Source organism: Anarhichas minor, unplaced genomic scaffold, assembly GCF_050575085.1.
Source record: "Anarhichas minor isolate MPS153535 unplaced genomic scaffold, ASM5057508v1 ptg000014l, whole genome shotgun sequence".
NCBI lineage: Eukaryota > Metazoa > Chordata > Actinopteri > Perciformes > Anarhichadidae > Anarhichas > Anarhichas minor.
In genome coordinates, this window is record NW_027466460.1 from 502,149 (window position 1) to 563,096 (window position 60,948).

Consider the following 60,948-nt stretch of genomic DNA (forward strand, 5'->3'; position numbering starts at 1 on the left):
ATGACGGCACACAGTGACATACTTCATACAACTTCTGCCTGGAGAGTATGTGAGATGATTGCATGGCTTTACATATTATTAGACCATCTATAACAGATTCCAAAACACTGTGTCCATAATTAACAGTATAAAGACAATAGGATCTGAATCTCTCCTTCCCCTCTTGGCTGCTCGCTGGCTGGGGTCGTCGGGAGTCTTCCCTTTGCTCATGACTCACCGATGAGCCCGTTTTGGACGAGCTGATTACCAGTAACGAGCTCGGAAAATGAGAGCGGGGGTATTCCAGAGTTACGGCTGCACCATGTAGTGATAATTGCAACTTGGCGTGCTCTGGCGCTCAATAAACTTTATTTAGGTGAGGGAGTGATATCTGAATACTTGTTTGATGGGTTTTCTTTTTGGGAGGGTGTGTGTGAGGAGGTTACAGCCTTCTACACCTTTGTTTCCTATGACCTAAAAGCACTCATTCAGCCAGGGGCTGACTCATCGGACACGAATGCCAACCCTGTCGCCAAGAAATTACATTTATATACTTCTTTTATTTGTTTTGCCACTGATGTCTGCATGGGAAACGTATTTGCAGCTTGGATAGTGGAGATTGGAGATTGAGACCATAAACTCATGTTTACAATGTTTACTGAGGTAATAAATCAAGAGAGAAGTAGAGTCATTTTCTCATAGACTTCTATACAATCAGTTAGAAGTGGAAGAAGAAGTTTAAGGGCGCTTACGCATTGTCTTCACTTTTCAGACCGAGAGGTTACCTTAATAGCACTGAATTGTGGAGTTTGATCGTCAAACAGTTTTTCATAACTTTTTAAGTTCACAATTTTTTTGTGCGGGCCTAAAATCATGGCTCTATCTGGAATGCTCGGACAAACCCCGGTGGCGTATCAGTGTGCCAGTGGACTGCCAAAAAATCAAAAACTTTTCTTTACCGTCCATTTGTCTCCTTCCTGGTCCTCTCTGTGTTTCTGTCATTTGGGGTGTGCATGAGAACGTGCTGCATGCGTGTTCAAGTTAAACTTACATCAAAGACTCCGCCATAGCTCAGTCTGTCTCTACTGTTGCAGCTCTGAAATGGTGAATAAATTGTTTTTTGCGTCACAACCCCAGCGCAATGACTCGTTCCGCTATCAGAATTTGTTCAATTTGGTTCGACAACATTTGGAAAGTCTTGAAGAGCCGCGCAATTTAACTATTTTATCCCCATTTAAGTTATCATAGGGCTAAACTAGAAGTTAGCAGGCTCGGCCAGCGGAAGTCACTGGTGCGTATGCTCTGCCTAATAATTCGGTTTGGTGGTTAAAAACACATTTTTTCTGTAGTATGACATACTGAGAACACATTTATTTTTGCTTTACCCAGACTTTAAACACAGGAGAGCGCTGTTCATTTCCAGTTTCCCACTGTCAACGTTGTTTTTTTTCAACCATGAACATGATCGTTTCTTATTAGTACAACTGTGGCAACGAAGGTCCCCTACCCTTAACAAAGTAGTAATTTCAACCCAATTAACCCTTGGGCATTACGTTTCTCTCAAGACGCATTAGCTAATTTGTGGGATATTAACATAATTTCTAGGAGACAGGGTTGTATATGCAGCACACTAGTGCCCTTAAGAACTCACAGACTCTTTTTTTGCCTTTGATCGAGCTGACATTTTAAAGGGGTGTGTGAAGTGTGTGTGGCTGGAGACGTAGGACTTGCGGTGGCGTGGTGGCTGGTGTTGTTGTTATTTGGTTTGAGGTTGATGTTTGCTTCGACGCGCTGCACTCAGCTAACTAGATGCAGACCTGCAGGCAGAGGAATAACCCCAGATATCCAGCATCGAGCAGCTGTGGGCACCGAGCCACATACCGAGAATGCACCGTATACACACACACAGACTGAAATATAAGTAAGGGTGTGCACACAGTGAAACAGATGAAAATATGTGCATACATACACACACACACACACATTGAGAACACCCAACAAGTTCAGAGGCTGGAATGAATTGCAAGTGAGAATAGTGGCCAAAAACATATTTCTGATATTATTCTTGCTTTTAAGAGCGTGTGAGGTTGTCAGAAATCAAACGCGGCACCAAAGTTCATACGTCCGATAACCGCACAAAAATCACACACAAAGACACAGACACACACGTCAGTCTGACATAGTGGCACTGAAATACAACAGACAAGGTATTCTTTTAATGTTCCTTTAAAGCTGCATTCTTTATTTAATGTTGCCTTATTGCACATGTTGTCTCTGTTATGGCGTAACTTTTGGCAGACAGTGTGTCCCTGTGTGTGTGTGTGTGTGTGTGTGTGTGTGTGTGTGTGTGTGTGTGTGTGTGTGTGTGTGTGTGTGTGTGAGAATCTGGTCATTGTAACAGTTTAACAGCTGGCTCAATATCTGAGTTTAAACACACACATATGAAATCCCCATCAGGCCTCGACCACATCAATTCATCCCAAAGTATTACCTCAATTCATTCAGTCCATTTCAAGGTTCGCTTGCGTGCGCGTTAGCTCTTGAGAGTGCGCGTTTCTGTCGCCGCCATCGTCTTCGCCATCGTCTTCGCCATCGTCTTCGCCATCGTCTTCGCCATCGTCTTCGCCATCGTCTTCGCTTTTCCACGCAGCCAATGAGTGTCCTTTCTCCCCGCAGGATCTCGTCTAAAAATAAAGACAGGTTGTTCTAACGCGGGCCATGAAAGGCTAACTGACACAGGGAGGACAGTTGGCGGCATGAACACACTAATGATGAGGCTCATTATTTTCAGATTTTTACCAAACAAATACCACTATTTCATAAAAGGCACAGAGCCGTTAAAAGTCATTTTCAAAATATATTCAAATATAGCTGCAAAAAGAGAATAATGATTTTTCCGGTTGCAGAAAGTGTAGCAAGTAGGAAGCGTTTTTTCAGATAAATTCCCATATTAATTTGTTTGAATATAATGTGAAAGCAGTGGATTTTATGTAAGCAATGGCATTACAGTGCCATGAGGTGTTTATCTTTTCTCTGAGCGCTACAACGTGTGGAAGACGAACACAGACTGAGGTTGAAACCTGGCAGCGAGTTGAAGGGGAGAGGATGTGAGGAAGCCCACTTTCCATCACCTCCATCTCGGCCTGTCGTCACAGAGAGCTGCAGCGAAGTGTGTGATGTAAAACAAATCTTGTCACTGGAACGTCTCCCCGTTGCTGTTGCCAAATATTTGCCTGGCTTAAAAGCGATACTCGATTCATCACAAAATGCTCACAGGCTCTATGGTTCTGTGTTCCATGATTGTGATGCGAGGTGAGTCGCCAACAAGCTGAGCGCCCTGTGGTGTTTTCTTCTCCACTATGCAGATAGCTCATGCAACCAGAGTGGCTTCCTTGCGTATCCGATTGGAGTCACTTATTGTAAGTCGCTTTGGATAAAAGCGTCTGCTAAATGATTGTAATGTAATGTAATGTAATGAGTGTCGTCAGAAACGAACATGACGCAACACACATTAAAAATAGGGAGGCGCCGATACCACTTATTCAGTACAAGTACTTACATTTGAGTACTTGCCTATACCAAGTACCGATACGAGTACTACCACTACAGCTCCAACAATAGCTTTGTTGCTGACATTTTAATGTACAATATTGTGATTTTCTGATACAAACATAGTGCTTTGCAGTAGGAATGTTAATTAACTGTTTAAACATGCAGTCAGTTAAACAATTAAAAGAAATATTGAAAACGAATTTATGTGACGATTTGTCACATACAGGAGAATCCTTTTACTTTGTTATAGTAATTTATAATGGGGGTTTTGCTTCATAAAAACACAATTAAAATGATTAATAGTAATTAATAGTTGTAATGATGCATTACAAGCTGTTTAGAGCTAGTGTAACAGGTCATAATTATATAATATAAAAGTATATCTATTTATGTTGTTGTGAAAACAGCTAGATTCATTCAAGTTTCTCACCAACACTACATTTTAGAGATTACATTGAACACATCATTTTCAATGAACAGAGCCTGAACGCATCATAATGTAACTGAACGGAAACTTTGTTCTTTGGCCATTGGCAGTGCTGCTAACTTACTAGCTTACTAGCTCTCGTGTCAATTTAAACATGGATTGGACATTGTGCTGTTTAGTGATTGGTTTCTCAAAAATGAAAAGAAAAGATTAGGGGAGATGATGCATCATGTCTATTCACAAAATGTAGAAAAGGTCATAACTGCTTCGTTATCGAGAAAATCTTAATGTTAACACTGGCGTAAATAGCGAGTATCATTATCAGCCGCCTGCACTGTCCGTTCTGGTAACACTGATTTTATCTTCTCTCTTTCGTCGTATTGCTGCTGCAGCTGCTAGAAACAGGCACATAAAGCAAGCTTGTGGAAATACCACGGGCGACGGCTTATGACAAAGCTGAGACTACGAGAGGCTATTAGCGAGCTTGCCAAAGAGTCATTAGCAAAACAGCAAAGCTCTCACTAAGCACAAGCAGACAGTTGCTTGTTTTCTTTCTCCTTTACTGTCGAAACTGTTCCTGGAAAGCAAGACAAAGCTAAAGTTGAGTTGATTTCTGAGGTGTCTGGTCAAATAACAATGAACCTGAGGAAGAAATAAAGTGTCCACAGACAGTAGATGATAAGTGCATATAGGCTTGTGTGTGTGTTGTGAAAAGTCTTATTGATGCCACATGTGTGAACAGCGGCTGTCGGTTTTGTCACCAGGCGTGTGAAGCATCACATCGCAGCGACACATCTCTGCGACAGCTCCCAGCGCATAAGCGGCGCAGCCGGACTTTGACAATGATAGCTAGTGACAAGGAGAGGGAGAGGAGAAAGGAAGGGAAAAAGGGAAGGACACTTGTAGATAGCGGCCGTATAGGCCTGACTTCGTGACTTCACAAAGCGCTTTGAGCGAGAGGCTCCGTCAGTGCAGTCGCACAGAAGAAGGGGAGCGCTCCACGAATCTAATCTAAAAACAGACCCCCTGCGTGGCGTAAAAATTCAACGTCGCTCTGCTTTTGAGCAAAGGCTGCGATTCAAAGGCGGAAAAAAAAGATATGGATGCATTTAACCTTTGCCCTGGTTTTATAGGCATGTGCTTCCTTTTAGGTTGTGTTTATGTGCATGTGAGCGCCTGCGACCCTTTGCCTCCTCCATGAAACGTCGTCCACGTTTACTGTCCCGATAAAGAGCTCCTGGATGCGTTGACCTCTGAGGGCAAACTCCTATAAAACACACGCAATTTGGTGGCAGTGAGAACAAATCGCAGTCCCCGGGAAAGGTCTCTCTTTCCAGGTTATGGAGCAGGATAGTCATTGTTCATCTTTACAGCTGTCAGTTAGCAGACGGAGCCCGATGCAACGCGTCAGCCCTTTCTTTAATAGAGAACACAGTTATCGATTTACCTCGTCCGCGCTCGCTATCTCCACTATCTCGCTGAGGTTTGATCAGCACAAGTTAGATAAGATTCGCCTCGGCTGTGCATGCGTGCGTGTAATGAAAAATAAAGGAGAGGATGAACATTTAAAAAAAAAAAAAAAAAACAGAAACACTGTATAATGTGTGTGTGCGCTCGCTCACTTATACCTCGGTGCTTTTCAGCTTCTGCAGCCGTTCGGAGTGCAGCAGCAAATTGAGCAGCTGTATTGTATCCTGGGAACAAAAGAGGCCCATTTGTATAAATTTGGCTTGTAGAGGCTTTTGGCTCTCAGATGCGCCCCTAGCATAGCAGATTTGATTACACGGGTATCTGTTGCTCTGCCTCAGCGGATAAAGCAGGCCTCCCATCTACAGAAGGAGTCAACGTGCCCTTCACTCCTCACACTTCAAACCAAACTTCACGTGCCGGCAACCAAGTCGGTGGCGAAAAAAGGCCGTTCATCTCAATGTTTCTCAGATATTTATGTTGCACATGTTAATTATTCGCTAGTAGAAAAGACTTTTCTTTGAATACTTTCGATTCATGGCTAAACAACCTGCTAAACTAATGACATTCAGCCTCAGCTACACTTTGTTAGCAGGCTAACATGCCAAACAAAGATGGCGAACCCGGTAAACGTCGTACTTGCCATACATGCTGGCGTTGCCATTGTGAGCATGTTATGTTGTGCACGCGGACATTAGCATTTAGCTCGAAGCACCGCTGTGCAGCCTCACAGAGGGTTAATTGATTGCTTTGTATTTAATGGCAAAGTAAAGTTTAATAAAGTTAGCTATCCATACGCATTAAAGTGTATAAAAGTGTGTTCAGCAGTTGTTTGTTTGCCTGAAGTTTCTCTCCTGCATCTCCCTCTTTGCTTTCTTACTAAATAAAAAACATGGTCTCAATTTTGTCTTCAACCAGTCGTCCCTCAATCTCCCTTTGTCTACAGCTCTCTGCTTCAGGACCAGTTTTCAATCTGTGGTTGAAATGTAATGCCTGTCAGGAGAGTACTCTTGCTGGCCAGACGCTGGGCCCCATCACACACACACACACACACACACACACACACACACTGGCACATGTCCCACCTGCAACCTCTTCAATCTAAACCTCCCGTCGTTCTCCCATTCCTCTCCCAAACCATGAGGGTCCCCAAGGCCCCCACCCCCAAAAAAATCCCCAAAAGTTTAAGCTCCAACCATGTACCGCTTCACTGTCTCATTTTCCACACGCACGCCTGCTTATTTTTGGATGCTGATAGAAGGGACACCAGTCCACAAGCTGCAGACATACGGTGTTTGATGAAAAGGAAAGGATTTGTAATGCTAATCTATACAACTGTAATTTATTCATGCATGTGTTCAGGTCAGAAGTGGTAGGGAGGCTTCTGTGTGTGTGTGTGTGTGTGTGTGTGTGTGTGTGTGTGTGTGTGTGTGTGTGTGTGTGTGTGTGTGTGTGTGATTACCTTGGCAAGATTAGACTCAGCTCCATTATCTCCGCCTGTTGATCGTCACCCTTTTTGCACTACAACAACAAGAAATCCTCCCTCCCGTTTACACTGGCGGCTCTCATGAGTTCACAGCTACCACACACACTGAGCTCATCTGTACGTGTGTGAGTAGGTGTGTGTGTGTAATAGAGAGTGGTAACAGGGGCTGCCCCCTAAAAGTCCATGAGTTGAGAGGACCACGAGTCGACTCGCTGCTTGTAGGTCGAATAGAGTGCACTTACTTTTTCACTTACTGTCATCATTATTATTTACGTCATTTGTTTAAATATTTATATTTATACATCTTGTTTCCACAAATATTGATTTAGTTTGTATTAACACTACATAGGAACTATATTTACATCCTATGTTGACACATTTAGTCGTGGCAATGTCCTCCAAGAAGACGTGTGAGGCAGCAGAGGTTTTTATACTCCGCTTAAAGATTTAAGGTTAAAGTAATATTGCATCGCCCCGATTTTTGAATATTTAATGGCGTTCAAGTGGACTCAGTTTCATGTTTCGTCGTGCATATTTGCGTGTCTACAGTTTGTGTGCGAAGCGAATGCGAGGTCATTTTGTATATCGTCCAAGACCAATAAATCCATCAGTAACAGAAGAACCGTGGTGTCGTCTATTTCCTGGAGGGAGTGATACAGAGCTATGCAGGAGCAACAGCATTGCTGCTTGTAAACTTTATATATCACAGAGTCTTGTCGTTGAAACATTGAAGGAGATGTTTCACTTCCTAACACTAGCTCTAAGCAGCTTGTGTTACATCATTAAAATTACTAATGACAAGATTTTCTTTTTATCAAAGCAAATATTAAAAAATTGAATAAATTGAATAAATTCCTAATCATTTCAAGTTCCGGATCCGTACTCGCTATTGGCTAATATGCAAGTTCAAGTATCAGAATCGCTCTGCAGGCAGCTGGACTGACTCTAACTGTGTTTGTGTGCGCACACTGGCTTCGCTGTCCAAAGCTGGAGAAGAGCTTGTTGATGAGGAGATGAGTTTTGGAGACAGTTTTCAAATTCCCAGTTTAAAATTACATCTTATTTATGGCCACTTAACTAGGTTGACGTGATTGGAATGCATTAGGGTGGGTGTGTGCGCGTGTGTTCGAGTGCATGCACCGTATCCGTGCGTGTGCTGTGTATGTGTGGCTATAGCCCTGATTGCTTTTGGTAGCATTATTAACCTCTCCAGTCAGGAGCAGTAAATGAAATGTCAAACATCATATCAGTTAGGAGGAAGACTTGCTCTCTGTCTGTCTCACACACACACACACACACACACACACACACACACCTACTCAGTCTCCACTTGACAGCCGGCAGAAACATTCCTCATGTAGAGGACATATAACCAGCGATACACTCACACGGCACTCTGAATAGCAATGAAATGACAATTTGTACATAATCCCAGCCTCCAGTTTGGTAGATTGATATGTAAATGAAGGCAAATGGATCTCATCCCAGAAACCTGACCTCACCAGGCTGGTCCGCGCTGAGCCGTCAATCAGCGGCCCCATCAGCAGCAGCACGGCGGCGATGGCAGCAACACATTCCTTAATGGTCATATCAGTGCCATCATGCCCCTTATATGCATCCCTTGTGGATTAGGCCTGAAACCTGCATCTATCACTATTGTGCTCTGATACTGCCATTAGAGTGTCTTTTTACCCTTTTGTGGCTTCTCCCTCAATCCTCACGAAAGAATGTAAAATGGCTTTCCATTCAAAAAGAGAAAGGAAAACAGGATTTTTCTCACAGGGTGTGGAGCTGGAAGACGGTACCTTCACTAACCAGCACCGAGTGCTGTGTTCTGTCCGCGGTCCTGGCGTTCATGACAGGCAATCATGATTAGGGATTGTTCTTCTCACATATGATTTTTTTTATCATACTTTCCACAGAAGATCTATGACAATTGTCTGGTAAAATCTCACTCTGCTCTCAGCATTACTGACAGGTAATCACAGGAAAGTGCAGCCTCGTCATTTATTTCAGTGACTGCACTGCATTGGCACAGCTGGATCACAATGCAGAGGCCTCCAGCAAAAGTGTGAAAAAGTCTCCTTACTCTATGGAAGTTTTCTGTAGCTGATTCCAATTTGCATATTTATAAATGTGCTGCGCTCGTTGAGGTTCTAAAATTCTAAACATCTCCAAAAGAAATAAGCGGACTTAAACATAAAACATGTTTGCAGCTGGTTTACACTCTCGCTGGCAGTCAAAAACTTCTCTCTTGTGTTCCCCCTCTCTGTTTTCTTCGCAAATAGAAAACGCGCTGTCAGCATTACAGGAAAGATCAAACATCAGATAGAAAGACAGACTTTGTTGGCACAGCAGGGTCCTGACGCTGAGAGCTCCGGCAAAATAAACACGCTAATTCGGCAAAAATGCTGAAAGTGGCTCAACTTTTAAATGATGTTGCAACACAACGCAATGCATTTCCAGGACTGTGACATCCTTCCTCATAGAATTATAAACCGCTGTTCTGTTCTGCTAATAGGGTCCTGTTGGTTAATGGTTAACTTTCTCAAGCAACACTTGCGGAGAGTAGATGACTGCACACAAGCTAACCAAACTTGCTAGCCACGTGTTCAGAGAATTATTCTGCCTCCACCTACTCTCCGTCCACAAAAATGCAACATCTTGTTTAGTTTTGGGAAAATGTTTGCTCCTTTAAGAGGGCGACAAAGTAGATAGAAGGACAAAAAGAACTAAAAAATGTAAAAGACATGGATGACTGCCATGATTCAGCTATAAGAACAAGCACCTCGGTCTGTCGACCCACAGGCTGGCTTCGGCACTATGATCCTTGAGATACTTTTGGTAAACCAGTGGCTTGGAATCAGGCCACGAGGAGAATGAAATGGGCTTTTATCATAATCACGGCCTCCGGTCTTTTGTGGTAGCCGCTGCAGAAAATCCCCACCCTGCATCCTGTGCAGTGCTGCCGCTTGATCCTCCACACGGGTCCTTTAGAGGGTTGAGTAACAGTGCGGGAGAAGTGCAGCAATCATGTAACAATCATGTGGAGCGACGGCGGTTCGCATTCAACATGTGGAATCGCATCCGAGCTGCCAGGCTCCTATCAGCGCGCCGCGGAGTCGAGTGTGGCCTCGCAGAGTTAAAGCCGAGATGTGAAGCAGACTGAGACAGACTGTAAGAGGAAGTTTAAGAACAGGTTCTGTTTCATCTGGATTCATCTCAGCTTGTAGATTACTGGCAGGTGTTTACACAAGGCTTCAATGCAGAAACCCTACACGCCCTCCCCTCCATCCTGTGTATGTATGTGTGTGTGTGTGTGTGTGTGTGCCTGTATTTCTCAATGTGAAATCAGATTAAATTTAAGGAGTGGAGTAGGGGGTGAGCTGCAAGTGCTCGGCTACGCTCGCTTTACTCCGAGGTATGTAAGAGTGAATGTGTGTGTGTTAGTGTGTTTTACCTGTCTTGTGAGGACATAAGTCTGATTTCACAGTCACATTGTGGGGACTCTTGGGGGACAAAAGGGGGACAGTAACGTAAATCATTACATTCAAGGGTGAAGACTTATCGTTAGGGCAAGTCTCCAGAAAATGCATGTAAACCAGTGTAATGTCCCAAAAAGTCATAAAAACACTACTGTGTGTGTGTTGGGGGTGGGGGCTGGAATTGCGGCTCTTGGCTCTCAGGTATTTATCCTGGAGCCGTTTCGGTATATGTGTGCATTTGCATGCGTGTGTGTGTTTGCATCTATAAAGTAAAAGCCCACCTGCTGATGGCCCTGATAAGAAGCCTCCGGGGCTCTGTCTCCTATTACATCCTTAACATCCACAGGTTGGAATCAAACTTACCAGAACACGACCACTACACGATCAGAACACTGAACTACTGTAATAACATGTTCATATCAAGTTGTCGGGTGATTTACTTGCACAAATTCCTTCTACTCCGAGGGACTTTGAGGCTTGTTGGCTAATAGGAAAGTCATTTTATGAGACTGAAGTGTCTCAAGTGAAACATTTCTGTGTTGCTATGTGGCTTGAACAGAGCGAATACAGCCTTTGAGTACTAATTTGAAATACAGCAGTAGTGACAGCAAAGATAACAATATTAGAAGTAAAGAGTTTGGTCAGTTGCCCAGTTCTCCACAGAGAAGATCAGCTCACCAGTCGAGGCAACACTTCTTTTTTTAAGTGCATGGAAGAGTTGCGCAACAATTTGTAGCCTCATTAAATGGAAAAACACGCTCATGTCATCTGGCAAATTTCATGCTTTCTATCAACCGTTGCAAAGTGGAAACACAAACTTCAACTGGAAACACAAATTAACAGGAGAAAAAGGACAACGCAATACAACGTGATGTCACATTACGAGTATGTCTGTTCGTGTGTGGAATTCTTATGCAGACCACAAGCAAATGAATGTGAAACGTTTTGAGTTGAATGCTTTAAGGGTCAGATTACCCAAATCACAAAGTATTTTCCAGGTTAGCTGATTGTTCATTTTCATAGATTTTCAGAGGTTTTAGTAAATCGACTGCTTGAGCTGCCAGTATACTTCTTCAGAACTGCTTGTCAGATGGTCAAATAGCTTTTGCTTAGCAATTTGCAAAAACTGACATTAGGACATGCATGGACCTACAGTATATATACATGTTCACAGTATTATTTTCAGAAGCAAGTGGGTAATGCTACTGCTTCACTGGGGCATAGTGATAGATGACTGTCCCCAGCATTTGTGTATCCCTTTACATATAACTTCTTTAAATATTGTATTTCAAATCTCTCATATCCTCTGTTATCATTTACTCTTATTATGCTTTCTAACATACAAGGGGAAGCTCTGCATGAACTCTGCACTGACCTTTGTGTGTGTGTGAGTCACCCAATCCCTCTCAGGTGAGTGTGTGTTCACAGGCTCTTTTGTCATAACTTTAACAGGACACGTCAATCAATAGAGAGGAAATTACCACTTGGAGAATGAGAGGAATCTGTGTTCTCTGTCTGAGCGAGAGAAACAGAGGAAGAGGGCGAGGCTGACGAACGGACAAAGATAGACGTGACCGCTCATTCATATTTCCAGCTCTGTCATTTTGATCAGTTGACATTTTTATTTTCAGATGTTGAATCCGTCTCTGTTGAAAGCTCAAACTGTGACATTCTGAAAACATTTCCCAGACATCCAGCGTGTATTTCAGGATAATGTTACAGGAAATTTCCCCTCACACAGAAAGTGAGGTTATGACACAGAGGAGAACATTGCCAGTGCAACACACCCGTTCTCTAGCCACGCAGAAATACATTTTTCCAGCTGGCAAATGACAAGTGAATTAGGTAATACATTTTGTGGAAGTAGGGTCATAAATATTGTGGTTATTTAGTTATGTTGATTTAAGGAAACAGGAAACAAGATTAACTGACAAAATGCTTCCCAAATAATAATAATAGCTTTCATTGATATGATTATATGTGCAGATATGTTGTAACTCCGTATGAAAGTCACTGTGTATAGCTCCAGGCAGAGAACATTGATCAGTTGATCAACAGCTTATTAGTTAGTAAAACAAAAGATTTGATAATTTAATAAAATACAGTTTAAAATAATGGAGAAAAAAAAACGCCGACTGGAGGGGAAAACAATCTGCGCCACAAAATGCTACCAAGAGCTACAACACTAACAAAATGCCTGTAGCTAGCTAAAAACGTTAGATTGTCAAAGGATTATTTTAGCACCCCATGTCTAGGGGCCGGTGATCAGTGAAATAATGATGGGACAAGTTAGCTTTTAGCGAGATAATGTTAGCAATGTGTTAGCAAGCTACTTTCGTTAGCTAAGGCACTTGCAAACACAATAATGCATAGCCTTTCTGATTTAAACACATTCCACTATGACACAAGTTTCTGAGAAAATGCTTTAGCATGACTTACAGAGATACAGAGAGATAGAGAGACATACCAACAGACGCAATTGACCAGGAGGTACCTTCACGCAATACAAGGTCAATGAAGTGCAACGTTTTGTTTTCCCCTTCGGTGTGGGCGGGACTTAAATGCGCTCTATCTCTATAAGTTTTGAAAGAAATGTAGCGTTTTATTTCCCTCCCATATTTGCCACATACACTCTTGTTCAGGCATTCAAAGCATGTGGTTCAGGCTAAGGAAAGAAAGATTGTGTTCTTCGTTTGATTTTGAAAAAGTCAACCGTGACTTGAAGCCTGAGACAGGACATGTTTTCTTTATTAACATTTCACAAAAATCTTTCCAAAACATCAGCCGAAGTGCTTTTGTTGCCTGAAACTAACCACACACAGGACTCAGCTGGTGTTAACCCCAAAACAATGAAAATGTCCTGAATTCACAAGTCACAAGCTTTGAATAAGGTCTATTTAACGGCTTTTTTAGGCACTTTCAACCACATTTCACCTTCTTCGTCAACAGGCGTATTGCTCAGTAGTCATGGAGATTGCTGAGGCTCCTTTTATTTATCCGGTATGTGTATGTTTGTGTGTGTGTGTGTGTGTGTGTGTGTGTGTGTGAGCACGTTCTAGTATTCCTCCTCTTCCCAGTTTCAAATCTTTGAGCGTGAGAACTTCAGCTGGACTTGTGCGTGTCTGAGTTTTCAGCACAGATTTCAAATAGATAGTTAATGTGTCAGTAGGACGAGCTAGAACATACTAACGTTCATTACATCTGCAGTCACACACACACACACATAAAGCCGTGCCAGAAGGCCCGCTTCTATAAAATGGGATGTCTGCGTCAGCCTGTGAGACAAAAGGTTTTTAACTGGTGTCTAGTCCTCCCTTTCTCCATAAAGATGACTGCAATCAGCACTGCTTTGTGTGTCAATGATCTCTGTTAGGACCACTTTGATTTTTACACCTTGAAGGATGTTTTTTCAGACTGGGGACATCATGTCTGGTCCTCACCATCTCATCTTTGCAGTTGAAGCTGCACTTTGTGAGCTTCCGGTTCCGCCACTGAGAGGATGACGGCTTAATTCTCGAGCTCCTTGAAGGTTTTGTGAAATAACCCCAAAAACCGGTAGTTTTGCCAATACCAGTGCAACTTTTGTTTAATAATGGAGAAAGGGGTTATTACTAGAAGTAGGACGACCACAAACAGGACAGAATACGATCCCGAACTGGGACAAGACAGCCGAGGCAGCTCTCCGGGCCCATAAGCACATGAAGAGGATAGCTCCAAAGCTAGCCTGCGAAGCATTCTCAATGAACTGAGAAGTCAAATACTGTCAGAAATGAAAAAGGAAAAGGTAAATGTTGTGCTCTTGCAAGAGACACACCTCACCCCATCAGAACACGAAAAATGAAAGAGAATGGGGTTTTCAATGGTATATTATTCATCTTCTAAATCAGGCTGTAGGAGAGGCGTAGCAATTTTAATATCACAAAAAGTATAATTTGAACTATAAACGTAACAGACAAGGAGGGAAGACATATAATAGTCTCTGGAAAAATAGATGGAGTTACAATAACTTTATGTAACATTTATGACCCCCCTGGAAGTGATTTTGGCTTTTACAGAAAGACATTTGATTTAATGATAGGGGCCCCAGGAATTGTTATATGTGGTGGAGAGTGGAACATCCGTCTTAATCCAAAACTAGATTCATCAAAAAAGGTCACCACTACATCGTTGCATGGAAAAATGTATGTTCTAATGGCAGAACTGTGCATATTAGATCTATGGAGAGATTTTTACCCATTAGGCCGTGATTATACATTTTACTCATGCCCCCATGAAAACAAACACCAACTAATAACCCCCAGTGTGAATACATCTCATAAAAAGGACATGTAGCCTTTTTTCCCCCCTCTTTTCAAGGATAGACTATTTCGTTGTGCTAAAGAGAGATCGCCATAGAATGCATAGCTGCGATACTGGAAGTACTGATGTATCTGATCATGCACCTCTGTCCTACACGGTGCATGTTAGCGATAAGGTAGGAAAAAGAATGTGGAGGTTAATATGTTATATGCAGGATATAAACTAAATCTGAAAAAAATGACAAATTTTGACTTTTAATTGTACACCTCCTAAAAACATTAGGGAGAAATTTCACCTTAACTGGGACCAGAACTCCTTGAAATACCTAGGAATAACCCTACCGAAATATATCTCAACATTGGCAGAGATAAATTACACCCCCCTCTTAACAAAAATTAAAGATGACATACATCGATGGAACTCTATTTCTTGCCTCAGACTGAGCCAAAGAATTGACTCTGTAAAAATGAATATTCTCCCACGATATCTGTTCTTACTTCAAGCACTTCCTGTAGAAATTCCCCCAAAACAATTCTCTGAATTGGATAAAATCATTTCAAGATTTATTTGGCAAGGGAAAAGAACAAGGATTCAATTTAAAACTCTACAACTCCCAAAACAAAAAAGCTGCACTTTGTGATATTCATATGTGTACAGAGAATTGTCACCTGACACTGCAGGTCCCCTCAGCTCTGGGCGTTTTAGCGTCTTTTAGCTCACTGTTTTGGTTGTATGGCCTGCAACTCTGCTGTTTCTGTTCAGTCTCCTCTCACTTATAGTAGCATCAGGCAGTGAGTACTGGACTTATATTCATGAGGTGGATGATTATGTTGCTCTGTGTCTGCTGGATGTGTGTGAAAAGGCGGCTTCCTGCTAACACTGTGTCAGTATTCTGTTTGTAGCTTGTTCTGCTGCCCTCAAATGGCCCAACAAACATAATAGTGCTGCTTTAAGGTTACAGTTAGGTGATGGTAGAGCTAGAAAATGTAATATGTAAATGATCATCCTCACAAGTATAGAAATACAAATGTGTGTGTGTGTGTGTGTGTGTGTGTGTGTGTGTGTGTGTGTGTGTGTGTGTGTGTGTGTGTTTGTATGTACAAAGGGTTGTCCTCCCTTTGGGCTGATCTACCCACTTTGATCAAAGCGAACTTCCAGGACAAACTCTGGAGTGTCCACTGTTCCAGACGCCGCCTGGAAAATCCCACTCACTGGAACACAGTCACCATGGGAACCATCAGCCATTGTGTGTGTGTGTGTGTGTGTGTGTGTGTGTGTGTGTGTGTGTGTGTGTGTGTGTGTGTGTGTGTGTGTGTGTGTGCGTGTGCTTGTAAGCCATGTAAGTTGTGTGTCCTGAGGCTCATTGAGACCTTTTATGTGGGTCACACTTAGAAAGCTCTTCTGTTACAGTCACACACTTTGAACAAGCACACACACACGCACACACATCCTGCTTGTTGGGCAGTGGTTAACTAGGCAAACCCCGTGGATGAGATGACAGGCCTGCTATGTTGTTGTGGTGACTCTTGAACCTGGCCGGAGGTCATCGTTCAAAAGGAGGTCAGCATTCAAAAGGTCAGTCAGCGCCGCGCTGCGTCGGTGAGGACGCTACTGGTCTCTGAGCTGAGAGAGAGAGAGAGAGAGATGGAGAGCTTTAGAGGATGAATAAGCCAAAGCTCTCCTTCGTCTCGGCCCATTTAAGCATTTGTATGCCTCTACCAACAAGCCAAGATGCAGTTTGCGTCCATGTCTATCCAAAATGACATAACTTCATTTCATCCTTTTAGACATATGTGTGAACTTGTCATAATTAGCATATACATTTTTCAGTTATGGTTAAAAAAGTGTTTTATAAAGTGACAGTGACCTTTGACCACCCAATTCTTATCAGTCCAAATGGATGTTTGTGCCAAATTTGACGAAATTCCCTCTGGCGTTCCTGAGATATTGGCTTCACAAGAATGGACCGGACGGACGGACAACTCAAAAACATAATCCCACTGCTGTCGCCGACGCAAAGGCATAGAAAAGACTGCACAGTGAGTCAGTGTGTGAAAAATTACATGTTTTAAATTAGTTAGTTAGATTTTTCTTGTGTGATTCCTTAAAAGAGTGCAACCCTCGTTTTTCCTGAGGTCACGGTGACCTCCAAAATCTAATCGGTTCATCCTTGAGTCTAGGTGGATGTTTTTTTGCCAAATCTGAAGAAAATCAATCCAGACGGAGGCCCAGACGTATGTACGGACGGACGGACAACCCGAAAGCATATTGAGAAACACTACACAGATGAGTCTTTTATGTAGTAACTGACATGTTTTGAATTAGTTAAATGTCTCCAGAAGACGATACAATGCCATAAACTAAGATTGTTCTTGTGTGAGTTCTTTGAAGAGCACAATTTAAAACTCAGTGGATGTTTTTGGGATCCATTTTAATCACTTAGTTCCAAGTCAAAAAAAGCATGACTAAAATAAATGAAGTTTAAAGTACTATCTAATACATGAACAACAACAATATTCCAGACATGTCCCTTCAGACGCACAATTAGTGCAGCAGCAGAAATAAAAAAAAACTGGGAGCTCTTCACTTTCTACATCTGTATGGCATTTAATATGCTGCATTGTGCATTTCCTGTCTCAAAGGTGAGATCGCAGACTTGCTTCAGCGGCTATTTCCATGCCAGATGATGGCGTTTGATAGCTGTGCGAGAGTGAAACTAATGAATTAGTGAACAGAGGGTGTGTGGAGTGCATGCAGATCTACTGGGAGCTTCGTCAGCCAAGGGGAACGGAAAAGACAGAGAGCCCACCTTGAATTTCAACACGCATTCACCCCTCGCAAATCAATAACCCCTCTGCCAGCACTTAGAATACTGCATATAGATGTATAGACGTATATGCACACATAAAATGTGAACGTTCCAATGAGCAATCCTCGATGAAGGCGATTACGGTTGCAGACGTGATTTTTGACCGTATATCAATGCAGAATGTCAACAGTGATAAAAATTTGAATTACCTTTTTTCACCTTCCACATTTTCAGTCTCAGAACATCTCCTGCTTTCTATTTTAAGTGCAAAGCATGCAGATGATACTCAGATGAGTTCCAGATGGGGCGTTAGTGGAAACATGTGTTGGAATCAGCCCCTCCGAGCTCTATCGATTCCACCGTCAGAACATATTGAGGTTCTCCTGTTATCGCTTCCCTTATAGGGGGGGGGGGGGGGCCTCTGGAGGGCATTTGATCTCTGTGTTGTGAGGAACAGAAGGGACGAGATGAAATGGGATGTTGAACGGTAGGAAAGAATGGAAATAATCCTCTTCAATTTTGGCTCCTATTATGCACAAAACTTGTGACAAATAAAGGGAGAAAGACACAAAATGAACAAAGCACAAAATTCTCTCAAAGTCGCATTAGCTAATTTTTTGGGGCCACAAGGGGGCAGTGGAAACAAGTTGAATACACAACATTGACATATCATCGTTTAAAATGTTATACGGTGAACTTGTTTACCCTTAAGGAGATGTGGAGCAACCTTATAAGTCATTTGGACTCGTGTTTCTGACCACCTGTTGAGTGTGAATCCAATATTCTCTCTCCTTTTAGCTCTATTTTTGATCTCCAACAACTTCAAAAGGGAAAAATCTGTCTCTTTAGCTGCTAAATAACTCACTATGTTCACCAGTTAGCTTTGCCCATCTGCTGTTTGATGATGCTAGGAAGCATACGGTCAGGTTTTTAGAGATTATATAATTGTTTTAAAAAGCTGCCTGATAGCTAAAAACCAAGTGAACCGAAAAACCCCAAAAGTAGTGCATCATCATTGTTAATGTGAAAGATATCGAAAAAGGAAAGAAAGTAGAGCAAATTCACAGTAAAGTAATACAGATGGAGATGAAGAACAGCTAAAAGTCTGTCCTTATGGAATGTATTCACTGGGTAACATTGAGGGGATCAACTGCAGTTTAGGCCCAAATAACCACAGAATATCACATCAACTCCCTGGGGGACTCGGCCAATCACAGTCCTCGAATGCCTCCGACTCACTGTCAGTCTGTCAGTTGGTCCATCCATCCATCCGACTGACAGGCCGCAGACACTTCTGTGTCTCCCTCCGTTGTCGGCCTGATGCTGCATTCTCATCATGGCTGCATGAGCAGACAGAGAAGGAGACGGGAAAGTCACTCTGATCGGTAAAGCCTGCACACACACAAGTTCACGGGCAAACACACACAGCCAAGTCACTCCCCGTCTACACGTCTGACGTTTGTTAGGCTGGGGGGCTGTGGTGGGAAAAACAGGTTCCCTATAAGCGAAAGACTTGAATATTTGAATATTGGTTCAACACAGCATAGATTTCCCTGAGTCTGATATCTTTAGCATGAGAAAAGTCTTGCGAGCTAAAAAATTGCTTGAGCAATATATATTGAAGTAACTATGGCCAATTGGACTCATATTGCAATCATTTGGCTTCGAGATTGGATTTTGCTGCACGAGTTGTTAAGAGAAACATAATGGTCATTTTATGCCTTTTTTCACTGTAAACAACCTGAGCTATGTACCTTAGTCATGGGTGGACTACTGAACGGGCCTACCGGGCCACGGCCCAGGGGCCCAAGGGCTCAGGGGGCCCCTAAGCCAGAGCTTCCGCATCAAGTCGCTGTCATTAACTTTGCATTTCTTGCTGCATAGTGAAAAGGCTTAGTCATTCCTGTCAACAACAGATCCCTGAACGTCCTGCTGAAAAACCAAAAGGAACAGCCCAAACATTCGCTTTGTAGATGTCGGCAGAAATAAACCACCGTGATCCATTTTAAGTGAGTGTTTATCCCCTCAGTCTATCTATATATAGGACTGCAAGAGTGGTGTATTTTGTTAATGTGCTGCCGTCCGTGCCCAGGGGCCCATTATCTGCTAATCCGCCTAGGACCTATGGTTGTTTGGTAGAGGGAACGGGTTTTTCGGGCTGTTACACTTTTCATGGAGCTTTGGCTGTCGACGAGAACAGAGTCAAGCCTCTAACCTTGAAGAATTCTTAATTATTGTTTGTCAACTGACGTGTCCAATAGTAAAGAATGAATTTTACACATCTATCAGCTGAGACATGCTGTGTGATATAACTGAAAATTCCAGAACGGCCACGAATCAATCCTGGTGTGATGCCAAGTTCACGGCATGTCGTTCGGACCATAATTCTGCCGAGTGGGCTTAGATATACATATATACAACCTAATCCGATTTACTAATAGATATTTCGAGTGTATGCCATGTGGACAGGAGGATTATTCCTCCCAGGCCCGATGACACAGTGGATTTTGATGTCTCACCTTACTGGTGTGAGGCGACATACGCACCATGCGGTGCTGAACGTGAACGTTAGACTACACTTTTTAGTCGGTCGTCCGTCTCTTTTCGGGATCCCAGCCGGTCGGGGAGTTACGAGGCGATGACAGGATGGACTGACGAATAGTAAATCCTGTCAGCACGCACACACACACACGCATTCGCAGATGTATACACGCACATACACACTACACGCAGTGGAGTCAGAAGGTTACGCCGACTTCCCGCTGTGCCGCCGAGCCCCACAAGATGTCTCGTCAACTGTGGTACGAACACATGCAGCAGTTGCATGCACACACACACACACACATACTGTACGCACACAGATACTTGGACGAAGTGCCAGAATAATCTCTGCAGAGGTCCCCTCCCTTTTAAACCTCCCTTCCTCCGGTCAGATTTATAAAAGAAAATGCTCGCTCTTTAAATTCACACGTTCACACAGAGACATGTCGTCCTCGCTTCCTGCGGCCCTTTCCTGGATGTCACGGTGGAGAAGTGGGTATGTGTGAGACGACATGCCCGACGTCAGCCGCTCTAACACACACTCCATCAGTCACCACGCTCACTGACAGACATTCCCAGCATTATACCGCCGCATGTGTTTTCTGGTGTACTGTAGGCACACATACACATGTCTCCAGCGTCCTAATGCAGGATGCATGCACACAATCACACACACACACACACACACAGAAATGATTTTTCATATGACCATATAAAGCAGTGTGCCTCGGTTGCGTTAGATCCAATTCTTGATTAAATTATGTGTGTGTGTGGGAGGGGAAGGAGGGAAGCGCTGCTGTGTGGTCTATTAGTGTCAACCAGAAACACACCGCACACTTAGAGCCAATCACAAGCAGCGGGCCTGCACGCCCGCATGCTCGCAATCAATTAGTCGAAACATCTGTGCGTGGATGAGCTTGTATTCATGTGTGGATATGTGTGTGTGTGTGTGTGTGTATGTGTGTGTAAATCATAACTGATTTAAAGTGAGAAACTCTACTTTCCTTACTTTCCCTCCCTGCGCCGTCTCATTGTTGGCCCATACTGAGGTGGATTTTCTTTTGCCAGATCTGGTGTTCCCACACACACACACACACACACACACACACAGGCAGACACATTATCGTAGATTTCAGAGTCTGTGCTTGCTTCATTACAGCAGGAGAGAGAATGGGCACAGCGCTATTGGCATGTGGGTTAGATTAGCCGGGCCTGCCGAGGCTTATAAACCTTGTTCTATTACTGAAACGGAGAGACAGAGAGAGGGGGGGTGGGGGGGGCGTCCTTTCTAATATATTTAGCAGAAAGGAACATAATTGAGAGACGGGAGAAAGGGTAAGTTTCCACTAAAGACACCAGAGACAATGGAAACTCACCTCTTCGTTTTAAAAAAGAATGACACCTCAGAGACAGAGAATGAGCCCACATACTGTCCAGACTCACATGTGTAAGAAAGAGTCAGCTCACTCTCACATGTGCCCAGATGAGCTCATAAATACACATGCACATTAAGATTCTGCAGGTGTTTAGCTACGGCAACTCTGCAGTATCACCTTTTTTTCTGCATTTGCACGAGGTCAGAGGTGAGCCAGGCGGCTTAGCATAGCACCGTGGGCATCTTGACAGTACCATCTGGGTCTTGGAGGACACTAAAGGCAACACACATTCACTCACCCTTCTGCACAACAGCGCTGTAATGTACATACAGGAGCAGAAAACAGCAAACCCACAAGGTAGGTGTTTTTCTGACATGTCTCCACACAACATATCCTCACACAACGGTTTGTATGATCTCCTACGAAAAGTTACTCCTCCTTTTACGTACGTTTTCCTACAAAGGCCAGCAACACGAAGTATGGACGTAATCTCTGTGATGTCACCTATAGACCCATGCGTCTTAGTCCCGCCCACAGTGTGATACGAGCGGAGAGAGGAGACGAGCATTTCACAAAATGAGAACTATGACGTGTGTCACCGTTGCATCGTTTGGTTGTACTGCTGTATTTTATGATCTCTGTCAGATAGGCACAACAGTGTTCATGACAACTTATATACATTTTATATAAATTAAATTCACAACGCGGCATCTTGTGACAAGAGTGTACGGATGTCACACATCTACTTTTTTTTATTTAACACACACGTATTATAGCATTTATATGTTCTATTGAGTGAAGCACTACAGATATTTATATGAAAAGTACTATACAAATATAGAGTGAGATCTATTATATATATATATATATATGATTTGGTGATATATATTAGACACACACAAACACACTCCTGTCTGTCAGTACTGTTTGAGTTCATGTTGTCAGCACTATCGTGCTGAATGCAAGAGAGTGTTTATTGATGTAACATTTGCCGCTCACAGCTGTTTGCACTTGTAAACATCATGTTATTGAATTTGGATGTAGCCACATTCAAGATAAAAACAAAAGTGACATGAAGGAATGCGGTTTGAACAGTGTAAAAAACAAATACTTCCTCACTTCAGTGACGGACAGAATGCATTTTAGTTTTGTGGGAAAGCTAATTTTTACACAGGGTTGCTTCAAAGTCGAGTGCTTTATTGTGTGCAGGATTAATGCTAATCCTCCGTACTGCTCCTGCATGAGCCCCGAGAGCCCCGTTTTACCTCTTACCTCTCCACTAAAAACAACCCGTCTCACTGAGCCCCGTCATTACCTAAAGGCCTGTCCAGACGCTCCAAAGACAGACAGCTCAGACGGACAGGAAGAGTGAAGGGGGGTCAGTTGGAACCAGCTGGACGGAGCAGAAGCAATGAAAGACTTCTTCAAATCGGCAGCCGCTTGGTGTCTCCCTGCACAGCAGTGCAGCTCTCCACGTCTCTGCGTGTGCATCCACACACACACACACACACACACACACACACACACACACACACACACACACACACACATATCTGTTATGTGAAGGTATTGGTGGAGTCTTATGGAGTCTTAAGGAATGTATAGTGAGGCTCTATCACAAATCAATAATACCCTGCCACACGGCGATCACCACCTCTCATTTAAAGCCAAGGAATTCTAAACAGATGTCTTTGCACAACGGCGAGCGGAGCCGTGTGTGGACATGGGAAAGCTGAAGTGAGGGTTTCACGCTGGATTCTATATAGGGACGGGAATGCTGCACCTCTGTGGTAATCACAGTGGCCACGGTCCAACCATAACGCTGATCTCTAACCTCTCACACAAACACACACACACACACGTGCACAATACAGGCCTTCTGCACATGTGCACACTCAAAAATAAAAAAAACGCCCAGGTAATCATTTCCATATTTATTTTCTTTGCATTCATATCCCCCCCCCCCCCACACACACCCCACCCTCTTCGGTATGTTTTCATAAAAACAATGCCAAGCCTTTAAAAGCGGGTTGAATAAGTGATTTTTTTTGGAAATCCCATTTGAGAGGGCCCCGCTAAAAAGTGTGGTGAGGGTCTGCGCCGTGTCGGGGATTACATAATGACTCATTCGACATACAAATGATTAAACACATTGGATCCGAGTATAGCATGTACTCAATCCATCAACTGTCACAAATCACCACCTGAGAAAAAAAGCCAGGCCCCGGCTGTAGGCCTATAGCTTTTGGACATAAAGCCTTAGTGGAGCCTTTTTCTCCTTTATCAAGCCCCATCTAATTAAACGTGATCCCCACTGGCTTGTGCGCACCACGGGACTGTTAAGTCAAATCTACCTGAGACTTTGGGGGTCTCATACATAAGTGTGAACGTTTTCTACCCCTTCACTTACAGCGCAGTAAACTCAGCGAGACGTCTTGAACCAGAAAAAAATAAATACGGGAACTATGCGTCACAGTCGGTTCGAGGGCCGAGCCACTTTAATTGTTAGTGTGAACAATAATAACCCCACTAACAGCTAAATCCTCTTTATATTAAAGAAGTGAGGTGTTTCTTTTATGGCATAAGGAGAGCTGGTTCTAATCTTCTTTACAAAAAAAACTAAAAAACATTGGGTCTATGGAATGCACCTGTAAATTTAATAGACAGAACGTGTTTTTTAACCAGCGTCCTCCACACCGCCCTCTTCAGGGAACACAGGGAAACTGAGATGATGGAGAAGTGGAAAGATGGACGGTTTGGTCCTCATCTCGCCTCGGTTATTCTGAGGGCGTGAGTTAACCGAGATGAGTGTAATGAGCTCTCCTGATTCCTTCATCCCGTGGCTACATCCAATACCTGCTTGTTTGTCAAACACAGTCTATTTCTGGCTGTTGTGTTTGGACTCGATGAGGGAGTGAAACTGAGGCGGACCATAATGTTTAGCTACTGTTGCCCCCCTCTTCTGCACTACATAACAAGATCCAGGTGTCATGCTCGGGCTCTCTCTCTCACACACACACACACACACACACACACACTCACACACTCACACACACACACACCTCTGACTGGCCCTAACTGCATTTAGAACTGCGTGGTAATGAGATATGTTGGTGGCTGAGGTGTTAAAAGTTCCTCTGGGCCGCAGCAGCGGGACCACCACCTCAGTGCTAAGCTGCCTCTCATTTTCTGATCAGTCAATGCGCACGCCGTCACACTGCACTGTTATACACTTTACTTAAACACACGTGCATTCAAACACACACACACACACACACACACACAGCATTGTGGTGACCCTGCGCGTAATCGTCTCTCTCTCCCGGGGGCACGCTGGGCTGTGTGCTGTTGGTCACGCTCTGGCCCAGAAGCGCGCGTCCACCAGGCCACCGCCGCCTTTCATCGCCATCTCCACGGCAATTGCGCCGTAAATTGCCGTGACAATGAATTCCACCTGGGCCTGTTACACGTGCCTCCTCCAAGCTCGACATTGAATCTCATCTCCCTATCTGCTTCTACGACCCTCCATAGCTCGTTATAACTCGACGCCATATGTTGTCCGATCGGCCTCCCCCTGCTCTCTCTCCCTCACTTTGTCACTCACACTCTCTCCATGAACCCCTTTTCCTGTTTGGTTGTTCTCATACCGTTGCGGGACGCATAGCAAGATTGACCTGTCAGGAGGCCCTGGGGCAGAAATGGGGGGCAAACAAGCCTGTCCTGCCAACTCTCTGTGCATTCGGGTACACAATGCAACAAAAAGAATACAAGTGTTATATTTGAATTATATTTTGCGGATTACCAGGCCCCAGGTTGGCCGTGTGTGTGTGTCAATTTGTGTAATTTCATTAATTTATTTGGTAATACGTGCCATTTAAACATGCTTCCAACTGAAATAATACACATATTCAAAAAACAAAGCTATGCCATGGCCCCTTTTCAAGATAGGACCCCCAGATAATGCAAGACGGACATTAGAGTGCATTATCTAAGAGGATAATGTGTGATTTTGTGGTGCATAATCCCATTAAATCTGCTGTTAATTACAATTTTTACAGACAAATTGGCAAACAATGAAACTGGGGCATGTGGGGCCCCTAACGGGTCTGGGGCTTGGCTGCCCTGTCGACTGCATGCAAACAGAGAAACTATATTCCTGTGGTTTTGGAGAACAGGATGAATGAAGACCGTATCATCGAGTTACTTCTCGTCCGACCCTGTGTTTATGCCAAAATCTTGATGCACGCGGGACCCAATGGATGCATTCTGAGAGAATGTGAAGTTCTCTGCTGCCCTCACGTGGCGGCACTGGGGAGAAGCAGCCAGTCCGTTCAGACTGTCAGCATCTGCTTAGAAATGACTTAGATTTAGGTTGACAGAGTGATAACATTCAAGTTTGGCTTTATTCTTATTTTAGTCTTATTGGTTTTATCAGTACCCCAGATGATTTTACAGAACTGCTTATCATTGGCTGGTTAAAACTATATATATTAAAAACCTTTATTCAGTACTCCCCAGGGATATATATGAGTTCTGGTAAACCTGATGAATAACTGATAGCCTAATTTGTCCGTCATTTTACCAAAGTAACATTTAATACAGGGACACCAGTATGCAATTAACAGAGAATGCCACAAGAACGTTGGTTTGGGTTCATGGAATGACACATAACACAGACACAACAGACAAGTTAAGGCAGTTTACTGAAGTCACGGAAAAATAATATTTCAACAGTTTAAGAAAGTGGGAGTCTGTTTTATCCGCGAGACCAAATTTAGGGCAAAAAAACGCCCAATGTTATCTAAAGCAAATCTCCCTCTAGCGGTGAGCCGTGAGCGTGACAGCCGAGCGCTGCAGCTGTAGACCGTTCACAGCCGCTTCCTGTCGCTCAGACGGAGGGAGAGAGAGGGGGGAAGGACGCAGCAGAATGGCGACCGTGCAGTGCTGCAAATGCACGGGCGAAAGGAAAGGGTTTCGGCGGGAACTTGATTCTTGGCGACACAAATTGATACACTGCGTCGGTATGATCCACTTGCAGTTTCGTATTTTGTGAGAAAAAAAACCCCAACGAGCTTCAAAGTGATTTCGCCCGGTAGCTGAGAGATCGCTATCCCTATCTGTGTTTGATTGCTAGCTTAGGCTAGCGAACTAAAAGCTAGCTAGTAGCCTGACTCCATAGGTGGCCAACGTTAGCAGTTAAGTTAAGCTGGCAGGCTAATATTTACCAGCTGGCTAGCCCTTCGAGTTGGCTCCTTTTTCTTTGTCCCTCTAAGCTAGCTTCCTATCCGCCGGTGCTAGCTCAGTCAGATTTCGTTACATGACTGAGATGATATCGTCCATGTATTATTAATGTGTATCATATATTTGTAGCCAACCGATAATTCCAACGTTAGCTAAATTTGTTTATTGACATATATGTTGGCTATGCTAATGCCCGGCTAACATGCTATGCTAACATTACCGCTGTTGCTGTTATTTTGGGGGAGGGGATTGTTGCAATGTTCGGGCTTCTAATGTCAGTGCACTATGGGAAAAGCGGACGTTTCAGTGGTCTCGTGTGACGTTTCTCCTCGTACCGTTTGCTATTTTGAACGTTGTTTTTATGCTACAGAAGCCGGTAACCTTAGGCTAGTTCACCCGAAGCTAGCTGGATTTATTTTGCTTTGTGACGTTTAAGCACAGTGACATTACATCTGAATGCACTAAACCAACAACCAAATGGAAATCCTAATGTTACTACCATTCACGGATCATATGAATTGTTTGTTTTGCTTAATAAATGATGACATGGGCTCTTTATTAAACATTACATGTGTCGGTGACAGCTGTCTGTGGCAGATGAGAATCTGTGTTGTTGCCGTCAAACTGGTCTAGTTTGGCTCTCGGAGAAAAACAACAATATCTTGTCCATGTCGGTACTGAAGGATGGTCTCTGTTCGATTTGTCTTGCAGGGTTCGAAAGCATTCTGGAGGGAATCTATGGCCCACTGCTGCTGAGGGACCTCAGTTTGTTTGATGGTGGGTTTTTGTGTGTGCATTAAAAAAGTCTTCATCACTTTGTGTAATCATAGTTGTATTTTATATTTATTCCCAACAAAGAAATTATTTCTCAACCCTGTCTGTAGCAATCAGCATTTTTCCATTTTCAGATGCACTAAATTGAGTTCCATAGTGAGTATGTGTGGCTGTAGGACCGTGTAGGTGGGTTGAGTCACTGTAAACATACATTTAGTATTGCGTTTATATAATGTTACCATGGTTGTTTTTAAAGTGGGACTCACAGCTACAGAATGGTGAGATATTCTTCTATACTGAGATTCATTTATCTCTAGAATAATGGATAGATGATCCAATTGTACCCCTCCCCCACTTAGATTATTAAACAGCCATTTTTACATAGATGATGCCCATACTGACACACAGTCCATCTGACCCTATGGTAAGAACACATGGTTTAAATTATCTGGCATGGAACTGTAAATCTATTTCACCTCTAAACTAGTCCCCTGTGCATGTGTGACCCTCTCCTCACCTGCTAGAACCTGTAAGCACATACCAACTTCACCTTACCCACGTTTTTAAAAAGCCCCCCCGTGGTAGAAATCTTTAGACCTCCACTCTGTCCCGTGTCCTGCTAGCCAGTTAAACAACAAAGGAAATATTTATAAAACAGTTGCCGTATAAACATGCATTTATATCATTAAAAACATACCAGTGGCACCACCAACCATGCTCCTCATTTAAGAAGGCAGCATTGTATCAAACTTTAACCCAACGCTAGACGAGAGGTTCATGGCACACTGGCCCCTAATTCCTCCCACTTAAAGATAATAAGTTAAACAATAATGCATTTTATTAACAAGGGCATACGCCTGGATAGCATAGATACAGATGCTGGATTTAGATGAAACTGACCCTAGAACCTAGGTGCACAGCCATTTAGTGGTGGGGAAAAGCACCGGTGGGACAGCCCAAAATGTTGCCCTGTGTATCATTGCCCATTGAGTGGCAATACCATCATTTGGTCCCAAGTTGTTGTCATAATATTACCTCTTATGGATATGATGAAATCTGATTTTTGATGCTCTTTTTTGGGCTTTCAGTCAAAATGTGTACGCTTACTTCAGGTACAGACAATGTAAATGAATTGTAATTGATATAAAATGTGTAATTAATTGCAAAATGTATCACAGCTAAGTTGATTCCCATCAAGTCCGCTTTGAAATGCGGCATGTCGGATCATTGCAACTTCATCAGTTACATCTGACGGGGACATTCACCACTCTTTACTCGCAGTAGCTCGACTATCGGCATTAGCTTGTAGCTCGCCATCACAGGCCACTAGCACTTGCAACCGGTTGTCAATTAAAATATATATGTATACATATATGTATATATATGCATACATATATATGTATACATACGTATATATCTGTATATTATAATACATTTTCTAGAAGTTCAATTGAGAGACCATTCATAGATAAAATAACCAATCCAATATTGTAATGACACCATCCTGTTCTTTGATTTGCAACCTTTCTGCCCACAATTGTCAGCTACAACCAGATATATTTAGAATAGTATAATTCATGTAGTGAAAGAACCAAAAAATCCTGCACATTTCGGTGATCTCACATTCAGAGTTTGCGATCCGGCACACCTGTTTAAAGGATGTTCTCAAGTGCGAGATCTTCGCTGTAAGTGTTGCCTGCTGTACACCATACAGCAAAATCTTGGCTGAAGCGTATATGTTGTTTTGCGGTATATATTGTCTTATTATTGTCGGACAATATGACTATCATTTAAAGTATTCTCTTGGCATAAAATTGGTGTGATGATCCAGTTTGGGAACCACTACAGCCTTTTGTCAAATTCTGTATTGTGACCACTGTACGGGGCTGTTTGATCCTTTATGTACCCTCATTTATTGATGTCATTGTGTCTTTCAGACTGTGAACCTGAAGAGGTGGACGACTGGTCCTCGGAAACAAGTTGCTCTCAATGTTCGTTCTGCAGCCTTTCCCTGGACAAACTCAGCAGTGTAAGGATTGTTTAAGTCAAGATAATCCACACATTCTGTTGTAATTTGCCTTTAGACAAGCCTATTCAAGTTACCCGTGGCTGTTGACAGTTGTTCTAATTGTATTGTTTGATGTTAAATAGAGTGTCATGGGATATATGTCAGTGATGTAACTTTTTTCCCTTTTTTCTCTTGTAGGATCATCTGCCTGCAGCCACGTCGCCCCTCTCCTCCCCCTCTGATTACTCTCCCTGTCCGGCTCCAACCATCTCTGAGAGCAGCCAATCAGCGCACAGGATCCTCCAAGCTGTGTTTCACAAAAAAGGTGAGTCAAGACTCTGTTTCGCCTTGTGGAGCATTGAACAAATTGGCAAATCCCATTATTGCTATACAACTAGTTTCGGTTTTATGAGATATCCTTTTCTAACCTGGCTGCTGCCGTGGATGTGAATTAAATGAATACAAAACACGCACAGTGTCTTTGTTCCTCTGGATAACCCAGGCTTTGGTCAACACTTCATCAGGGGACAATTCCTTGATTATATTCTAGCTCAAGAGTTCCCATAAATGTGGCCGGGGGTCCTTGAAGTAATCCCAAGGATTCACCGGAAAATGTTCTGTAATTTAATCACATGGATGAAATTCTGTATCGTGGTTCATGTCATTTATATCACGGTATTGGTAAATAGAATGATTCAATAATACTAGCGCAGTGCTGTTTGGGACGTTGCTGTTCAGATTGCGTGCCCGTTAGGAAGGGGCCGCCGAAACCTCAAGCCCCCCCCCCCCCCCGCTACTGCACAGAGCGTTGTTAGCTTGTTTATTCAAAGTTCAATAATGTTGAACGTGACGCGTGTGCAAATCCTTACAACTTCAACACTGCACGTCCTTCGGTCCCCAGCAATACACCCGCCAAGTTTGAAGGAGATCGGCTGAACGGTTCTCGAGATATGCAAAGCAACACCCACATCCAGACGGAGGTTTCTTGCTTCATACTTAGATTATATGGTGTTATGATAATTAATGGAAAACCAGACAGGAATGTGGCTAATCCAGCAAAGTTCCTTCCTAGTAAATCAAAGTACACATCACATCAAAGCAAAAATTAAACAAAAATCTAGTATTGTCATTAACAGTCCTGATCATTAAATTACATCATTGCCCATAGTGTCCTAATACAACGTGTACGTATAAATGATTAGGAAATAAATGAAAACAATACTTGGCATCAGTAGTTAATAATTATATATTATAAGCGGCTCAGTGACTGCAGATCAGTCTGGCTGCTAATGCTACATTAATGCTGGATAACGTTACAACCCATCTTTTCTTCACGTCCCCGGAGTCAGCGAGCACGAGCGGATAGCCTACAGGAGCCGAGCCATTCTGCCATTGCTGCTCAAACTGTGTGCGTTTTTGCCATACCAACGTATAATATATCATAGTTTACCGCCGGCAAAATACCTGCGCTCATTAAATCCATGCTCTACTTTATGACCGCAGGTGGTTCTGTCAAAGCAAGCAACTAATCCTAAACTAATTTTGAAATGAATAGCTCGGCTAAGAGTATATTTACTGATGCTGCAGGCAGTGATACTTGCACAACTTGGGTGTGTTTTTGTCCCCGCTGTAAGACCTGATACTAACTTATAATAATATTAATGTTATGGCCAGCAAAATACCTCCGCTAATTAAATCCATGCTCTACTTTATAACTGCGAGGGTTTTGTCAAAGCAAGCGACTAAAACGCATGTTTGGAATTTATACCCGCCACGTTTATTCCAGCAGTGTTTGTGGTCGTGAGTAACCTCAACCTGGGTGTGTTTTTCGAGGCTGGATTTAGTGTTTTGAATGCCCCAGGCAAACACTGTCTGGCTTATTTCCACCTTTTCTCTAACTAGGAATGTTGGTGTTAGCAGTGGTAGAAGAAGTACTGAAAAATGGTTCTTAAGTAAAACTAGTAATAGTGTAACTACTGCATTCAAGTGTTTAGTTCAAGTGAAAAGTTAAAGGGACGCCATATCAGCACATAAACTTAAGTTTACTTAACCTCTGTTCAAGGTGGAGCTTTCAATTCCAATATGCTGCGGGATTGTTTAATCAATAATAATGCATCATATTTTAATTGTTATATTTTGGCAGTCAAATCTGCAACGTAACCAGTAACATTTTTCTGTTAAGCAAATGTAGTACTACACAGTTTCCCTCTGAAGTATACACAGTAAATAGTCGCTATACAGCTAAGTTGCATTATCCCTTTAATGGGAGAGTTCGGCCCAAGGGGTCCATCACGAGAGGGAGCGTGAATGTGATCAGGAGCATGAAGTCAGCAGTAACATGCACTTTATTTTGGTGAATAAATGCTTCAACTCAAGAGCCGAGCCAAGCTCTCATGTCTTGCTCGTCAGCTAGCTGATGATTAAAGTGAAGGACTTTAACCCCGAAGTTAGCAACAACTCCGGCCAAGGCTCTCTTAATGTGGGCTGTGAGTTTTTAACTGTTTAACTGATAGCACGGTTAAATGTTTAATTGTTAACATCTCTACTGCAAACAACGCTCTATCGGTATCTGTAACTACCCAAATCTTAGTACTTGTCCTTGGTCAGAAGAAAAGATATCGGTGGATTCCTACATATTGCCCACCGCTACCAGGGTGTAAACAAAAGGCATATTTTAAAGTTTGAAAGATGGATGTTTTCCCAACTCTTGATACTTGACCTCCTAATATATTGCCCTGTAAGTTATACAATTTTGCAGACACGTGTTGCTTTTGCTGCTTACGTGTTGGGACCCGGAGAGATTTGTGTCACAATAGATTCCTGAAAGCAAGATATCAGAAAAACTTCTCCGTGAGGATAAAAAACAGAACAAAACGTCCTCTCTTATCTTGTCCTATAAGAATAACCAAAATCCTGCTTGTTCATCCAGTCTTGTTCTTATTTCTATTGCACCTGTTCCTTCTTCATTAGATGTGTCCCTGGGCTGTGATACCAACATCCCTCCGGTTGCTCAGGAGCTCATGAAGAAGATGATACATCAGTTTGCCTTGGAGTACGCATCCAAGTGCCTACTCCACGCCAGTACAAATGGTGTTACAACAAGGACCTCATCACCTTTGTCACAACCATCCGACGCCCCTCTGGACCTCACAGTGAGCCGAACTGGGGAGGAGAAAGAGAGTGAAAGTGACCCGGGTAGGGAAAGCATCAAACCGATTCTCAATTTAAAGCCATTGAAGAGATGTTTCTAGCTTCTAAAGTTTTTAGATGTTGACGTTGATGTCGTACCACTGAAGGTATCAAAGCACTGCAACTCAAACCAGTTCAAATGAATTATTCTTGTAACAGATGGCGTGCTCGACCTCTCCAACAGGAACTCTGCCTGCTCAGCAAATTCACCATCTAATCACAAAGCCTCAGGGTAAGAGTTTCTTTGTATTGTTGGATTTCCTCTGGCTATGAATGTTAGTGGTGTTTGACCTCGTGGAAGCTATTAGTTAAAACTGGGGGTTCTACTTGAATACAATATTACATTTACGTGAACTTGGCATTTTTGTCCAAACCCAGCATGACGAAGCCTACATCCACACTAAAGCGAAAATGACCTCGGTACACACGAGCGCTTAAGTACCACTCTAGAAATGATCACCGTCTATACCAACTCGCCTGAAAATGCATGTCACATGACCATTCACGAACACTGGGCATGTAGTGCCGGTGGAAACAGGAAGCAGATTGTCCACTCTGCGGTTGGTTGCTTAGTAACAGACAATACAACGGCGTATTATTTTGCCTCCTATAGTATAAGGTCTTGTTTGATACTTATGGTCCTCTATATTTCCCACACACACACTCAAACAGACAGTTTACGATATTATGGGTCTAGAAACTGAGTCAACACAGGTTTCACTTGTTTTCCCTCGGTTCTGTTGTTGTCCGTGCTCACGCTCGTAAATCTGCCTAGTGGCTGGAAGCCCCTGTCATACTGGAGAGCTTTTATGCTTTTCTTCATTCACAATAGTTGTGCAGAAGAAAATAAGCATAGATAACAAAAGAAAAGTCCTCCATTTTATGTCCATCACCCTCTCTGCGGGGCTGATAACGCCGCTGGGTGCGCAGCTAGAAAATCCCTCGAGAAATAGCTTGCCTCCTGCGCGTGTCGGCAGTCGTAGCATGATAAAATGTAGAATTTAACTGCACAACAGCTGCTAGCATAGACAACAATGTCGGCCGCCCCTGTGATTTGTTATCCATGTTTAAATGAACCACTGGTCGTCGCTTGGTAATCAAGGGTGATGTCCTTTTTCTTCTGGGAAAGGGTCAAATGATAGGTGCGTAACGAATCCGGGAAGGACTTGTCGTGACTGATGAGACCCAATCAAGAAGCGAACGTGGGTGTTGCGTCATCGTTTTAAACGGTCTCCGTTTCTGCCCATCCAGACTAAAAGACAATCACACTGTTTTCAAACTAAAACGCCGGAACAGTGTGGATGCTAGGCCTTAATGTAGCAAGAGTTATACATTTTAAAACGAAAACGTATTGGTGTGGATGTAGCCTTAAACATGACTTTAAATGTGAGGAAATCCCCATTTTTGACTGAGTCCAGCATTATTGTCTACTAAATGTACTTTAAGGTGTGTAGCATGACAAGGACTGGAGGGTTAGCATCAACACTGTGTTGTGTTTCTGTCGTTTGGCGCTGCATTGATCAGTTCCTCTCTAGTCATTATGAGGAGCTAGCTTGTGTTTGATGTTTTGGTTCTATGGGGTTGACTCTTTTATCTCTTGAGCGGTAACGTCACAGCAATGGCACCGTGTTATAACATTTGCCAACAGCTCAGCATTGTACAATGAGGAGAACACTGCATTACCTCATAACGATTTCACCTCCTTTTTTTTAACTTATCCGGTTGTGATGAGTTTGATAATTCAACCTTCAAGCATGTAGGACTCTCGCTGAAGGATATCACAAAACTACAAGGGTTGCATGCGTGTGTGAGCGCCAAAGTAACCCCAGCCATTCACAGACTGTCCCACCTGGACGTGAAGAGGCTTTGCCACACACAAAGAATGTGTGTGAGAACAGACAGACATGAAACATAACAGTCGCAGTGATGTTACCAACACAAGGCATAAAGGAGTGGACCCCTCGCTCTGCACCCCCCTGTCCCCTATGCCAAAATCAAAGTCCCTCCATCACCTCCATCCTGACCCTGCTGTTTGGTCCTCCCATCCCTAGGAGGCAGCGCAGGCAGTACATTGAGAGGAGCTTGGAGCTGTCTGAGGGGTTGCTGTCCAAGGCCTTGAAGGATATTCGTTCTGGGAGGCTGCAGGAGCAGCGGGCCGCATTGCTTTATGGGATACCCCTTCACACCCTGAGGCAAGGTCTGGACGGCTGGGCTGAGGGAAGGCTGGGGATACTACATCAACTTGCACCAGGAAGCAGAGATTTCAGGGATGAAGTGACATCATACAATGTGATGTCGTCAATGTTGGGCGGCGAAGCCCGTCTTGTTCTGCAGAAGGTGGCAGCGTGGGCAGAGCGGGCAGAAATCGGAGGAGCTGCGGAGGAGAACGGAGACTTGAGTTTCCCCTCTTCCTCTCTTACCTTTTACCAGCCGAGCGGTCTGCAGAAAACCCTCCCCCACTCGTTCCCCCAGCTCAGGGATGCTCTCCAGCCCCCAGCAAGCCCCACTCCCAGTCTGGAGCCACCCACCTCCCTGCGTATTCCTCAGGTCCGCTCCTTGTCCGACCACAACAGGTCCATCCCAGCTGAGAATGGCAGCGTGGCAGACAACCTAAATCAACGTACCTCGTCAATGGAGGGTTTCGGCAGTTCATCGACAGCTACCGCGAGACCTTCGACCCTCTTCAAACTCAGACCTCCTATCTTACCACACGGCTGTCCGGGCAGTGCCAACCAGTCACCTCATCGCCTGGGACCACGCGGGTCCTCACTGGATGATTCAGAAGACGGGGGAGGCGTCCGGGATAAAGACAAGCAACCGAGAAAGAAGCGCGGGAGATACCGGCAGTACGACCACGACCTGTTAGAGGAGGCCATCACCATGGTGATGGGAGGTCGCATGAGCGTGTCCAAGGCCCAGGGGGTTTACGGGGTGCCCCATAGCACACTGGAATACAAAGTCAAAGAGCGTACTGGAACACTGAAGAACCCGCCCAAGAAGAAATCTGCCATCTTTTGCTCGTCCAATTCCAACTCGTCTGGTTCTGGTACCATGACCGGTTCCACTAACTCAGGGACTCTCGCCTCAGCTGCTGACGCTAAGATGTTCTAGACCACAGAACGCCTCTAGAACTCCTCAACACTTGAACTCATCACCTTTGACAAGATACATGTTTTCTGGAGACACTTGTTTAACACAACACATGCCTTTACAAAATATATATGGATATTGATATTCAGGTCTTTTAACTCTGTGTCTGTAACGTGACAGCCATACTTTCAGCTGTGTTTCTCCAGCTCAGTCCTGGGCTGGGATCAGAGCAGCTACGAGGTCCAGCGGTGCCCATTGCAGCTTTTGTTCACAGGGGGCTGCCCAAGTTAAGCTTCAGTTGTTATCATTAAAGCTAAAAGATCCTAAAGGATATGGCTTGCTTTATATTATCTGCTTACACTTATCAACAAATCCCACTGAAAGACCAAGACCCAAACTGAATATTTATCCTACTAACCTGTATTGTCTGTGTAGCCAAAGCCGGATATTTTTACATTTTTTGGTTGGAAAAGTGGCTGATTGTTGGCACAAAATGCGATAAAGTAGTATTTCTGTCGTTCATCGGGTATGACTGACTTTGCTGCTTTTATCCACGACTTTTTCAACCGATCATATTCCACTGTGCCCTGTGCTACAGGGTGCACATTAGATTGTATGTTTACAGTCCTTCTTGGATGACAGTGGAGTTCAAAGGCACAGAGGTGTCCGCTGTATCAGTGGCTACACAGACCGTACTATTCAGGATAAGTCAGTGGTTGGCTTTGGTCTTGTTAGGGGGTTTCAACAGGATAAAATAACACCTTCAAGACCTTGAGGAAGTTCCTAACTTTGTTTTCATGTCTCTGTGATTTAGTTTTTCTTCAAAGAGAAAAACTGACATTGATTGTTGCCCACCAGACTGCCCGGGATGGAGTGTGAGGAACACACTGGTGGACCCCGTAGAGCTGAGAAACAAAGTGCGACTCTCACGTTTGCTAGCTGTTAGATTATTAGGTTATTCAGGTTTCAATTCTTAAGCTCCCTCTTAATGGAGCGTTGATGATTGTCATTTGCAGCTTTCTATCTCTCTCTGGGTATTTTACCTAGGCCACTGAAGTGACTTAGAGCCATTATAACAGATTAAAAACTCTTTGCTATCGTTAGACACCTCTGCAAACAGGGAGATTGTACAGTATAATCCGCTGTGGTGGCTACAACCTGCTTTTGAGTTTTTTTCCGTTGAAGAGATTAGCTTGAGAAAGCCATTTTTATGTCCGCATAGTTCTCCTCTCTATTTGTGCTAAGCTAGTCTGAACATTGTATCGGGTGTAGTTGGAATGCAACTGTGCAGCATGTTTTCTAATGTGCGCTGATAAGCTTGGGAAAATGTATGTTATTGTGTATGTGTTGCGTTTGTAAAAAGATGCTCTTTTATTACCACAGATATGTACTGATTCTGCTACGGTAGCTGTATTACTGTAAACCTCATACATGACTGCTGCTTAGAACGTTACTTTTACCGGAGCGTTTCCCCCGGGACAAAGAGGCGGAGCTACAACAAGCCTGTTTCAACGAGCCGAAATTCCAAAGGCGACACATATTGTAATGTGTGGAGCCGCGGTTTAAACGTTAGCGGCGGTTGTTTTTGTCGACTACTGGAGGTTCCAGTAGTTTTTTTGGTGGGACAATGACTTGATTCAGCGCGAGGCTCACAGGCTTCTCTGTATGCGTCTGGGGAAATGCTAAATGTTGCGTCTACACTGTGTCTGCCACTGAGATGGGCCTATTTCCATTAACAGTGCTGCTACCAAAGCAGCAGTTCAGGGTTACCCACACAAAGCTGCTTGATTTGTTTTATTGTGACGTCTGCCTGGCTGTCTCTCTCTCTCTATTTCTCTCTATTTCTATCTAACCTCGTTGCCACATATATACCTCTGAACTTAATCTGCCTACAGCCAGTCAGGTTTCTGGGCTTTAGCTTAGGGAGCTGTTTGTCTCTCAAGGAAAAAGAACATAGGTGTAAATGCATTGCCATCATCAACACTTACACTTCTGTCAAGTCAATTATTATACAGTCAGTCGGCCGTTTTGTTGTGGAAGATTTCTTTTCTTTTTATACGGTTGGAATTCTGCCATGTGGCATGTGCAGGAGGTGTGCCATGTTGTTGGTCTGCACCAGGAAGCAGAGACTCTGGGTGCAAGTATTTGTCCTTGTCGGTTATCTTTGTATGTGTTATTTGTAATTTTTAAGGCTAATGGTAAACGTGTTTTTTGGTCAGGTTGTTTTGGCATTTCAACCTGTTGTAACTTTGGCAACTATACAAACACTGATGTGTGCGCTCCTGAATGTGTCCACTCTTAACAGTACACAGTGCCTGTGTCTGGGGCTACAGCACAGTGCAGCATGATGTGTCTACTCTGGGAATGATCTGCTATTTATATCAAAGAGCCCGTTTGTGAACAAGCCTAAACACCTCTTGAGAAATAGAAAAAGTCTTTCATTGTATAAGTTTCACTGCAGTGTATTCTGGGAACACACCGGGGCTTGTTTTCAAGCTTAAGGCATTTCTAGTTTCTTTTGGACTGAACTGCTGGTGAATCTTTGAAAGGACTGAACAAAAATCTGCTATTTATGCATCAATCAATTATTGCACTATGATTTATAAGAAGCCTTTTTATTGTGTTGTTGCTGCCTACTTATTTATTGATTGTAATTTTACTAGTTTGTTGTAGCTATTGATTTGTGATCGGGCACTCTGATGAAATGTGAAGTGTGTATTGCTGCATGAATGCTTTTAAATGTTAGCACATATCATTTATTTAGTGCTAAAGGGACACCCTTGACTATTGTGGTTGTTTAGTGCTTATGTTGAGATTAAATTATTTAAGTGATTTTTTAAAAAAAACAGAAGAAGAATCAAGCATTTGGTAACAGTAACACTACAGAATGTAACCCACTTCTACTGCATCCAGTCCAGTTGAACCCTGACCAGGGCTGGACTTATACAGCACTTCAATTCTTGGACATATTATCCATAATTAAACATTTAAGCTAGTTTAATGATATTAAAATCAATTACTTGTTTTTCTAGTGAAACTAATCACTCACAGAACCTAATTTAACTGTTGATTTGAAGATCAGAGGTTTTTTTGAGCTGTTTTGTCGCTGTTGAAGTTAACATTTAGTTTGAAGCGTTCTACAATCGTTCCTTCTGCTTTCAGCGGAATGTTATGGTTTGCCTTCAGCAACTCGTCAATAAAACAGTTCTTTAATCAGTGGCCAGCTGTCATCATTTTACTAACATCATGATTTGTTTCAGGGTCTTGCAGATTATTAACAGTTCACGAGGACACTCGCTTCCTTTTCATTGTTACAGTCTAATACAAGTGGCTGTGTGTGTAGCACAAGGCACTCACTTTGTGTGGTTTTCAAAATGTTTACTCTGGTGTTATTCTGATGATGTTAGCAAATGTAGACAATGCAGTGGGCTGCAAACAACTTTTATAATGCAGCAATAATAAAAACTTGTCAAATGAATTTATAGATGGGACATAGTTCAACATGATAGTGCATGGAGAAGTTTGTGAGTGTGGTGAATAGGTGTCTGCTGGAGTGTCTTTCTTGGTTCTGCCGCTAAAGTCCAAAAATGTTAGCCTCACTAAACAGGCCAGAAGATTACAGAATATTCACATTAAAATGAAGTGCAGATGGTGTACTAGACCATGCTGGGAATAACACAATATAAAGTGTATTATAGTGTTGCTCACAACATAATCAGACCTGTTAGTCTGTGTGAGTATGTATGTGTTGTTTGTCCTTTTAAACTTGGCTCCACTATGAATAAAACTCCAATCTTTTTATTTTTGCCTCTAGCTCCCTGCTGCCATCATGTGTGGAAGAATTGGGTGATCTGGGACAGCGAGGGACTCTTCAGAGCTCTGCATTGGGTGCTGTTCTCAGCTCGCTCTGCTCAGCACACCGCTCTCTACTCTACCAGATCCTCAAGCTGGCTCGCCAGGAAAAATTGCTGTTGCTCCTTAATCACAGACCTGAAGGCCAAACTGAATCTCACTGCTGTCACTGTGGCGTAAGCCCACAGGATATTGTTAGCCCTAATACAGTCCCATTTAGTGACTGTAAAGGCCGTAACAGCAGCCCCTACTGCCCTTTAATTGATTGGGATAATCAAGGTCATGGCAGCACAATGTGTCATCCAGGAGACTCCAAGTCCAACCGTAGCATCCACCACTACCCTTTAACAGACTGTAAAAGTGACGCTCCTCTGTGCTCCAGCTACTGCTGTGTGCAGAGGTGTAGGATGGAAACCTACACTGTTCTGTGCCCCAAGAGGCTGCGCTGCATTTCCTGCCAAAGCCTTGCTGTAGGTCGTATCGACAACATGGTGTGTTCATTTGCATCCTCTCCTTCGATATCCAAATCCCCTTCACTGTGCACTCCCTCCTCTAGCTTATTCCCTTCCTCATCGATCTGCTGTAACCAACACAACCCCCACTGTTGCCCCTGTTGTTCAAACAACGCCTGTCTGATGCCGTTCAGGGACACAATAGAAAGAGGGGTTGGAGATGGGGATCCCCCTTGTCCTGTCCTGAAGAGAGAGCAGAGCCCCTCTCCTCCTCCTCTGTCCCCTATCCCCTTAGACATCAATAAGAAAACTAATGAAAAGCCACCCTCCCTCCTTCACCATAGACAAGAGGAGGAAGCTGACCCAATGGTTAAAGATGGTCTCGTGAATACAAGCCACCAAGAAGCAGATGTGGATACAGCTGCAAAAGGGGAGCGAGACTATAGAAACCCAAGAAGTAGTCAGGCTGAGCAGAACCCAAGTGGGACTTCACTGCAAGACGTTGTGAATCGCTTCAGTGAGAAACTGGAGACAATCGGACCTATAGAGAAGGAGCCACCTCTGGTTGCAACAGCTGTTAATGTCTCTGAAAGGGAGAAGCAACAGTACGCCTCAACCAGTCAGGACCTGCAGTGTCAGGCTGACGCTCATTTGACTGAAATTATCACCACCGTGCTTCATACAGGCAGTGCTAGTGATTACAATCTCAGTGAGCTGTTCAATCGCCATGATAGTAAAGAGCCCAAGTCACCTAACACCCGCTCCCGACGTCGCCAAGAAGTCCTTGCTGCTATAGCAACACCTGCCGACGATGCTTCAACCAGAAGGAAAACCGTGCAAATGAAGCGAGATTTTGCCATGTTTGACCAGTGCTACAGTAGTAGAAAGGGACCACCAGCAAAGAGGGCAAGAGTGAAAGATGGAAATGTTACTGTAACTAAATCACCCTCTTCATCAGATTCAAACCTAGTTAAAGAGGAGTCTAACAGCAAAATGGAGGTAGGTTTGGAACCTGAAGAGAATTATAGAGTTAGGGAGGGACCACTGAACATCCTCACTGCAGAAAGTGAAAGGGATGAAGTAAAAGAGGACGTACAGACAGTTGTACTGACGGAAGAAGTTCTGATCATTAAAGCAGAAGCGACGGAGAACATATCTGGTGAGGAAAAATATCTTACCCTCTCAGACCCTCAAATACCGACCCCTGAGCTGCAGAGAAATGATGGCAAACAAGATTCAAAGGGTGACAATGTACAAACACAGGGGATAACAGTGAGTGCAACCCCGGCAAAAGAGTGTAGCAGGCCCTGTAAAGAAGACGGTATAGGTAGTGGACCTGAGGGAGATGGGAACCATGAAGAAGCCGCACCTGGTCAAAGCCCTGACAGTGACAATAGACCAGGTAAAGGTAAAGGTTGCCATAGTTCTATTAGAGATGGGCAGAAATGTCAACCACACCACTCAGAGGACACAAGGAGATCCAGTAGGAATATAGTGCCCCCACAGTGGTTCTCCTCTTATATCACAGATTCCTGGAAGAAGCACAATGTTGCATGTTTCCCTGAAAGCAGGGACTTTAACCAGGGAACAGAAAAGGAAGAGGTTTTGACATCTAGCTTCCTGGGTGCCTTATCCAAAGATCCAGATGCTGAGGACACCCAGTTTGAATCAAGAAGTGAAGCCACTCTGTCCTCACCTGAGCACACATGGAAGCTTACCTTTGAATCAACACATGGAGAACAATGTGGGCCATCCCACACAGAGTCAAAAGGTCTCTCTACAAACCAGGTCTTTCCACAAACTGCAGCTGCCAAAGACAAGAGTCCTACAAAACAGAGCCCGGACGATAAGGCAGATGGCAGGCTTCGGTCATCTCTAAAAAGACTACAGGGCTCAAAGGCAACTTCAAGAACTCCCCAAGACCCATCAAATACGGATGTCACCATGACGTCTGCTACCTGTGTCGAGAGCCTTCCCAACTCCCAAGTCAAGTACACTAGTCCGATAAAGCTCATGTTTTTTTCACCAGTAAAGGATAAGGAAGGGCTGAGATACAGTCTCAAGTCAGCATATTCAGGTTCTAGTACACAGGAACCCTTTGACCCGTGTATAGAGTCTTCATGGTCAGGGACACTTGAGAAACAAGAAAGCCAGAGAACTGAGCCGGTCACTTTACAAGTAAAATCTGTTTCTGCATCACTAAAGTCTGCTAGCTCACCTGCAAGATCTACTTCTTCAACACCCAAGCCCAAGTCAGCCCCTTCATCACCCAAGTCAGCTTTTTCATCATCAAAATCAGCCTCTTCACCAGCCAAATCTACATCTTCATCACCCAAGTCTGCGTCTTCATCACCCAAGTCTGCGTCTTCATCACCCAAGTCTGCGTTTACGCCAGCCAAGTCAACTTCTTCACCAGCCAAGTCAGCTTCTTCATCACCCAAGTCAGCTTCTTCATCATCCAAGTCAGCTTCTTCATCATCCAAGTCAGCTTCTTCATCACCCAAGTCAGCTTCTTCATCACCCAAGTCAGCTTCTTCATCACCCAAGTCAGCTTCTTCACCACCCAAGTCAGCTTCTTCATCACCCAAGTCAGCTTCTTCATCACCCAAGTCAGCTTCTTCATCACCCAAGTCAGCTTCTTCATCACCCAAGTCAGCTTCTTCATCACTCAAGTCAGCTTCTTCACCAGCCAAGTCAGCTTCTTCACCAGCCAAGTCAGCTTCTTCATCACCCAAGTCAGCTTCTTCATCACCCAAGTCAGCTTCTTCATCACCCAAGTCAGCTTCTTCATCACCCAAGTCTTCTTCCTCGCCAGCCAAGTCTTCGCCCAAGTCAGCTTCGTCATCACCTAAAATAGGCACCAGAAGATCGGGCGAAGGTACTCCAACTAAGCGTCTAGCTGGAGCTGAGAGCCAGAGATCACCAGGTGACTCGATGTCTTTCCATGAAACCACTCCAAAAAGGCGTCCGGGCCGGCCCAAGAAGCTGGGACCACAGCTTGAGCAAAAGGTAAAGAGGCCAATTGGTCGACCACGCAAGGAGAAGGCTGTGGATTCAGTAATGGGGGCAAACACGGTCGATGGAAAATCTGTTGTAGCGTCTGAAGTTGAGGAGAATGTAAACAAGAACCTTAAAATAACAGTAGTGTATGGCCGTTCAAGGCGAAACAACACCAACAAACGTATGGTGTCTGAGGGCTTTGACCAGCTGCAAACAGAATTCCATGATGCTTGGCAAGCAGTGGGCCTAAAAGGTGACTTGGGCATTTTAATGCACAACTCTAAGACAAGCTCAGGTGATGTCAAAGCAGCCTCAACAGAATCTCCCGAGGAATTGAATTTAGTCGGCCCTGTAAAAGAGTCTGCCCCTCAATCTAGCAGTAACATCAAATGTCAGAAGAGGGATGATTCTGCACCCTCAAGGAAACCAGGTAGACCTGCAAAAGTTAAAATCTCTGGGATCTCAGTCACAGTAACCACAGTGTCGCCTCGGCAGCGTAAAATTCAGATAAATAAGGATACTCTGCAGTCTCCGGAAACACACATTCATAGAAAAGTTCTCCTACCAGATTTCAAATCTGCCAAAGAGCCCTGGACAATCAGTCGTCAGTCAACAAGCAAAATCCGTCAAACTGAAGGAGTTGAAACAGAGGATGAAAGTAAAGGCCAGCCGCAAAATCAGCCGGTAGCAGTGCGTCACTCAATGAGAGTGAGGAAGCCCTCGATCCACTTCCTGCACGCTGTTGCCACCTCTAGATCATACAGCCACAGCAATGCTCTGCTACGGCGCTCCAAAAAACTCCTGCTAAACAAGGCCAGCAATGAGAGGAGACAGGGGGAGCAACAGAGTAGTGGAGAGACGCCGAGGGAGAAGAGACGGCTCTGCGGACAAGAAAGGAACAACATCTCTCAGGACCTGAGCAGAGTGGCAGGGGTGTCTGTGGACTCCATCTTTACCCCAAAAGAGACACTAAGGTGGTGGGCGGCATCACCCGAGGAACCGACTATGAACCAAGAGCTTGCCAGGCGAATACGACTCATCTCTGACACTTGGGTCTCAAACACTGTGGAGAACCAAGGAAAAGAAACTGCCTTTAAATCAAATCTAGGCACTAAAGGCAACAGTTCATGTACCAGGACTTCCAAACATTCCTCTGTCCGAATGCTGTTTGACTGTCCTCCTGACAAACCAAGGTCCTGCAGCATGCAGCAGATCTGCTCCTGGTTCATGCAGACCACAGAGACGCAGTCTCTGGCTATTGTCAAGAAGACAAGCTCCCGTAATCCTTACGAACTCATGCACTTCCCTCGTTCTGCCAATAATAACAGTGCTTGCCACAGCCCTCAGGCAGAGCGACTCCGCAAACACATCAAGAAATTTGCTAAAACTGTGCCAAAAAGTCCTTTGCAACACCAACAGGCTCAAAACAGGTTGAGGGAGAGAAATGAGGCGCCTCTGCCAACGCACAAGATCAGGCGACAACTTTTCGCTCCCACGTTTGCAACAGGCAGGCTCAGTCAAGGAGCCCAATTGCGGAGAAGAGTATTTGGCAAATACTGGACCACTCTACGTAGAGCAAAGACGAGGTTCCTAACCCGAAACGAAAGGGAGAGGTGGCGACAGAGGCGAAGGAATAAGAAAAACATGCAAGTAGCTACACCTTGTTCCAATGGACATGTAGTGACTGGACCACAACCAAAACGTAAGTCATTGCGCAGATCAGCAAAAGATCAGTTGTCTGACTGTTTGGAGAACAGTTCTGTTGACCAAACTCGGGAGCCTGAGGATGTAACCAAAGAGCAGAACCTCTGCTCTAAAGCCTGGAGTCCCGAGACACTGAAGGAATGCCGGGTGTTTCTGAGGAAGATCAACTCTCCAGACAACGAGTCAACTGAGGAAGAGTGGGACTCCTGTACCGTAAAACTGGATGACGGGTCACCTTCCGCATACCTCTTTGCAGGAAGGGAAAGAGAACTGGTAGGAGTTGTTAAAGCTGTGAAAACTGAAAGAAAAAGGAGCACCGCCCCAAGGGAGCTAGCAAGTTCCGAACCGAAATCAGTCCAGGAGCCAGATGAGATGCCAGCGGGGAGGCAGAAAGGCAAATACAAAAGTCCTGGGGTTGTGTCTACTGAATCACCGCAACCACCACCAGCGAAGAGGTTGAGACAATCGCGTATGAGGGGCCTAACCGGGCCACGGTGGCGCGACTTTGTGTTTGGTAACTACCTCTCTTTTATTAAGTATCAACTTTTATCAAACTTTAATCTCAAATCATCGCAAAATCAAGTTGTGCTCTTTCTTTTCTGACAGAAACCTAAATGAAGCATGAAGCCTCCGACCTGGGAAAGGGACTGTGGTTCAACGTGGTGCCTTTGGACATTGAGCTGACCACGTGGACTGACCAGCCCGCTATGGTTAAGTCTTACACTCAGCAATTATGTAGCAGTCTAACTTAACAAATGCTTGATGTTGCACTATTTTTATCCATGGATATGTATGTACAGAAATGTCAGATTTTTTTAATCGTAAACCTGCCTTTGTCTTTCCGAACGCATTAGTAGATCAAATCATTACGTCAGAGTTTTATTGGGATCATTGCTTTTACCGTGAGCCCGGTCAGAGTGGCTGTATGGAAAGACGGTGCCATCTCCCCCAAAATATACCTCATTATCAAGGCCATCGGGCAGTGACCTTTTAATGTAAATCTTAACCTGAAACCATACAAATGCACAGCCCTAAAATCCCACAGAATTAATTTAATTATTACATTTAAAAAAAATGTAATTTATAGTCACCCTTACTTTGGCAGTTTAAATTCCAAATTGCTCTTTATAATTGCTTTTAAATTTGACCAGATTATATTGAAATTGAATGACATTCTCTCAATCCGACCCTTGCTTGCCATATTTTTCTTTGAGGCTTCAGTCACTGTTGTATTACAAGCCAGTAGCCAAAACCGTGGTGTGAATGAAGGACTCTTTTGTATCAACCAAGCCCCATCTTTCACCTTCATCACTATTTGTGTATGTGCCCAAACTTTAGCATGGTGTATTGAACTACAGTAATTGGCCATCCAGCTGTAGTAAAACCAAATTGTTAATGTCATTCAAACATCTTTAAGTGTTGGCACCAAACAGCGGATAACCCCAACGTTCTGAGTGACTACGTATTCAGCCCCACAAAATGTAGAGGTGCACGTGAAGCGATGAGGAAGGCAGAGAGGTAGAACCTGATTCATTAGTTGGTTTGTGGGATCCGTCTTGTTTATCTTTGTGTATCTTCTCGTTTTCACCCAAAGCAGATACTGTATGTTGGTGTCGGATATACTTCTTGCACTTATCCCATCTGAGATTATTAACCCCACTACACAAATTCCTTCCCCATATTTTGCACATCCCGTGTCCCACTACCAAACCCTACTGTAAAACTAGAGAATCGATTTGGTGCAATACAATCCCAGATGATTTATCCATATGTAGTAATTATTTTATTTCTGACAGATGAATGGATGTACACGAGTACCAATGGCCTGGGATGTTACTTTAGTTTTTTTTTTCCATAGCCATGTAATGTGATCTTAAAAGATATTGCCCTTTTTTCCCACCTGCTTTGTTCTCCTCATTGAAGCAGAAAAATAACAGATCCCTAATTGTTCTAATAGCATTAAATAGTTTTTATCATAAACGTACTAGCATTATTTACTGTTTAAATGCAGGTGGGAACCGTGTTGCTGTTTAGGTTTCCCTAGAGTTTGTGTTTCGGCGAGACGCGTACCTCCACTGGGGCCCAGCTAGGCCCACTGCTCTTTAAAATATCAACCATGTGATAGACAGAGAGATGATCCGTTAACACTAACCTTGGATCGGCATCACGTTAGAGGGGAAAGTAGATCCAAGATGTCTGGCTGTAGGTTAAAACCTAAACCTGTAGTGTGTCTTGTGTGTGTGTGTGTGTGTGTGTCGCTATGGTTGCCATTTCAACAGGAGGGATCTGGGGGCGGCCCAGTCTTTGTGATCAGCTCTCTGTTGAAGAACCTGGTGCTAAACATCTGTTGTATATTTTCTTTGTGTTTTTATATACTGTCCATTACAGATGCAACAAAGAGGCGTCTGTGATTGGAACAATAAAGAGTCTTTTGAAATAACCAGCGATGAGTTTGATTTACAGTTCAGTACATTTCAATAAAAACCACAGCCCGCACCATTTCCATGGTGGAGTACACACTACTCACAAAAATGAATCAAATGTTTTTTACAATAGCACATCTGGTCTACCATACAATTTAGTTAGTTATGTCTGTGGCTCATAGCTGGAGGTCTCCTGCGATTACATTCAGTCCACGACCTTCCTGGAGGACGAAGGAATGTCTTTGATGGACGGGCCGGTCTGTCCAGTGTGAGAGCAGAGAACGTCCTCCAGATAATGTTCAGAACCGCAACACCATAGTTGAAGGATGTCAGAACGCAGCCCAATACATCATACAGATCATCAAGAGGGTCACCTTGTTGTTGGGAGGGGCGGCCCACAAGTTATTAGAACATTGGTGGCAAATAAATGTCGACTTGGTGCTAAAGATGTTTTCATATGTATGTATGGTGTTCGTCTCAAATAAAAAATAAAACCATGCACTATCAAATATTTAAATTACATCTGTACCTTTTAAATCTTTGAGTAGTGTAGTAAGATTTGCAAACAATCGGAGAGGAAACGCACATCTTTGGTTGAACGTACAGAGCCAACGAGGTTGGGAACGAGCTTTTATTGACGTATAAAATGACAAAACTTGGAATTAAAAGAGGAAGTATAAGATATAAAAGAGGGGACCCCTTTGTAAGGGCTCCAGGTCAGAGTAGGCTCAGTGCTATTTACTGACTGACGATAAAAGAGTAAGTAACTAGCTCCATGTTACTGAAGTATTTGTGAATTATATTAGACTGAAGCACTTGAGCATCAGCTGTTTAGAAGCAGACTTCTAGGACACGTTGGCCTCCTGGTTGATGAGGGTGTTGAGGTCCAGCTTGGTCTTCTCCAGAGCTGCAGTCTTGGCCCTCCGCGAGGGACGCACCACGGGAACCGACTCTGGAACATTTTCTCCATCGCTGTGGCCAAAACAAAAAGCAGCAGATGAATATGAGAATGTGAAAATAAAGCAATGGAATAATCTACGCGTCGTGGATGTCGCGTGTTCCCTCACCTCTCCTCTGATGACTCGGCCCTCCTGCTCGGCCTCCTGCCCGCTTTGGCTGAGTAGACTTTCCTCTGACCTGTGCACACAAACGCTCGGGTTACCTCACAGTGCAGAGTCCACTCTTTGACTCTAAACAATAAGAGCTCGAACAATTAAGTGGCTCTATGAGCAACTACAGTTTCTCAGACGAGTGTTCAGAACCTGCAGTACCTCTTTTGGCTCTCTTGGCAGATTTAGATGGGTCGTCTGTTGAAGCCTCTGTGGACAGATAAAGACAGAACAGTTTGCAGATCTAGTAAGAAGAGTACCAGGGAGACATTAGTTACAGATGTTCAGCGGGACGTCGGTTGTTCTTGTGCTTGCGTGCGTACCGTCTGCGTTGACGTCCAGCGGTTGCAGAGCGCTGGCGCTGAGGAGCTCGGCCTGTTCTCTTGCGTCCACTAGCCGATGAACCATTTTCTCCAGAGCACGGAGACAGACGCGATCCTTCACCACCTGAGAGGAAAAGGACATGAAACATCGGGCCTTAAAGAGGCAGATACATAGATATATGAAGCAGTACGGGGGGGGTATGGCCCAACAACAATCTCCACACTCATTTTGAGCCCTTTATGAACACTTTCTGCAAGTCAGCATTTCTGCAAACTTTGCCCATGAGAATTACCCACAATTCATAGCAATGTGACGTTAACACACAGGGTTACCAGTGGAAGCATGGAGATGTAAAAGAGGACGGCACATCCATGGATGTTCAGCCTGGAATAAAGCCCTCTGGGGCAAATTTGTGATTTTGGGCTATACAAAAATTTATTGAATAGAATATTAAATTTACTCAAAAAAATTAAGGATTAAAGATTAATTTAGTTATTGAAGCCGTTTTTGCAAAAATGAGGAAATCAGATTATAGATTACAATCACCTCATCTCCATAGGCAACCCTGGAAGACGATCAAATCAGGGAGTAAAAAAATTCCCACAATTATACATAACATGCTATGACGCTGTCATGTTAACTTGATATGTTGCAGCAAAGTGCTGTCCCATTCCCATCTACACCATTTCATCCCCTCACTCTACCATTTAACAGGTGACGTCAGTAAGTCCCTGAGGGTTCAGGGTTTGAGGCCTTAAGGGGGGACGATGTCATTCTGCTGGTCCAGACTGAAATATCTCAACAATGGTTCAATGGATTCATATGGTGGTGATCCCCAGACTTTTCCTTTAGCGCCACCATGAGGTTGACGTTTGTGGTTTGGAGTGAAACGTCTCGTCTATTTGATGGATTGCCATGAAATTTGCTTCGCACATTTAATGTTCTCCTCTGAAAGAACTGTAATGAGTTCAGCAAATCCCGTAACTTTTCATCTCGCGTCATCGTCAGATAAACAATTTCAATGTGCACAATACTCTGGTTTACGATGAAATACTTGCAAAGCTCATCACAGTCCCACCAGCCTCAGCTGTTCTTTGTGTTTGGTGCTAACTAGCATGCTAAATGAACAGCTAACACGGTAAACTTGTTAGCATTTAGCTTCAGCTGCCCGTGTGACTGTGGACTGTGCACCTGAACGAGCTGCTGCAGCAGCGTCTGCAGGTCCTTCCTGACGGTCTCGTCTCTGCTGAGCTCCAGGTTGCTCAGAGTCTTGGCGTAGAGACGCACCTCCGGGGCGCTGGGGTCCTTCAGCATCTCCCCGCACAGACGCACCGCCAAGTAGTCGTGGACACACACCTCCTGCAGACACATGCACTCAGTCACCTCTATGTGTCGCTGCCTCATTCAGCGGCTTAAGAGCTTATTGAACAATTGTGAACTGGAGCAGTCAGGAGAACAGTTTAAAAACTTCATTTATGCAAAGAAGGAGTTAAGATGCATAAGCAACGTGCTGAGAAGCTCAGAAGGCCAATAAAAACACAAAGACGTCTCAGGAGAAAAGCCGGATGGATCACTGAGTTTTGGGAGTTCACAGTGGTTCCTTACCTCTGTGTTGGTTGAGGGCTTAATGAGAGCACTTGGACGGGTCAGCTCAACAAGTAGCTCCACCACGTTGTTAATATCCACCTCAGCTAGTGGCGAGGTGGCCGGGGCGTTCATCAGAGTCCGGACGGTCGGCAGGAAGCCCTCCTCCACCACCTCCTGGTGAACCCTGATGACCACCAAGACTTTTACTACTATATACTACACACTATACTAGGACTTTTACTACTATATACTACACACTATACTAGGACTTTTACTACTATATACTACACACTATACTAGGACTTTTACGACTGACTTTTTTATGACATAGTAAAGTATAACATGACATACTTTATTATGAATTATAAAATATCTTAACATTACACACTATATTATGACAAAATAAATCATCATTTACTACACTGATATTTTTGGGGACTTTTTTTTTTTTTTTATGACATTTTGTATGATATACCGACTCGGTATTAGATTATATAGCATTACCAATAAATTCACCGAGGCAAGTAATCCTAATAGATAAATGAGATCATCATGGCTGGCTTGTGTATGTGAGACCTGCTCTCGCGGGCGTAGAGCTGGAAGAAGACGCCGAGGCAGTGGCGTAGTCGGGTGTCGTCCTCTGTGACGGGGTTGTACCACAGCAGCACCAGGCGGGACAGCATCTTGGCGCTGGAGATACGGCCGGTGTACATGAGCTTGGCCAGGCCCTCCGCTGTCTCTGTGCGCAGGTCAGACACCTGGAAGCACACAATCCAATAAAACCGTCTTCGGCTACTTCACTTCCAGGTAACTAGATGCATACTGCTGTTTATTGAGTAAACATCTCACCTCGCTGTCCAGGAACTCTGACAGCATCACGAGGATACTCTGTGCCGTGTCCTCTGGAGCGTCTCCCTTCTCCTCGCCCGCCGCAGCGTCCTCCTCTTGCCGGTCTGGTGATTGGGATTGCGGGGCCGTCTGAGTGGCAGCTGTTTCAGAGAGCAGCTGGAAGCCGAACAGCAGCAGCAGGTCGATGACGGCCCGCAGAGCACTGATACGGATCTTCACCTCATCCAACTGGGCGATCTGAAAACACACACACGCACACGCACACGCACACGCACACACACACACAGTTCTACAATGTTTGCACCACCAAGTACGTGAGTCATGCGTTTGGAGATGAGGGAATCAAAATGACTAAAATATATTTTTCCACTTTGCAATGGGTCGCTATGCATATTAATAACACGATATGTAGAATTCACATACTTTGCACTAAGATTAGGAGGTGAATTTATAAACTAAACACCCACATACAGTGGTTAGGGGGTCTAGTTCCTCTTGTTTATAAATGGGTTTGAACTGTGGGTGGGGGACATTACCTGCAGCAGCAGGACCATGTGTGTTTTGGAGAGCTCCTTGCTGTGCAGAGTGCACGTTCCCAGACAAACCACGGCCATGTTACGGACAGCAGGGTGAGCGTTCGCTATACTGGGCAGGACCTGACGGACGGAGGAAACGGTGACATCAACAGACTTTTACCGACTCCACTTCAATGAAGAAAACAAACTACGAGCAAATAACCAGGGATGATTCAAACGATTCAACTGAAAATGAATGCTGTCCAATCAGAGAGGTGAACACAGATATGTGAATCAACAAGGAAGCTCCTTGGACATGACTGTACATCTGCAGTCATGTCCAAGTGAAAGATCTGATGTGTGCTGTGTGGGTTTATACCAGAGAGGACATTAAGGCGCTTATGGTTGGACCGATTCGTGTCTTGATGCTCATCTGCTTCAGTAGTTCAGCACACATTATGAGACATCTCAGGAGAGTCTCTGGGTCATTCTGAAACAAAAATAAAAAGGTGTTGAGACCGTTCCCTGTTTTAACCACACGGGGTAAGTAATAAATGACATGGTGGGACAGTGCGGTTACGTACCTTCTCGGCGCGGATCTCCTTGTCGGCCGGCTGGCTGCTCTCTGCGGTTTCCTGGAGGATCTGGTTCCGGCGGTTCTCCAGCTCTGTGATGGAGTCCTTCAGCTCTGCGGCGCGGCTGAAGTCCTGGGCGGCGATGCAGTCCTCCAGGGATTGCTTGGCCTCCAAGACGCGCACCTTCACCTCCGCCAGCTGGAGGGGAGGAGATGGGGACGAGAGTCAGTCCTCAGCTGAAATACACTCCAGAGGACATCTTGACTGATGAGACGGGCGACTGCATCTCCATTTACAGGATAAACAACAACACCTGGGGCTCTGGGCCAGGTGAGTCCTCTAGAGCCTACTTTGTCTTTACTACAGCTACACAGAAGGGAAGGACGCTGTTATACATATAGTATCTTCCTCTGCGGCCGTCTGTGCCTCTCTGTTCCTGGGTAACCACCTAGAGCCCCACACAGACCCGCTAGTCTGTTACAGAGGACAGACAGCAGGTCAACAGAATACGCCACATAGAAGTGGTGCGTCTCCTCTGAAAGCTGGGAACCGCAGGATCCATTTAAGATAAATCTGAAAAAGAAATGTATTAATTACTTCATTCATTAAAATGAATTGTGGGAGTGTGTGAGGGCTAAGAACATTATGATAGAAGTCTGTGATGGCCATTCTCATGCTCACTTTTGTCTCAGAACTCATTACAGCAATTCTTGGTTTGATTTGGTGCTAAATTGAATCATTTTTTTTACCACTTGAGAATTAATAACGATCTTAAATCCCTCTGAAATACCACATTTAGACACTAAGACCTGAGTAACATCAGAGAAAAATCCTATTTTATTTGGGATCAAAAACTTTTTAAATTTGGAGATTTCTGCATGAATTTATTGTCAATATCGCTATATTGACAATAAGCCACACACCCTCTGAATGCTCTAGGTCTCTAGTTTGTGGTTGTAATGTTTTATTAGGTGATTTTATACAGTCAGGTCAATTTTTTTTAAAAATGCTCTCACTACAATAAAATGGCTACTATGAGGACTAACATCATCACATGAATACAGTTGAGCTCATTGGATGCACAAGAGTGTCAGCGTTCCAGTCAGACCCAATCCATGGATTCCCAGACTGTTTAGGGACCCCCGTATGTAGAAATATTAAAATACACCATTCTTTGAATAGGCAAAAAATAACACGATTTTTACTGTATGCAAAATGACAGCTTGGTTTTTGCTCTAAAACTATATGGGGTTATCATAAAGTAGGCGTGTACATAAAGAGGAGACTCGTGGGTATCCAGAGAAGTATCTTGATGTGAGATGTCAAGGGAGACTGAGCCTCTTACAGGAAGTCATTTCTGCCGGCGATCCTTCGGGTCTCAGAGGGTCCAATAAGGAAAAATAAAGTCATGAAGACGACTGATTTTAAAAAGAGAAGACTACTGGACCTTTCTAGGCAAAGACCTGATGGGCATATGCACCTTCCACCTCAGCTAAAGAGGCTTTGCCTCCAAACACAAACCATGTGCTCAGCTGGAGGACCAGAGTGATGGACAAACAGAAACAAACAGAGGGGGAATGTAAATAGAGCACAGAACAGGGAGGACTTAGAAATAACAAAAAAAGATCAGATACAGGGAGGTATCTGGACGACATGACTGGATGGAAGTGTGTCTGAGTGTCGCCCACCTGGACCTGCTGCCGGCGGCTCGCGTTCTCGTCCAGCGGCTGGCTGGCCTCCATGATGGGCTCCCTCATATCCGAGATGATCTCTGCCACCTGCGTGACGCAAAGCAGGCTCATTCAGACTTCTACCACCACTGGATGGAAAATCCCAAACAAAAGACCTTTAGCAGCGCAGGACGGTTTCTTTCATCAGCACAACAGGGAGAAATAATCTCAGCTTCCGTACTCAACTTTCTGCCTCACTGGTCTGTCGCCCGGCGCTATGAAGGGGCGTGGATACATGGTGTGTAGAGGAGCACGCTGGAGTTAGTGAGAGATGTAAAGTGTGGAACTCACAGTCTGAATGCGTCTGTGGTCGTCAGGAATGAGGGTGAGGAGTTTCTCAGTGAGAAGGGAGACCAGGGAGGAGGGAGTCTGTGGAAGAGCCAACATCTCCTGCAGGACAGCCAACACGCGCTTCCTACAAACAACATGCAGCGGGACAAGTCGGACTACAAACACCTCATGATCTCACACTGCAAACTGGACGTTAAGCCGTTTGATGAGCAAAGCAAAATAGGGACGGAGCTGTTTTGAATTGTGGAGACGGTACATCTCTTACCAAACTAAATGAACACAGATCGTAGATTTCTAAACATCGTCTGAAGCTCATATCGTCTGAAGCAGCATCTAACCAGACATATATATCAGATACTGTTAAAATAATTGGCACATTAATAGTCGATTAAAGCTACGGCAGAGAACTCTCAATTTGTGTTGATGTTGGATGAAGGTGGGAGTGTTTCCAAGAAGCAGAGCCCCTTAAGAAACCCTCTCATTAAACTGCAGCAAAACAATTAAGGAAACTAATTATATTGGCATATTTAAAAACAATGTAGCATTATATTTATTCTTATGAAGTCAAATGTGATAATTTATCATTTAGAAAAATATAACTATTCGATATCACCATGAAACTTCCCCAGTTGATTACTTACATTAAGGCAGTCATTTGTTTGTATTACAAGTGTTCTGAAATTATAGGTTTAAATATGCAAATTAGGTATTATTTTATGAAGTATGTGCTCATTTGCATACATTTTAAACCCCCAAATCTGAACATTGGATAAAGCCGGGTTCAAGCGTTCTTGTTACATTTTGTCGACATGTTAGAATCGAAGGTTTTTAACGGAGGGAATATTTTTTTTTAAATCGCTCCTTAAATCAGAAAATACTGTCGACAGCCATACAAATAAAATCTGTTTTCACCATGTTGTTATTCTTAGTAAAATGTTGTATAAATCAGGCTATGAATGATATATGAACTGTGTAGAAACCTTCAGAACACAGATAGGGATGAAGGGGGAATGTTTGGTGAAATAATAGAGATTTATGAGTCTTTACAGACGTGCATTGTAAATTTCTCAATAACGACATTTATTTCAATAAAGACTTTTTTTCTGGTAATACAATAAATACATTGTCTGTCTGGAATAACCACATGGTTTTGTATACTCTTCTGTAAATTACTTGAAAAATGAAAAGTATTTTCTCATTTAATTAAGAACGTTAGTGCGAAATGATCAAAGGTACTGAGAAATTATATTTTGTATGTTTTTGTAATTTTAATTTTGACGACATAATCGTGTATCACGATATTTCGACGCTATGATTCCATTGAAAGAGGATAAATCATCATATTGAATTATACTCCAGCCATAATGTCAAACTTCCTCAGTTGATTCCTGACAGTAAGACAAATGTTTCTCTCATTACAAGTTTTCTGAAAATGTGATGTTTAAATATGCGAATGAGGCATTTTCTGATGCTCCCTTTGGTTAAGTTTAGGAGAAATCTACAGACACAAATAGACAAAGCAGTAAAATAACCTAAACGTGTATTTGGGATGTTTTCTTTCCACTAATCTGAAAGAGGACATAACTGTCCCCCTCCTTTACATTTCACCAACACCACGCCGGTCCTCATCTCACCTGCCGCCCTCCTCGTTGGTGTCCAGACATCCGATGAGACGGATGAGCTGCTGGGAGATGAACTCCTTGGTCATGACGAGCTCCAGCTGGTTGAAGTCGGCCCTCTGCTCCTCTGACAGCAAAGGTACTGCCTTCAGATATCTGCGACGGGCCAGAGTCACACAACTCAGAGAATGACAACAGCCCTCGGAGCAGTCATAGATCATGGCCGTCCTCTGGTACAAGAATCACAGCGGTACAGCTAAAGAACACAATCATGAACGCAACACTGTAGCTGGCTAAACACGTCACCAGAGCTAGCTACAAGCTACACACGCCATGTCAATTCATACAAACCTACACCTGCTCACTAAAAACATGCCAAGAAGCTCACAGTTACACACAGGAAGTGTTTCTCTGAGCAACAAGCATTATGACAACTGTGTTAGGTGCTCAGTTCTACACGTTAACTACTGCAGACTATAGTAAAAGGTAAGGCTCGCAATTATTCATGTCCATCTTAAACCAACAGTCAGGACAAACAACATGAAGAGGGTTTGCTTGTAATTATTTCTCTGTTCATACAGGACATTAAACTAAAGCCCTTTCAACATAAGTGATGGAGACAAAGGCCACAGCCCCCATTCTGAGAAACATATATTCACTTTATCTGATGTAATATGAGGCTTCGGCAGCCTTTTTAGTGGAGAATTCCCTCTTTGAGTTTCCCCGTACTGTGCTTCCATTCTGAGCTGCAGTAAGGAACTATTACAAAAAAAAATTCAGAAAAAACTTGTACGAGGCTGTAAAAAAAATTCCCATTTCATTCACCTAACTCAGTCTGCTGAAGAAACATATTCACTTTGGATAAAGATTTTGCCAGACCCTCAGGGTCTGAAAAGTGAAGCCAATGTAGAAATGCTTTAGTGCATTCTCTCTGCTGTCCACCAGGGGGCGACTCCTCTGGTTGTATAGAAGTCTAAAAATGAAGTCCCTACTTCTCTCTTGATTTATTACCTCAGTAAACATTGTAAACATGAGTTTATGGTCTCAATCTCTAGTTTCAAGTCTTCTTCAATACAGCATGATGTTCATTTAGTAAATTATGATCCATTTAGAGTCAAATAGACCATAAAGCAGGGTATGCTTTAGGGCGGGGCTACCTTGTGATTGACAGGTCACTACTGCTACCACGGTGTCTCTAAGTCACTCCTCCGCAGTCCAAATATGGTCACATTTGCTCACCGGTTGCAAAAAACAAGATGGCGACGGCCACAACGCCGAACTTGAAGCATCAAAACGATGGGCGACGTCACGACGACTACGTCTACCTCTTATACACAGTAGATGGTTTTCGCCTGTAAAAAGGACTGGATTTTTGTCGCACATCTCCTACAGTGAAAGAGCATTAGGATCTTTTAATGCCCCTTTTAGAAAAACCCATTTCAGTGATCATATGGGCAGCTGACTATTGTTTCAAGACAGACTTGGAAAAATTGTGAAACCATCCTTTTAACTACAAGAAGAAATCCCTCTGTAGAGCCTGTTGCTGCTGATCTGCAGCAGTGGTGAAATGTACAGCCGACAGCGAGAAAACTAGAAACGTAATCCAGTGAAGCGTCTCTTCTCTCACCCGTAGAGGTAGTCGCCATAAGTGGCAGCGTCTGGTAACACTTGGTCCAGCAATTCATCCCCGTCGTCTCCTTTAGCCTTGATGAACTCACACAGAGCTCTCCAGTGAAGCACATTCTCACAGGACAGAGAGTCCACCGGGACCAGCTTCCTGTTGACAACACAAGACATTTCACGAATGACGCAATGACACTCGAGAGACGGAGAGAGGGAGTTTGAAGTGTACCTGTTGTCGAGCTGCGCTCTGCTCTGCAGCAGCTCTTCAGTAGGCATGCCTCTGAAGATGGCTTGCAGCGTGTCCAGAGCCGTCTGGGCACAGTTCTCTACATCCAGCCGGTGGAGCAGCTCTGTGACGTTACCATCCAGCCGAAGCATCCAGGCCGGCAGCAGACGAGAACAAACCACCTCCCTCACCGTTTCTACAACACATGAACATGTTCAGTGGGATGTACAGCTGACACTAACACTTGATGGACAGAAGATTTCTTTTAACCCACTCGCAGTAACTTTAAACAACTCATTAAGGCAATAATTCAACAGATTAACTGACAATTCACAAAATACACTTTTTGTTTGTTGCAGCTTTTTGTTTTTGCTTACTAAAAGTTCAAGTACTTGATTGATAAATGTGTCTGTATAAATGTGACACGGGTACAGAAATGCTTACCTGAGGTGTCGTGGAGACCCTGCTGCAGCAGACCAACTCTCTGAGCGATGGTCAAAGCTTTAATGTGAACTTTTTCAGCCAGAACCTTGAAACAGAAAAACAAGAGAGGGAAAGTTCCAACCCAATTCACAACGTTTGAGCAACTTCGTTATGTTCACTCGACTGGGTTTGCGGCTACCTGGTAGGCTAGCTTGCGGACGTTCTCTTTGATGTCCCGGGTGCGTTTGAGTACTTTGGGGAGGGTGCGAGGGGACATCGCAATGCAGGAAAGGACAGCGCGTCGCACCTCAGCATTAGTATCGTTTTCTAGAATCAACATGTACGCTGAACAGTGGAAAGAAACAGAGTATTAGACAACAGGTAGAGGGCCAAAGAGAAGGGTATAAGAACATACATATTAAATCACAAAACAAAGGCTACTTCAAGGAGAATGCACTGACGGCAGCGTATTTTACAGTTGAACAGTGACAATGTGTTCTGCATTTGCTCGAGTGTGTTTTGTCAAATCGAAAATAAAAAAACAACAACAAACCGTTGATGGTTGGACAGTCGGGATCCTTTGGCTGTTGCAGACGCGTCATGGCCAAAGCGGCCTGAATCCTCACATTGGGGAACTTGTCGGTGACGCGGACCAGCATGGCTTGGTGGATGCGATCGAAGAGGTCGTCGTCTATCTGGGCGTTCTCCGCCATACTGCCCAGCAGCTTGTTGATCAGCTGGCACACGCGGAAACGCACCGCATGGCTACTGGCTTTGTGGGACTGAGGGGAAAGGAAAGGCAGAAATAGATGCAGCAGACAAAAGAGTTTGGGAGGAGAAGTAAAGAAAGAGGATCAAGATATGGGATGAGGGGGAAAAGGTGCCGAAAAGAGACACATCTCAAAGGAAAGAGGACATGTCTGATGAAAAGGCAGCAGACACATCAATCACATCAGGTTTTCTTTGTACAGCACACAACATTGGTCTCTCTATTTATTTAGCACACTAAAGCGTGTAATAATGTTTATACCTCCAACAGAAAGTTGAAAAGAAAACTCAAAAATGGATGATCGTCCTCAGCATCATCTTCTTCTTCTTCTTCCTCCTCCTCCTCCTCCTCCTCCTCTTCATCCTCCGGCCGCTCCTCCCCCTCCTCAGTCTTAGGCGGAGACTGGAAACTCGTGGCAAACCTCGCAACAAACTCCATGACATTTTCCACCGTGGGTTCACGCTTGTAGACAATCATGGCGTACTTCAGGTAGTGGACGAACTCCTCGTGGAAAAGTGTCTTGTCCTCGAGCTGGTTGAGGAGATGGAGGGTGTCATCAGTAACAGGGGATGACAACCAGGAGAAACAATAGCTACGTTTTAAAACAAGATGGTGGAAATGGGCAATAATTGAAACCAAAGTCATGAGTTTTGGCAATATTCATTCACAACAGAATAGATAAGCATCCAGACCTCAGTGGTCATCAGGTTAGCTTCATGTCCCCAGGGTCAAAACAGAGCACGGAGAAGCAGCTTTAACTTTCTATTCATCACATTCAACTTGAATAGTGGATTTAAACTTTTCCGTTTGCTACTTCCCTTCATTAAGTTACTGTTGAGGCTGTTTAATCAAAACTCTCCTTTGATTTTTACTGATAGCTGGACGTACCTTGTTGTAGCGGCTGTTCAGGCTCGCCACCAGCTTCGCCTTGTTGTTGTGGCCCTTCTGCGCGCGCTGAAACGCCTCTTTAATGTCCATTTCATTGTCGGCGGTCATCTTTCCTTCACAGAAATCTAAATTAAAAGAGCGAGAGAATCGGTTAAACAGCAGCATACAGCAGCGTTCCTCATAGCGACTAACAAAGCGAGGTTTTAACTGGATGCTAACTGCAGCAGCTTGTTCGTCTCTGGTGTCTCATTAGCTAAAAGTCCCACGTCGCTACAACTCCCACGGAAACAAGCAGAAAAACAACGTCACCTGGCTGAGTCATACGGAATAAAGTCCCCTATGGATACGCTACATCATCCTTTATCATCGCATTAAAGCACATATAGTATTATACCGGATAATTATACGTATTATGATTTTTCGAAACGTACCTTTTCTTCAGTTTTCCTCTGGCAACACTGCCGCCTGTTTTCAAATTCAACTCACGCGTGTTCTCGCGAGAACTGAGACGTGATTAATAAATAATGACGTTCACGGCCTCTCGTTTAGCCCTGAGTTTAACCTGGCAGGCGCTACTCTGCTCGATAATGAACTATACAAAAGTAGGAGGGCGGAAACAAAACAAATTAATTGTATAATCAGTCAATCTAAAATTAATCTGCAACTATTTGATAGTTGATAAACTGTTTTAGCATTATTTGGAGCAAAAATTGCAAAATATTCCCGGAGTAACAGCTTCTCAAATGTTAAGATTTGCTACCTTTCTCTGTTTACATTGTGAACTCGTCCTTCTTTGAGTTTTGTACCCTTTTTTCACTGTTTTCTGGCATTTTACGGATCAAATAATAACCAAATAATCATATTGACAATTAGTTTACAAAACTCACATTATACTATGTTTGGTTAGGTTTTTCATAATTTGCCAATTAAAAACATGTACAAAGAACCAGATAATCCTCTGGCTTCATTTGAGTTGGACGAAAGAAATCAATCACTAATCTGCTAATATTAGATATTACCTCTCTATTGGTGTTTTGATTTCCAAGGCATCACAGCAGACAGCTCACCCCTGGAGAGGGCAGGAACAAGCATCTCCACGGGTATATAGGGCACCTCTTATGACAACAACAACAGCACCTCTCTCTGGAAATCAATTTAATATAGAGGATGCTCTTTCGGGCATCTGCTTTGGGACCTGCGTGCGTGTGGGCGTAGGATCATCTGAGAGGTGTATTATCATATTAAATATTTATGCCGGCGGATGCA

At 43.8% G+C, this 60,948-nt stretch overlaps 2 protein-coding genes across 3 annotated transcripts; one reads left to right on the forward strand and one right to left on the reverse strand.

Annotated features, from left to right (window-relative positions):
* Positions 1–26,298: 26,298 nt before the first annotated feature.
* On the forward strand, positions 26,299–47,174 carry lcorl (ligand dependent nuclear receptor corepressor-like). Of its 2 annotated transcripts, XM_076091009.1 has the most exons (8): positions 26,299–26,442; positions 27,374–27,439; positions 29,374–29,465; positions 29,643–29,769; positions 32,415–32,639; positions 32,793–32,865; positions 39,538–45,245; positions 45,338–47,174. In XM_076091009.1, exons 1-8 carry the CDS (start codon positions 26,349–26,351, stop codon positions 45,343–45,345), a joined length of 6,393 nt encoding a protein of 2,130 aa, XP_075947124.1. In that variant the 5' UTR covers positions 26,299–26,348; the 3' UTR covers positions 45,346–47,174. The 2 variants fall into 2 exon arrangements, with proteins under 2 accessions (XP_075947124.1, XP_075947125.1); XM_076091010.1 differs by lacking the exons at positions 39,538–45,245; positions 45,338–47,174 and adding an exon at positions 34,685–38,936.
* Positions 47,175–47,803: 629 nt separating this feature from the next.
* ncapg (non-SMC condensin I complex, subunit G) lies at positions 47,804–59,803 on the reverse strand. The gene is made up of 21 exons (XM_076091861.1): positions 59,683–59,803; positions 59,056–59,325; positions 58,579–58,807; positions 58,225–58,370; positions 58,047–58,131; positions 57,606–57,798; positions 57,381–57,530; positions 55,769–55,909; positions 54,135–54,258; positions 53,802–53,891; positions 52,123–52,311; positions 51,918–52,028; positions 51,560–51,679; positions 51,024–51,260; positions 50,751–50,932; positions 50,193–50,358; positions 49,779–49,946; positions 48,587–48,710; positions 48,426–48,473; positions 48,222–48,291; positions 47,804–48,126 (listed from the first exon to the last, which is right to left on the reverse strand). The coding sequence occupies exons 1-21, from the start codon at positions 59,788–59,790 to the stop codon at positions 48,000–48,002; spliced, it is 3,078 nt and encodes a 1,025-aa protein (XP_075947976.1). The 5' UTR covers positions 59,791–59,803; the 3' UTR covers positions 47,804–47,999.
* Between the last annotated feature and the right edge of the window lie 1,145 nt (positions 59,804–60,948).

Bases quoted from the DNA above. Each gene is read 5' to 3' on its own strand.
- lcorl (XM_076091009.1), top strand. From the start codon at position 26,349: ATGGCGACCGTGCAGTGCTGCAAATGCACGGGCGAAAGGAAAGGGTTT. The intron at 26,443-27,373 runs GTATGATCCACT...TTTGTCTTGCAG, and splicing joins CAAATTGATACACTGCGTCG to GGTTCGAAAGCATTCTGGAG. The intron at 32,866-39,537 runs GTAAGAGTTTCT...TTTTGCCTCTAG, and splicing joins TCTAATCACAAAGCCTCAGG to CTCCCTGCTGCCATCATGTG.
- ncapg (XM_076091861.1), bottom strand. From the start codon at position 59,790: ATGACCGCCGACAATGAAATGGACATTAAAGAGGCGTTTCAGCGCGCG. The intron at 57,531-57,605 runs GTACACTTCAAA...TGTTGTCAACAG, and splicing joins AGAGCGCAGCTCGACAACAG to GAAGCTGGTCCCGGTGGACT. The intron at 50,933-51,023 runs GTGAGATGTTTA...GTGTGCTTCCAG, and splicing joins CAGAGTTCCTGGACAGCGAG to GTGTCTGACCTGCGCACAGA.